This window comes from Cololabis saira, chromosome 6 (assembly GCF_033807715.1).
Source record: "Cololabis saira isolate AMF1-May2022 chromosome 6, fColSai1.1, whole genome shotgun sequence".
Classification (NCBI taxonomy): domain Eukaryota; kingdom Metazoa; phylum Chordata; class Actinopteri; order Beloniformes; family Belonidae; genus Cololabis; species Cololabis saira.
In genome coordinates this window covers 10,260,148-10,332,236 of record NC_084592.1, presented here as the reverse complement: position 1 = coordinate 10,332,236, position 72,089 = coordinate 10,260,148, and the positions used below count along the sequence as shown (strand labels likewise).

The following is a 72,089-nucleotide window of genomic DNA, read 5'->3' as shown; positions in this document are numbered from 1 at the left end:
TGTATCGCGTAATTCAGGCAGCCAATCAGCACAGTGCCTCATTATCATAGCCCCGCCCACTCAGAATCCCGCATAGAGAATGAGGTTAGAGAATGGGAAGATAAAGACATGACTCAGAGGCTGAATTTCTAATTTATTTAGCAAAAAAAATCAAAAGCTTGTTTTTAAGACATTCAAGGCCTGTTTAAAATAGGTATTAGATGCCATAATACCATAGGTCTCCTTTAACATGTTGTATCTCTTACTTAGAGGGACCAAACAGATGCATGATAGTGCATGATAAAAACAAATCATCTGGTCCTCAATAGATCTTAAAATAAGGTAAATATGACCTCAGATGTACAACAGCACATATTATGTCATGTCATCTTCTATTTCACAATAGGTACGGCCAACATGAGTAAGAACAAGTGCTCTCTGTTCATTTCATGATGCAACAGATTGCAGATCATCTTTTATCAGCATTAAAGTAATTTAGCAGTGTCTCACTGTGGTGGCGCCCTCAGTGTCGGTTCATCGAGATTTGCAAACATTCAGTTACTGTGTGGAGAGCGCTCTTAAGATGCTGCTACAGCATTTCAGACAGCTTGAGGTCTGGACCTGAACTGGGCAGCAGCGAGAGTCTTTTATCTTTTCTTCTTCGGAATTGTTGTTTAGTTGCATGACTCAGTTTCAGTCAAGCTTTGGCTGATTTCAAATTTAAATGTAATATACTCTGATATGAAGACCAGTTCACGGTTGAGTCAAATGACGACAAGGTCCTGTTGAGCAAAACAAGCCCTTTAAGTAACCAAGGTTTGAATGCAGAACTTAACCTTTGACCAGTTTACTCAGTTTTGGGGTCCACTTTCCAAAGCTTTTATTGTTAAGCTTTCAATCTGGGTTCCAATTCATAACCCTCTACCTTTACCCTTAATGTTGGAATATGACATAAATACTATTATCCTACTGTCTTGGACCATATTTGATAAATCACAGATTCTCTGTGATATAACACTGGAGGGCAGGGGACTTCAGACAAAGACATGTGACTTTTTGAAGGCTGCAAAAATATTTCTGTTTCATGATGTGAAGACCTTGGTTACACAACTTTAACTCCTTTTAACATGGTCTATGTAAAGGCTTGGAGATGAAGGTAAATAAGTCACACTTTCAGGACAGGCAAAGGTAAAAAAACAAATGTGCTGTGCTGATTTGGTTCATCAAGGAGAATAATCCGAATAAGTTCATGCAGGAGGTGTATGGTCTGTGTGTGGGAACCTGAAGGGAAAATCTCCAGCAGGTGTGGAAGTGGTTGTGGGGTCAAGTTATGGCTGAAGGTCAGATTTAACTGATTATGCATGACCAGAAGGAAAAGCCAGGCCTTGACATTACAGGAGAGTTAATGATAAGCAGAAATGCAACAGGAAAGGAGCATGGAAACGTATTAGGAGCTACTTGTAACCATGACACAATTTTTATTTATTTATTTTAAATTTTCTAACATATGAATGAGCCTGATGAAACATATGTGAAACATGCATGGTTCTCTCTTCCTCTTTGTGGGGTTCTTTAAATGGATATCCAGATATTTTTAGCTTCTCAAAAGCAGAATTAGAGTTTGCTGATAGCTCCTTCTTCACTTTTGGTTTTCACCTCAGGGGCTTCACTCCACATGAATACCTTTTTCATAATGAAAGAAATCTAGATGCAGAAGCTTGAAATATTGAGACTGTTCTTGTTTATAACTTCCAATCTTTCTATGCTGAATTAGCATTTTTATCACTATAGATAGCAGAGATTTTTTTAAATTCGTTTTAATGTGCCAACCAGTCAGATTAACCTGCAAACGTAAAACGTTTGTTTAATCAAGCCTCTAGTTAGTGTAAACTCTAGTGTGTTAGGGCCAGTAGTCATAGCTGCAGCTGCAGGACCAGACTACAGCATCCTAGATATGCTGCTATAGAGCTACGCTGCAGGGAGACACCGACACGATCCACTGAACGGTGCCCATCACTCCTTCTTCTCTCCTCTTCTTCTCTTTGCTTTCTTCAGATCAACCCTCAGTTATTCATTAAAAGGGTCTCATCACCATCATTTTTTCCATTGTTCTTGTAGTTTGTTGTGCTGGTCTGCCCCCTCCTTTTCTCTTCTGTGCATGTTTGCAGGCCAGAGCTTCAGGAGCTGCAGTCCCCCCTCTGACCACCTCAGTGCCTGCTGTCTAAGCCTGTTTATATAGTCATCCTTAAGTCCACCAACTCACTATGTATCAGTAATATCTACATAGAACTCTTTCTTGTCCTGCTCACAGATAATTAATATTAATATATCTTGTCTTTTGTACCTTTGACAATATATCTGGGTCCCTCCTCTCTCTGTTATTCATTCTCTCTTCCCTCCTAAAGGGAAAGAGTTTTTCTTGCCACTGTTTGCCTTAAGGTTTTTCTCCCCCCAGGGTGAGTTTTTTACCTGCCACTGTTTATGTAATAATTGCTCGGGGGTCATGTTTTGTGTCTCTGGAAAGCGCCTAGAGACAACTACGCAATATAAATAAAACTGAATTGAATTGAATATGTAGCTCTCCAACCATCTGCGAGATTGTAAGGTGGAAATAGAGCATTGTTCCATTTGGTTATTTAGTCATTTTGATGGCTGCATCCTGAAAGCAGTCAAGGGAGACAATGTCTCTAAATATGACAGCGAAAATGAAAAAATGAAAGTTGCATGCTAATGGAAGGTAATCTTGGAGAAGATGGCGAACAAGTGATTTCATTAACGCCATAAACACAACCAACAGAGGCCAGAACAGCCCACGCTGCTGAAGAGTAGAGTGTAGTGATGTGAGAACAAAAAACCCCCACTACCGTATCTGTCATCTCTGGGTCTGTGTAGAATTGTGTATTCAATAGCAGCAGCGGCAGTCAGACCCACACCACCTGGTTTTCATTGGTCATTACTGAATCCTTATCTTTCCTTCTTTTTTTGTAAGCTCTGTTATTTCTCATTCATGTGTGTTTCTTATACCTTTCCCCGGCTCCCCATAAGGCTGTGCGCTGAGCCCCCTCCTGTATTGTTTGCTGATGACACAACAATTGTCAGACTCATTTCTAAGGGCAATGAGGCAGCCTACAGAGAGGAACGTACGCGTTCAGTGTCTTTTGGAGAACGTGCCTGTCGACGCGTCAAACGAACGCAGGGTACGCGTGTCAGCCATGATGCGTACGTGTTCTGAACAGCAAGTATATTCGCCCCCTTATTCCAAATCAGACTAATAGGGAATAACATTTGTGAAGAAATACTTGCTTTTTGAGAGGGATTGTGAAATTATCATACACTTCCAACTCCTGATCGTACACCATACAGAGGTTGAAATTATCGTACATTTAAAATAACTTCTGTACATCTGGCAACACTGCTGTCATGTTTAGCTGATGCTTGGTTAGTATAAACAGCTGGTGACAGCCAGCTCTTTGCTGCGGTCTCGGACTCGCCGTGTGTGGTTTTGAGCTGAATTAGTGGGACAATAACATGTAACAAGTTGTCAAACTGAGATATCGCCACTGTTTCTCGTCATCAGTTGCTGCATCGGCAAGACGAACGAGCTCTCCAGTCTCCCGACGGCTCTGGTTGAACGGCCTGACAAACCATCTCCAATCGTGCTGTTGTCTTAACCGAGATCACAAGCAGAGCAGTGCAGTGATCTCCTCTTCATCCCGTGTTGCTGTCACCAGCTGGTTTATTAAACTACTACCAAATATTTTATTACTTTTCTAACTCTGGCTCTGCTTACTGCCCCAATCGGTTACCGCTGGTACGACGTGCTCTCCTTGCGTACGAGGTTGCAGTTGGTTGTGAACATGAACGGACGCAAACGCAGGCTCAAACAACAAGTATATTTGCCCCTTAAGATTCAGCAGATTCATTTGTTCATAAATGATCTGGTGTTTGAAAGTCACATTTTATTTATTTTATCCTCACTTTCTCTCTCACACAGACACGCCTACTCAGCACCACGCCGTTATCAAACTTCTTTCTGATTTGCAGTTGTTGTACCGTATGATAAGTTTAGCGGAAATGCAATAGTTTCAGACTCTCTGTCCGATAATTTGGTGTTGGGGATCTGGCAACACTGCGCGACAGTAATCTTTGATTACACTGTCAATACAGTACAGTGTGCTTAACTGTATATTCTGCTGTGCCAGCAGTTCTGGACATACTTACCAGGGATCCACCGAAGGAGGACTTTGATTAACATATGGTGAGTGTGTTCCCGTCGGTTTCCCGAGCAACATGGCTGCGTCCCATACGAAGAAAAACGAGCTTTGAAACAGCTTTTTTGTTGTTTACAGTCTATGATTTTGTCGTGGATTCTGATCATCTCCATAGACAGAATTTGCAAGTGCAGTAAGAGGCCAAAGTGTTTCCAGTTGCTTTTTTGCAGATGATGTGGTCCTGTCAATGTTAGACCTGTTGCAAGTCTGTAGGCCAGTTTGAAGTGGCAGGTGTGAAGCAATTGGGATAAAAAGGCAGAACAGGAGATAAAGAGATGAGCTGGTGCAACATTACTGCAGATCCAGGGATACTCGTCTGTTATCTTGAATAGGGAGCCAGGGGAAAGCTCCCAATTTATGAGTCTATTAGCATCCCAATCCTAACCTATGGTCATGATTAGTGGGACTGAGATCATGAATATAAGCCTCTATAGGGATGGGATGATGAGCTCACCCACCCTAGCAGGACTCAGACTTGAGTTACTGCTCCTCCGTGTCAGAACAAGCCACATGTTCCACCCGAAGGAGGTTTCGTCAAAGAGACAATAGTCGCTGGAGATTATATCTCTTTACTGTCTAGAGAATTCCTCAGTGTTCCCTGGGAAATGCTGGAGGATATGTGAAAATCTTAAATTGAAAGAGGGTGTACTTTACTTCCCATGTGACTATAGATCTCATGGCTGAGGAAGGAATAAAGGATGAGGAAGAAGTAGACGAAGGGGAGGTGGAAGCATTAAGATGAGGAAAACTCATCTTAACAGAAACAGCAGGGTTCCTATATATTCCTAATAATATCAATCAAAGCAAGGAATATAATTTCAAATTACTGCTGTGACCCTAAAACTAAAAATGTAGTTGTGCACTAATAAAAATGTTGTTGCATATATAAACTGTATATATCCTGCCATAGCAATTTTCCCATTTGTTGCTAAAAGTTGATCCATCGATTTGACTCACCAAATCTCCTTGTAACTCATTATTCAATTGTTATACAACAAAAATGACACATTCATCTCCTTGTTGACTTCAACTTCAAGTCCAACTTTATTTATCTAACACCTTTAAAAAAAAATGCTACGCAGTCCTTTACAGAAGAAAAGAAAACTTAAAAAACATTTACATATGTCAGATCCAATAAAATGGTAACATTTTTCTAATGAAAACAAATAGTACAACATATAAAAGAGCACATGTCAAAAAGATAAAACGTGAATCATTACAAGTTCTTTCAAACAAATAATAGACTTAGTATGTAGAAAGAAGCCTGCAAACTAAAAGCTCTGCCCCTTCTCCTTTCTGGACTCTCTGGGGACTGTAAGTCTGCTTCAAGACTAAAAGCAAAATGTTTTTGTTGGTTTATATAAAACAATGAGACTTTTAAAATAATGTGGCCAGGCCATTTAGAGCTTTATTTGTTGTAATTTAATTTGTACAGGTAGAGTAGCGGCAGTGAGCAGGGGCTAAGATGTGAGACATGTGATCTCTCTTGGCACTGGATCAAATGAAGCATTGGGAGAGTATGATTTGGTTATTGGGGTAAAATGGTTTTCCAGAAGTCCAGCCATAATATAATAAAGGCCTGATTCAGTATTTCAGTGTTTGACTGAGAATGATGTCCCTGATTTTTCAAATGCTACACAGATGCAAGACAGCTATTCTAGAGACACGTGCAATGTGTGACTTAAACGACTGATAATTGCCAAATATGAATCTACGGTCCTTCACATTAGCACTGGAAGCAAAGGCAATGCTACCAAGAGTGATTACATCACTGGGTATTGAATTTCTCAGGTTTTTGAGTGCCAAAATTAATGACTGAAGTTTTACTTGAATTTCAAAGTTTAAAAAAACGACAGCTACGCCAATCTTTTATATTTCTCAGACAGGCGTGAAGCTACACAATACAGTAAATACACCTGGGTGTGGACAGCAATTGAAATAGATGTCATGATTTCTAAGGATATTTCCCATAACAGGTATGTACAGAGTGAAAAAGAATGTAGTCCCAGTCCAGATCCCTGTGGAACACCATAACCAACTCTGGTATATGTATGGGCCACAGTATTTATATGTATAAACAGAATTTTCTTTGATAAATATGACTTAAATTGGTTAAAAACTGTACCTTTGATCAGACTCAAATGTTCCTATTTTTGTGACTAAAAAGTATAGATATACTTGTTCCTGATTTCCCAGTTTTTAATTAATCTTTTTCATCTCCTCAGGTGAGTGAGCAGATGAAATACAATCTTCTATGAATTCTTGATCCATTTTATTTTGCACGCACAAACAAATGCCCACTGCAGATGTGAGGTCTCATGCTGGGCCTGCGATGAAGCGGTATAATCCAATAATTCTCCACCCAGTTAGCTTTCCAGTTTGATTTAGCCAGGTTGCCATTTGTAGAGACTAATTTAAAATGAATTGTGATTAGCTATTTGCAGCCTCTGAGGCATTACGTCTTTAAGTGGAACGCGTTTAAACCAGCTGGGAATATGACAGTGTCAGCTGATTCTCTTAAGTGGCACACTCCAGTGTTTATGTCTCTCCCTTCACTGTAATAGGCCGTTTACCTGCACGGGCAGGAGACAGAGAGAGGAGCATCTATGGTACAAACGGAGGAAATGAAAGTGATCGTGAGAGAAGAGACTATTTTAGGTTCCAGGGTTTTGCTTGCACTGCAGTCATTTCACTTGAGGGATTAAGATTCAGAAAGGCTCCCCTCCCGCGACTCTCCCTCCCTCCTGTCCTCCTCCCCCCCGCTGCCTGTGGTGAATTTACTATTTACTCCAGTTATTTATCACTTCAGAGCAGTGATGGAAAGCACTGCAGGGCCGGAGAGTGACAGACTGATCAGGGCTGGAATTAAAGCCGTTTGTGAGTTTGTGTGATTTGATTTGACTACTTTTCTCATCTGCCATCAGAAAATGCACGTCTCTCTTCCGTGTTTGGGGATGCCGAGCTGTCCTTGTCTAGTGGATGTGGTGTCAAATTTCATCTTAAACTGCTTGGTCATTTACCTTTATACCACAGGCAAAATTGGTCATCAGTAGGGGAAGGTCAGGGTTGCCAAGAATTCTGCCTTTAGAGTATTTTGAGTTAATTGCCTCTTTTATCCTGTCAGCTCTTCATGTTCCCTCCATGAGCTCCTCTTGACTTTAAAAAATGTCTCCAGCATCTTTTCTCCAAAGATCTTACCTCCGTACAACTTCTCTTTTCAGAGGAACTTTCTTTTGTCTCAGTGCTTTGACACAGTGACTGATGCTGATCATTACGAGGCTCTGATGGCTCCGTATCAGAGGAAATCTTCCTCAGTACTCCGTCAATGTCACCATGAAGCCATTCTGAGGCTAATGGTCCAGCTCCAGCAGAGGGGTCTTTGTAAAACTGAAGGACTAAAAATAACAGACAACCATAACCTGGGTATAATGGACACACTCATTTCCCTCGTATGTGAGAGATACCATACAGCTGTGGTCAAACATTTTTTTAAATGGCACAAAATTAATTTTCTACGGTGGCGGAGAAGAGCCAAGCGCACTGCAACGGCCTAATGCGTCTCAGTTAAGAAAACGGCTTCAAGTACAGAAACGATTCATATTCACAAACTCAAAATGAGGTACAAAAAGAGGAACGTGGTGCAAATGAAAAAACGTGCTGCAAAAAACAAAGACAAATGCAGCATCATCAAACGCTCTGCAAATAGAGAAACGATGCAAAGCACAAAACGATATAAAACAAGAAACCATCTTCAAAAGAAAAACGCTTCATAACCAGTTACCAAACCTGCAGGGGGCGCTCTCAGCGTAAAAGCTCAATGGACAGACACGCGGGATGTAGAGAGAGACCGAACAGCTGACTGAACTGCAGTGTTTACATCCATGGTTTAAACATAAAGCGGGAACGGTAATGTGATATAATGTGGTTTATATCACTGTACAACGCTGTACATTACGAGACGTTTCTTTATTATATTTTAACGTTACAGTCAGCTGTTCGTCTCTCTCTACATCCCGTGTGTCTGTCTGTAATTTTCACAGTCCGCTGTCTCTGTTGTTATGATGGAAATGTTCAGACTCCAGAATGTTATGAAGAGTGATCAGATGAACTGCAATAAATTGCAAAGTCCCACTTTGAAATGAAAATGAACATAATCCCCAAAACAACCCATTAGCAGTGAATTCAGCCCTGCCACAAAAGAATGAGCATGTCAGTGATTCTCTCGCTAACACACGTGAGACTGTGGACGAGGAGAAGGCTGGAGATCAATCATGTCATGCTGATTGAGTTAGAATAACAAACTGGAAGATTTAAAACTCATTGTTCCTTCTCTTTCTCAGTTACCTGCATGGAGCCATCACAGGCTCATGGCTTGATAAACTGCAGGTGCCAGCAGACTTCCACTTGGAAGAGTCCTGAAATGATTCACCATGGCTCCCAGCTCCTTCAGCCACCCCAGAGCTGCCTGCACACTCATGCAACAGTTTCAAATGATGCTTCAGTGGCAAAGTCAGAGATTACTGGATCGCAAAAAAATGCTGCCAATCAAACGTCCACACTCCTAATTAAACGTAAATGTATTGCCTCATATAATGTTAATGTAATGGATGCTGGGGTTGCAGTTCCCAGGGAACGTTGTATGGACAGCTGAAAACACACAAGGATCAACCGGGAGACCGGCCTTCCTTCACTGAATCTCATCAGCTATATTTATCAACATGTCATTCAATGCACTGTTGACATTGGCCACCTTAATATTCATCCAGTATCTCGGTGCAATGAGGATGTAATGGGCTTGGATATGCTCCAGCAGACCCCCGCCACCCTGACTGGGATTAAGTGGGTATGGAAAACTGATGGATGGATGGATGGATGGAAACCTCACTGTGTATCTTTAGACATATTCTTACATTAGCAAGATGCATAGCATCTTAAAGGGGACCTATTATGGCATCTAATACCTATTTTAAACAGGCCTTGATTGTCTTAAAAACAAACTTTTGATTGTTTTTGCTAAATAAATTAGAAATTCAGCCTCTGGGCCATGACTTTATCATCTCATTCTCTAACCTCATTATCTATGTGGGATTCTGAGTGGGCGGGGCTATGATAATGAGGCTCTGTGCTGATTGGCTGCCTGAATGATGCGATACACCGCTACGAAAAAATGGAAGCTCCGCCCGGCGGAGTTAGTTGTGGGCGCGGTTTCATGCATCGGAGGCCAACCTATGTAAATCGCGCCCGTCGTTACGTAACGATGGGAGCAGAATCTGAACGGCTCGTAGATCCACATCACACTGGACGGCTCATCCGGGCGGCTGTACAGACACTGCAGAATTTGGTTGCTTTCCTCCTTTTCTGAGTTGGCAGGCTGAGGGGAGACCACTTTATATATGTTAAAGCAAGAAAAAACGTGCTTTTCATAATAGGTCCCCTTTGACAAAACAAAATTATATCAATATAATCACCTCACCACAGAAATCTCATCCTCATTATTGCACCTTTTAACCAAATACTATAAAATATTTCCAGTAACATGTTTCACAGCAGCATGTACACAGACATACACTTTCGATATATGAACTGTTTAACCAAAATATAATAAAGATAAAGAAAGTGCATTTTCTTTTAGTGTGCATTAAACTAAAAGAATAGCTTCGTACAGTTAGCTGTGTGTTAACCACAACAGAGCACGCAGCCACAGTGCTACACACCCATTCGGTGTTGAGTCTCACAAATGGACAAATAAGCCACATTACTGTTTGCTAATACACTTATTTTTAATCTATAATTTCCCACAATCAATAACAGCTGTTTTTATAAGACATGGGACACGTGGCCTGCCTTCCCTAAATCCTCTTCATCGACGAGAAAAACCAGTGGGATTCAAGCCGACGACAGGCTGGAAGTGATCCTTCCACGCGCTACGTCTGGTGAAAAGAAGTGGCCGGTTCACTCCTCAAGTTAAGGAGGAGACTTAAGCTCAGTATGGCCCTCCCGATGTTAGTACAGGGAGTAATGCCCAGGACTGACTTAGGTAGGAGCACTGGGTGATAAAAATCGGGATAAATTATTATTTATTTTTTTTAAATTCTGAAACGTATTTAATGTAAGGCACACATCGATTAGCTTCACATTTCTTAATGTGGTCTAAAAATGTTCACCTGCCCATAAAGTTGTCGAGGATGGGAAATCTATCCATGTAGACCAAAAACATTTTTTGAACCAGGTTGTAAATACGTATACTTCTGCTGCAAAGTTGGACAAATCAACATTGACTAAGTTTACATGCAGTCAAAATTTGGGTTATTGCTAATAGTCCGGTTACTGAAACATTCGGAATATTCCGTTTCCATGCGTGAGCAAACAGGGTTATCCCTGTTTACATGGTAATTAATCATTCGGGATACCTGGATCAAACCAGCGACGCGCGGAGAACAACATTAACGTCATTTCCGCTTCTTCCTGTATTCAAAACAAATGCTGCTTCGCGCAACTTTTCGCTCACCTTCTTGTAAATCTCGCTATCCCCGTACTTTCTACTGTCTACAAATGGCAAAATGTTCATATCCTTCATTACATTTATGAATTGATTAGTCTCCTCCTCACTCCAAAAGTGTGGCGTGGTCTTGCGCAGAAAACAAATTAATGTTCCTTTTGATGGGGAAATCTCGTTTGGCGTTCCCAGGGGTCATATTCGGGTTTTTAAAAACCGGAAAATATGAGCAAATTCGGGTTATTCAAAGGGGTTATTGGTGTTTACATGGCCGTGCAAATTCGGGTTATTTCCAATATTCAGGTTTTAAAAGGGTTATTGATGCATGTAAACGCAGTCACTGAGGTCATTTAAGAGTAACTCGAGCACGGAGCTGCAGCCCCCGGTGAACTGCAACCTTTCCCTTTTTTCTGGACTGCGGATCAACCCAGAAGTTAGAATGTGGGTGATTTTGACCACGAGACACCAGTACCTGTTACATGCTGTCTCGTTGGTGCGAGACATGAGACAGAGTCCCTGACTGAAGTGTACAATAGAAACAAGAAGTCAAAGCGTGTCTTTAAGTAATTCATCCGCTGTCAGCAGGACGTTCCTGCCAGACCTCGTCAGCTCACGCACAATACTGTGTATCTTCTCTTTTTCTTTCCACATCTCCACAGTTCTGCAAACATATTCCATAAATAATAAAGGTGAATGACTGGAGAGCCTATCTTTCCTCCTCCAGTCACCGTCAAACGTCTTACATGACACAAAGCTGTAATCAATTGAGGATCACACAGTAAATCTGGCAGAGGCCTCACCAGCCCAGAACAATAAGTTAGAGCCTGACTGAGGCTCCAGACGCCGCAGACTCCGCGTGGGCTGGACCAGCTCCATCCTCACCTGCTTATTTGCAGAAGGCCAGCTGTTAAAGTGAGGTGGGATGAGAGAAAGAGATGGTGCTATTGCCTTCAGCAATGCCTGACAGTAAAGTACAACCATCAGAAGACGACAGTGACCAAAACGGTTTGAGGAAATGAGAAAAGCAGCTAAATTCAGCAGGATCTTTATAGCCATTCGTAAAAACATTTGGTTTCATCAGATTGAGACTAATCCTTCTGACTGGCCTCTTTTCTTCTGGAAAATAGCTGCCGAAGAGTGGGGCCAGCATTCATTAATTAAACAATTACTCATTTATGACGGACTTGATGGAATAAAGAAATAGCCAGACACTTTTGGAAATCTGCTTAATCTCACTCTTGATGAGTGCTAGATGAAAGGATTGATTTCTTTCTCTCCCCCTCCCTCCCTCTCCTTCATGTTAAATGTGAAGCTCCTGCTTGTAGACAGTAAGATTAGATTAGCAAAGATAATTAAAGAAGACAAAATCCTCTTAAAGCAGCTCAAAAGCTCACTAATTAACAATGTAGACAGTTTAATCTGCATAAAACTCAAGTGGAAAAAATTGTGTTTTTAATGGGGGAAATAAACATGTTTTCCTCTAAAGTCAAACTTTCCTTTTTTTGTGCTTTTTTAAACCATTTAAATGGAGAGGTTGATGCAGCCATTAACGCTCCGCCTTAAAAAAAAAAGGTTTTAAGGCCTGATGGGTTTTCTTTGTGGTTCTGGTTCTGGTTTCCTCCCACAGTCTAAAAATACTTGCAAAATATGGCCACAAACGTCTTTACTACGTACACTTTCAGCCTCCAGCATCACAACCGGCCTCGCAGATGTGATACTAAAGTTTTTTGTGGAGTGAAAAAATTCAATTTTGACTGCTCTGGACGCTCCGTTCCTGTCTGTTTTTACATTTTAAGACTCGCGCGGAGAACTAAGACGGATTCTGCAAGAGGAGTTCTGTTCCGTCCCTTCCCGACAGTCATCCAGGACCACAGTTACCGGTGTGACTTCCGTCTGATGATGGATGACCATCAGGTTCTTCCTGAAGCGAGAGATGAAAACTAATGGAGCTGCAATAGATGAAAAAAAAACACCAAAGGAATTCCTGCAGTGAAAGTAGCTTGTGTTCGTAGGTACCAGTGTCTGCTGGAGACGGAGGATGAGAGGCCAGCCCAGACAAGCTTGGGGGGGGTCACGACTCCAGATTTCAGCTCAGCCATGATGGTTGTTGAGAGAAGACCTAGATGCGGGACACGAGGACTGGATGAATTTGTAAATCCAGGTTTATCTTCAGGCCACCATGAAGCGTGGAAATGCAGTCAGACAGTTCAATAACATGCGAGGAAAACTGGAAATTCAGGCAACACAGGGAGGCGAAATAAGCCAGACCCGTGTAAGCCCAAACCGGAAAGAGTGGAACATGGACAGTCTGGGAAATGAATGTTAAAATGGGGGAAAAAATAATTTTTTCTCTCAAAGGCTTTGACTTTCCAGCATAAACCCAATTATTAGATTAGATTAGATTTTTTAAATATTACCACTGTGTCACTTTACTTTACTGTTTATGTCTAAATACTGCACACAATGTCCAAATACACCCTAAGGAATTTTTCTTTTTTACAAAAATTGCCTTTTGCACTCATCTTAGTAAATGATGTATTTATTTATTTGAACTTTATTTGAACTTTTTAAGAATGTCTGTCTATCTGTTGTGCCTGCGCCTGCGCACTTTATATGTTTCACCGAGGGAAGTGGGAAACGTCCTCTCGATTCCTTGTATTTCTTGACATGTGAAGAATTGACAATAAAGCTACTTTGACTACTTTGACTTTGACTTCATTTTATTTCGTCAAAACAGCTCCATATTTGCTTCTCTGTCATGTGACACATAACGAACAGAAAAGTTATCACAGAAAAAGCTTTTCCCACTTTCTAATGTCACTGGTCCATTTCAGTCGTCATTTTGTCCCTCTCTTCCTGCAAACACGTCTTAACACACATGACACTAAAGGTCGCTCATTGTCACATTTGTCATTAGTAAATTCCACAGAGCAGGCAGGCCGGCAGCTTCACCCTCCTCTTCCTCGGCCGTGATGATGCGTGCAGGATGTGGGCTTTTGGAAAACAAATGGCCGCCCATCAAACGCGCGGCCTTGAAGGCATCTGTTGATCTAACATCTCACTGAACTGTTCTGCAGCCATCAGAGAAATGGAGATGACCTTCGCCGTGGGCGCTTATACAGCTCCACGCCATCACAGAACCTGACACGCACAGTTAACAGCAGCCCACACGGCCCCTTCTGTCTTTGAGCACGCAGGAATACTGATCCGTCTGAGCACAGTATAGGTTTTAACTGCGGCTGGATCCATCCCACTTGCCCCCGAGATCAGAGGCATCAACGTTGACAGGGGTGTTTTGTTGCAGGGCGCCACGGCGGTGCAGTTGTTGCCTTGCAGGGAGAAAGTCCTGCCTTTTAATCTGCTGCTTGGCAGGTGTTTTCCTCTGAGGATTGGTCTCTCCTGCATGTTAAGTTACCTGATGCTCAGGCATTCGTGGTTGCCGCCCGTGATGGATAATTGAGCTGTCTCAGATTTACATCGCCTCTATTTGGCGATGCTTTACAAGAAAACGCTGCTTTACAGTACTTTTACTCCTGCTATAAACTGTATAACAATCTGTTTTCTTTGTCAAACCCAAAGCATTTGATGAGCTTCTTCCTTATGGATGGTTGTGAGTTTGGCCGATACAAGACAGCAGTCAGGTTTCATGCTGAGCTGTCTTGGGTTTGCATGGTGGGACTTGTTCTTGGAGGTATAATTGCAGGTTATGGAGCTGTCAACGGGTTTAAGTCCATCTGAGAACCTTTCGTAACATATACATACACCTTGATAACAGGAAAAGGAGCAAATTGCACCTAAAAAAATACTTAAAGCTGCACTTGAATTCAGATCAATGTGGATGTGGTCCATCGGGAATATTTTTCTTTCTTTTTAACCACACTTTGTCGCTGCAACCAACCTCAGTGGGAGAGATTTGGACTCAGAAAAACACACGTAGGGTGAGAGTTGAAACATTTAATGGGTTCCCCGGCGTCCACACGACACCGGCATCAGAATCCAATCCACAGTCTGACAGATTGGAAGGCAAATTGACGGTGTCACATTTCATATCACAGCAAACTGCAGAGGGTCTAGAAGCAGGGCTGCAGTCTAACCCGGAGACGAGAGCACGTCTGAAGGTGTTGGTGTGGCAGGAGCACGCACGTGTGTGTTCACGTCAAATGAGGAAAAACAGCAACCCCAGCAGCAATCTGCGAGGCCGGTGCTCACGCTGCTGTTCTGATGAACACTGCAGTCACACAGTTACACAACCTTTTGTGCAGAGCTCCGTGGCGTGGGATTGGAAAGTGTTCACGGTGACTAAGCCTTGGTGTGTCAATCTGGGATTGGACGAGCCTCCGGCTATCACAGCTCACAAGGGGAGTGATGAGAGTAACATGAGTGCCATATGTCAACCAGCAAAAGCAGCCGGGAGACGACATGATGACGAGTCCCAGTGTGGGATTAATGTGGCAGCTTCCCCTGTCTGCGTCTGTGTGTGTGTGTGTGTGTGTGTGTGTGTGTGTGTGTGTGTGTGTGTGTGTGTGTGTGTGTGTGTGTGTGTGTGTGTGTGTGTGTGTGTGTGTACAGCATCAAACAAGAACATCTGGAGAGGGGAAATGATGTACATCTGAATGACAACATTTAATTATTTTCACAGGGTCTGGTCCAATTTGACAGTCGCCGTCTGCCCTCTAGTGGCAGGACGCGTTACTGCAGGTATACAATAATAATCACCTTTAAGGCAGGAAAGAAAACGGTAATCCTGTTTATCAAACATACATCCTCATATTGTCAACCAGACCCGATTTCTATTGATTTTGCAGTTCTCCACTGCGGCGGACGACCCCGCGGTGAGCAACTCAAAGAGGAGATTGAATTAAATGTGGTGGAGATAAAAGAGGATTTGATCTCATCCAGGCAGCGTGGAGCAGAAGTCCTGACGTGCTTCCTCAGATACACACCGAGGAGCCCAAACTGGCCTGAGAGAGATAAGCTACAGCCTGCGTGCGTGAGTCTATCTGAGCAAATCAGAATCAAGGGTTACAGATTTGGCATTTTCTTCAAGTGTAAGCGGTGTCCTTGTTCTTTTCTTTACAGAAATAACTCCTGCGTTTTCTTGTGTGAGCAGTGGTTGTCTGATAAAAACAGTCTTTGTGGCAGTAAAACCAAAACACAAGAACATTTCAGAACATATAACAAAGCCAAGAATGCATTTATTGTCAGTCCACAGGCCTCGCCACACTGGTCTCTCCGCTCTCTTTGCTCGACTTCGTTGAAACTTTGAGGACATTTTTGCTACTTTTACTGTTCTTTTAGTCACTGATCAATAAACAATATTAAACCCTACTTTAAAAAAGAGGCACGGATGTAAAAACGTGACACACTTCTGTGCAGTTGCAGGATTTTAAAACATAAACTAAGAAATAACATAAATGTCCAACTTATTCCATCTTTAATCGACTATTCCAGCAAACAGACACCCAGAGAATAGACACTGATTCACAGGTCATGTTTAACATATTTTCACAGATGGTTTGTGATGATGGAATTACATTTTCTTTGTGACAATTCAGACATGTTTACACTATTTTCTTTTTGCAGGAAACAGCTCATCTTGCCACCTGAGATAAGAGTCCAGATTTGTGCAGAACACAGGCGGTAGTAGCAACACCAAACTAACCAGGACCAGGACCTTCTTGAATAAAGAGAGGTACGATTCTGCTCAGAACTTTTATTCATCCTTTTATTTTTACAGCTTTCTAATTCTATTGCATGTAGGACTACTTTTTCTGACTTTTGCACCAGTTTGCTTTTTATTCTGTTGCACCTGCACATCATCACAAATAGTACTGTCAGTACCACTATTGTGGTTTTGGTTCAGGACATGACAGAACCTCCTGTGGCTTCTTCGCTGTTGCTGATGTGTTTTCTCCTCATCCTTGTCAGCCTTGTAGGGTCATCTCACCCTTTGCGACATCTCTGTGGCGCCAGGTTTTCTCCAGTTCCTGGCAATGGTTTGATTTTGAGTTTTTATTTCGGTCCATTTGGATACAACATAATACAACATAACGGTTCTGACCGTGTTACGCGGTACAATCGGCACCTTCCTCATTCTGTTATACACATCTCTGGATCTGCAACGGTTCAGTCTTCCCGGTTCTTTGACGGCTCTTTTTTGGCGCATCATTGCAGAATTCATCCCTCAAAATTCAAGCAAAATATCACAGAAACAGCCGACTTCTGCCAGGTTTTGATCAGAATCACGTTAGTTGATGGCAGATTTTATCCATAGGCCTAGTTTAGGATGTGACATTTAGAGCTCATATTATGAAAGGGTTTCCAGACTTGTGCAATCAGGGTGTTGTAAGATTTTATTTTTCTAAATTTAAAATGCTCCCAATTTTTTAAGTAGCTATTCTTTTTCCTCGCTGGAAGATCACAATAAAGATTAGGGTACCATTAGGGATCGGAATTGATAATATTTTAAGATTCCAATTCCATTTTTGATTCTGCTCAACGGTTCAGTTTTTAATCAATCCCTTTTTTTTCATTTGGAAACAAAGACAACAATGAGGCAAATGCCACTAACATGATACGCAGTGTTCGTTAGTTAACTAGTTAGCTGCAGTATTATTATCCAAGGACTGGAGGACTGGATTGAGAATTACTGATGTTGGACTAAATATCCACTTAGCAAGTATTGCAAGTTGTTCTGTTGTCGTCTTTTTTACTGAAATGTAGCCAGACTTTTGAGCATTTATATCGCTTGGGGGCCACGTTTACTATTGACTGCTGGCTGACGTAGCAACGTGCGTAAGCGACGTAGCATGCGTGATGACATAATTCGTGCCCACTGGAATCAAAAAGGGAATTGAAACACTAGGAACCGGTTCTGAATAAGAACCGGTTCTCGATTCCCATCCGTTTATTACAGACGTGATAAAGTGTGTCCTGCTCATCCTGGACACTGCAAAAACTCAAAATCTTAACAAGAATATTTGTCTTATTTCTAGTTAAAATGTCTCATTTTTAGTCAAAAAATCTCATTACACTTAAAACAAGACTCATCACTAGAAAAAACAACAATTTTCACCTGTTTCAAGTAGATTTTCACTTAAAATAAGTAGAAAAATCTGCCAGTGGAACAAGATTTTTTTGCTTGTAATGAGAAGATAAATCTTGTCCCACTGGCAGATTTTTCTACTTATTTCAAGTGAAAATTTACTTGATAAAGGTGAAAATTGTCAAATAACAAGTTATTTTTCTGGTAATGACTTGTTTTAAGTGTAATGAGATTTTTTGACTAAAAATGAGACATTTTAACTAAAAATAAGACAAATATTCCTGGCAAGATTTTGAGTTTTTGCAGTGTATTGTCATGTTAGATATATGCATTAAAAGCCAAATATGAGATATTATTGGTGCACGAGTGTACAGTGTGTTTTACACCCCCTCATGATCACGTCATGCTGCAGCTCCACTAGGGCATGGACACACAAACGCTGAGGCAGTTTTAAGACGATTAAAAGTTTTATTTCACATTTTATTCTCTTAAATATCACCAACTTTAGTTAGGAGAATCATACACATCAAAGAACAGGTCACAGGAACAGTTAAGGAGGCTCATGTGCACAGACGGACGGGAAACGGCGTCCAGGAGAATCTAGACGGGTGTGGGTGGTCGTGTCTGCTGATGGAGGGAGCGCGTTTGTTCACTTTCATCAGCCAACCGTAAAAACAGGAGTTTAGAAATGTGAGGGAGGTCAGTCATTGTCCTGACCGCAGTTGTACCAAACCGGTGCAGACACCGGGATGACGGCGGGTCAAAGGTCAAGCAGCCGCAGGGCGACGAGATGAGGGGAGACACAGTGAAGTAACTGCATTCACAACACGAAGCGCACGCGGGCTTGTTGTCGCTGGAGACGAGCAGTTTGATCAACAGTCGGAGCTCTATTGTTCACAGCTGATGCCGAGTTTCTACACCTGGGTTTACCTGAGTCGGGTTCACGTCGGGGGAACAACAGTTACAGGGAACTGAGAGGGCGGGTTTTAGGCGTTCCTGCACACCGGTCCACTGCTTTATCTGGCCCGTGCCAGGGAGGGAGGAGAGGAGAGACGGAGCGTGTCGGAGTCACACAGGCACTTGAGCAAAATGACAAAACACCACCACTTCCATTAAGGCACGACAGATACACGACACTCAGAAACAGCGGCCCCCGCGGTGGACGTTCAGAGCTGCACACGCTCTCCGGCACCAGACACCGTCAGACATCACACCTGCCCTGAAGGACGGGTTCATTATGAACGGCTCGCACTCTGACCGCAGACGCTCCACCGCTGCCACTTCCAGCTGAGACTCATCTGCTGCTCCGCTCGCACGTGTTGGAATAACGAGTCGTAAACGAGCAGCCGGCTCTCACTCAGATAAATAAGATCCTCACTCCGGTCAGAGCTGGAGTCAGACTGCATCATTTCACTGAAACGCTTCCAATAAATAACAAAACGTCTCTTTCCAAACATCATGTAGTTTTACTTTGATACAAAAAGTCGAGGAGAACTAAACCGTGGCCGACGGATGGTCAAAAATATGCACGTTGATTATCCTAATAAGACAAGTGATGTGCCGAGCTCGGATATAATACATTCGATTGCTTTCGTGACATTTAGGCAACTAAAAGACAGTAATACAGAGCAACAGTACAAACTTCACCACCAAACACAGCTTTTATTTGAAGGAGGAGGATGGTATTATGATATTCGTTCTTATCCTTCAGTATTTAGGCCGCTGGAACGTTTTATCATGAACAAAACCCATGAAAAATGGGGAAAAACAGCTTTAAAAATCAGCTGCATGCACCGTCGTGCAGCAGGGAGGGACGTGGAGTCTCGTCTGACTGACGTTGATAACCTGATGTGTTGATGCCGATGTCTGTAGATAATTAGTTAAAAAAGTCAGAGCTGCGCTGCAAATCACACAAATGCAACTACCAGCATCACCAGCAGCTCGCATGCTGCACATGTGACAACAGAATCACGTCCAATAAAATCTCCCTTTTTGGCTAAAGGTCAGTGAACGAGAACCTCCAACATTTAAAGGCCTTAACCCCTTTCCTTTTTATTTATTTTCTCTTCACGCTCCCTCGTCGACGCACCGATCAAAGGGCGGAGGTTTCTCCTCAGAAGTGCAACGCGTCACTGCTCGTGGTGTCGTGGTCACGTCACTTCAGGCTCGTGGAGCCGTCCTGCTGAGATTTCGTAGCAGCAGAGCGACTATCGCAAAAGGTTCAACTCGCTGACGTCTGAGCGCCGACGGGCCTAAAACAGACGAGCCACGTAAAGCTTGATTAAAAGCGCGATTCATTCATTCCTTTTAGTTTGTTTTGGCGTTTGTTGACAGCGGGTCGGAGAATGACAAACGAGCCCGGGCTCCTCTAGCGGCCGGCGGCGCGGCCCCAGACGCCGGCGATGCTGCTGCATTTCAACAAACGCCTACGACTGCTTCGCCAGAATTAATCAGTGTCTAAAAAAAAAAAATCAGCAGAGGTAATTAGACACAGTGGAAAAACACACACACTCACACACACATACACACACACACACACACACACACACACACACACACACACACACACACACACACACACACACACACACACACACACACACACACACACACACACACACACACACACACACACACACACACACACACACACACACACACAAATGCATGCTCATCAAAGCACGTGTGCATGTTTGCAGACGCACAAACATTCACACACAAGCAAGAATGTGAACGTCATTGGCAATGGATGGAGTAGTGATGGATTTATATTCATGGTTGATATTTTTTCCTCTTTAGGTTTTCATTTTTTTCCTTCATTGGTTTTAATGTGGTTCTCAGATCAACTGTCGATTAAAAAGTCTCAGACTCCTAATTCTTTATCAGTCCCATCAACCTTTGTCTCACTCTTCGTTTTGCACACAGTTACAGTGCGTGTTTATATATATATATACATACATATATATATAGATATAAATCGTTTTTTCTTTCTTTGTTTCTGCCACTTTGTAGCTCGGGCTCTAAAGTGGCGTACGACGAGAAGTGCGTGAGAGTTTCCTTTGAGCGGTTCCGCCGGCGGGAGGCAGAAGAGTGAGACGACGTGTTGGCGGGTTTAACTCCGGGGGAGCAGGCCTTTCTTGTACGCCACAAAGGCGGCGGCGGCGGTGGCAGCGGAGAGGAAGGTGGAGACTCCCATGAGCTTCAACAAACCGCCCACCGACGGCAAATTCCTCTCCCAGAAGGTGGTGACAAACGGCAGCGCCGGGACTTCCTGCAGGAGAGGGGAGAAGGAGGAACGCTGCTGTTAAAGGGCCTTTTATCTGGGATTTCCACAGTCACAAAGAGCTGCATGTGTTTTATCTAAAGTTCACATGCAGCTCACTCTGGTTAGCGCTGTGTTTGCATCTCTGTGATCGCTGAAGGGCGTTAAAACAACACATGTTCAGGGGAGAAAATCAGGTGATCATAGTCAGACGTAATCAGAATCTTTATCTCAGTCAGCGATCAAACACTCGGAGGCAAAAACAAACACAGTGTGAAGAATGATCTTTTCCTGGAATGGACTAACAAGGGTCCTCACCTTGCTCTCAGGCTCTACCTCGATGATCTGACTCGGCTGGATTTTACCCATCGTGCACAAGATCTGCAAGAACACAAGTCACTCATAAAACAACTCGTATTACATTTATATGCACTTTTCAAGACCGGTATATGATCAGTTAAGACACCCAACAGCCGAGTGGAAAAGAACTGAGGAGACCGTAAAGTTACAGCTGCAGATTTCTGCAGAACATCTTTTATAAGCAATACAAAGAAGAAGCTGCAAGCACCATTTCATTTTCCCACGCAGGAGAATGTGACATGAAGCAACAACAATCGTACGAGTCTTATGGGAAACCGGGGCTTGAGAAGATTATCTGGTGATCTACAGATGAGATGCTGATACCCAAAGATGATCAGCAGACAGAGGCAACATTCATGCTTTAATGCGTCTTTATTTAGGAGTTATTGACCGCAGAGGTGGGAATCTGTGAATATCTGTCCATCTTTACCAGACCAAGCCTGTCAGCCCCTGCTCAGCGCGCCACCTCCTTACACTTCGCTCTGAAAACCCGCCCTGGCGCTCAAAACTGACTGCGGAAAACAACGGAAATATCCCCACACGTCATTCCATTGGTCCGTTTTTCCTTTATTAAATCAGCAATCTCATGCAACCCCATTGTTTTAGCATGAATGTTTCATCAAAATTAGCCCGACAAGCAAGTCAAAATGTTTTGTTTTACGGACAACTTCCGGGTCACGACCAAAAGGTCACAGCCCATAAATAAATATTGAATATCAAAATGTTTCCCGTCTTTTTCTGATTTTAAGTTTTCATCTTGAAACATGCAGTCGGAAAACAAACAATAGCTTGTTTTTTGTTTTGTTTTTGTTTGAAAAAATGTGTTGTTTCCTGTTTCTCGTTTCTGCTTGTATTAGTAATTGGGAAATGGCTTGTTTCCTGATTTATTTATTTTTTTAATTAAAAGGAATATCGGCTGGCCGTCATGTACATGGACCTTTACAGCACAGTGTAAAATCTATCCTATTTATAGCTAAATTGAGGTTTCAAGAGGAAGAAATTCACAAAACAATTTTGTTTACATAAGTATTAAGACCCTTTTTTTTTTTTTTTTTTTAAAGATTTTTTTGGGCTCTAGTGGCCCTTTATTCAAGCTGCAGATATGAAAGGGGTAGAGAGAGATCGGGGATGACATGCAGCAAAGGTGCGCAGGCCAGGATTCGAACCTGCGACCGCTGCAGGAGGAGGACTGTAGCCTCAGTATATGAGCCGTTGCTTAACCCACTGCACCACCGAGCGGCCCAGTATTTATACCCTTTTTTAAGCAAGGTAATAAAAAATTCTATCACCACAATAATAATAATTATATTCAGGTTGAGCTGAAGCAGCAGGCTGATTTCTGTTCAGGTGTGGATGTCAAGTTTGTGATAATAAGAAATCCTTTAATAGTCCCCCAGAGGGGAAATTTCCAATTTAATGACGATGCAGTTGCATTATTTAGGCCAGGGATCGGCAACTCAAAATGTTGAACGAGCCATATTGGACCAAAAAAACAAAAAACAAATATGTCTGGAGCCGCAAAAAATTAAAAGTCTTGTTTAAGCCTTAGAATGAAGGCAACACATGCTGCATGTATCTATATTAGTTATATTAGCCTACTATCAAAATGACTAAGTTGTCTACAAATACATAAGAGTTCACATACCTGCATAAAAGCGCAGTCTGCTCCATATCCATCACATTACACGACTCAACACAATAATTGAGTAGCTGGCGCTGAATTTATGTCCTTGATTTGCTGATCGGTGATGTTGCTGCCATTTTAATGGCCCTTTCCTTCGCTGTCTTAGCAGAGAGTCTGTATTATCTCAGTTTTGTTTTTGAAATCGGCAAATAGATCCTCTTTTCTCCTCAGTTATTTTTATCTTTTTCCCTTTGGAAACAATCCCTTTGGCCTGGCACCGCCCTACTGGTAGAAGCATGTGTCGCAGGCTACGATGCAAATCTTTGTTTAAAAGTTTAATATTTATTCTACACATTTTTACAGCATTGGAAAACGTTAAGAATGTTTGTGTCATGTTTGTCCGATACAGAAACCATATTAAAACAAAAAATATATTTCCCTCCCCCATCTATTTCCATTTTCAAACATATTTGAAAAAGCTCCAGGAGCCACTAGGGCGGCGCTAAAGAGCTGCATGCGGCTCTGGAGCCGCGGGTTTGCCGACCCCCGATTTAGGCTGATGACTAGCTACACCTGCTGTGAGTTAGATGTTCTCTCACACTTCTACCTGCTCCTCGGGGATTAACCTGAAGGTTTAAGAAGCTCTAACTGCGGTGCATGAACGTGTGCTGTACGTTGAGGTGACGGTCCGAGCTCTGACCTCTCTGGCTGCTCTCTCTCCGGCCTGCACGGCCCCCTCCATGTAGCCGCTCCACTCCGTGGCCGTCTCTGTGCCTGCAAAGTACAACCTGCCAACCGGCTCCCGCAGCACCCTAGACATTAGCAAAGGACATAAAAAACAAAAAACCCATCACAAATTAAGAAAACTGCTTTTAATTCTGTTTTTACCCTTGGCTAAACTTTAATCAAACAAGCGTCCTTTTAATGATTGAACCTCCTGAGCTTCATGCACAGCAGCCTGCTTTGCCTAAAGCCTGAAATAAACTTTAAAAGGGTTTAAACATCTGAAAACATAAAACACAGATTGTACGTTTATAGCTATAGCCATCTTATGTAGCAATACCACGTCTGACCACACGGGGGCAGCACAACTCAACAAAGTTCATCTCTAGTGGGACAAAGAGATATCACAAGACCTCATGTGGCCAGAATTGGTATAACAACATAGAGTGGCTTTAAAGGAGAAATATTTAAGAAAAAATACTAATTCAGACATCCAACTTCCAAGTGAGCCAATGTGGGAACATTAAATGCAGAGTTACAGACATTCAGAAAAGCACTTTACAACACAGTATTGACTTAAATTAACAACAATTGAGTCCAAAGCTTCATTTATTACTATGAAATAATTTGTGATCATTTATTAATTATATTGAGTATTAGAGCCCTCTGCAGGTATATTTAACTTAATTTCCTACTTTTTTTTTTTTTTTCTACTTTTTCCTACTTTTCTGACAGCAGAAAATTCCTAACAAATCTATTTTTGGTCTTACAAAAAAATAAAAAAGAAAAACATTGTTAGGGTCAGGAATAAGTTTTAAAAGAGTGCTCAGTGACTGAAATGTCTCAACAGTGAATAAAACCCTGTAGAGTGGAGTGTAGAGTGTTATGTGTTCCTTTAACGTCACTGCAGTCTGTTTGCACCCAGTCCAGCTGATTTTAGGACGTGTGCGTCGTCTTCGTGGCTTTAACCCCTGACGTACCTGCCGAACTGGGTAAGGATCCCTGGGGGGAAATAGGCCGTGTAGCAGCCGCCAGAGTACTGCTCCTCGGCCCAGTTCTTCTCCTCGTAGTGCACCGGCTGGAAGACACGAGAGCACAGCGGTTTAAACGAGCCCGGACCGTGGGGCGGTGGTTGTGTTTCTGCGTGTCCAGACTCACATGCAGAGCCTCCTCTGTGCCCAGGACTCGGGAGTAAATCTCACAGATCCTCCTCAACCTAAAAACAACACAGTTGTGATTAGTCCCATCCTGGTTGTTGTGGGAGCGTATTCATTTGTTGTGTTGTTTCGGTCATGTTTTAACCTCTCTTCTCGAGTCAGGCTTGACAGCTGTCTGCACTTGCTGGCGAGGATGAATCTGGGGGGAAGGAGAGAAGGACGAGTGCTCAGTGGTATTTTATTATTTGTCTACACTTCACAAGAGCAGTAACATGCTCCGGTCTCTTTCGGCGCTGACGTCAGGGAGTACTGCAGTCTTATTTTAATGCAAGTGTGAAAGTCCCATCATCTCTGAAAGGTGTGTAAAACGCTGTTTACCCTTTTTGTTTTCTAGATTCTGCAGAGAAAGGAGTTAAAGGAGGCTGGAAACGTTAATTGGCTAAAATCTTGTATTCAGTTCACTGACTGTGAATGTTTACAATCTAATTGAACAAATGCCAGCTTTTATAAAAATAAATCAGTATTTGGGGCAGTTTGAAATCAATATTTAAATGAATATGTGCATGAAATCAAACGAAAGAACGAAATCATTGGCACAATTAGGTCATCTTTATATCATTACTTCTAATACTTTGATGTGAACGTAATCAATCGGCCTCTTATTTTTACCAATCAATTTAAGTTCTGTCCTGGTTATGCCTCCAAATGTAGTGACATCAAAAGGAGATTAATTTAGCAGCGTTTCCCTCTGCACGTTCACAAGTGCACTTCCCCTCCCTGAACACTAGGGGGCACCAACGGCAGAGAAGACAAAGGCTCCCATCTGCAAAATGATCCAGGAAAAGTGGAGAAAAACCTTTAATCTGCACTTTGCAAGACATTAATACCTCGTCGGTATTGTTAACACTTAATATAGTCCCAAAACAGTCTATCTTCACAAACGGCATTCTGGAGGGAAACAAGTTTTGTTTAGTTTTCTCAGAAGAGTGCCTTTTTTCAGGTAGGAGGTCTTGCATTCATCCATCTCTATATACATCTCTCTTGTTAATTTAACTTTATTTAATGTTTTTTTTGTTTGTTTTTTACCTTGTCTGCACACATATTAATGATTGATACCATGCAGGTAAAAACCAAAGGCATATATATGTGCATTATTGCTATATTTAATATATATACATATATACGCCTACATACGCATACACATACATACATAAATATATACATACCAACCCAGTGATTTTTTTATTTTTTTATTTAATGTTAAGGGAAGCTGTTACGCCAGATTCAGTTCCTGTGTACATAGTTCATTTGGCCAATAAAGAGATTCTGATTTGTTGTTGATGCGTTTAACTGAGGTGTTACAAGGCAAAAGTGATGTCGAAGAATGGAACCAGCACTTTAAAATAATTTGTATTACTCAATATTTTTCTCATCATAAATGAATCTCATGAAAAACTGAATTTTTGAAGCTACTATTTTTCACTTCAGAACAATATGCAATAGCAGTCTCTCGGATCACAGTACCACTGTCGACAGGCCAGATGTGGTGGATTTATTTTGACCGCAGATGCAAACACCACCTACAGCCCAAAAGCACCGGTAACAACAATATTCCCACGATGATGAACTGAAAGATTAGGTAACATTTTGGCCAAGCAGCGCAGTATTAACTTCATATTTTGGACTTACCCCATAATGCAAGGCATGGTCCCATCAGGCTTTGTATCATCCAGCGTCAGGCCGATAGGAGAACCCTCCTCCTCAATCACCATGCTGCCACAGTAACCTGCCAACACCACCAAACATTAACAGCAGCATCACATCAGGCACCGCTCCCCCTCGTCCCACGCTCTGCTTTCTACGTACCTTTTTTCCTCCAGAAGTTCTCCTTGTAGTAGACCATGCACTTGATGACGGAGCCCATGGGGACGCGGTTGATCAGCTGGTTCCTGAGCGGAGGCAGCTCGGGGCTGAAGTGCATCTTCAGGTTCAGTGTAGGAGGAACGGCCACGACCACGTACCTGGCCTAACGACAGGACAAAACCAGCAGGGACACGGTCTCAGTCAGTTGCCAAGCAACCTGCAGATGGCAGCAAAACCTCACCCAGAACAGTTTAAGTTTAAAGGGAAAAAAATACATTAATAAAAAAGTAAAGTCAAATTAAAGGTGCAAGCAGCGATGAACAGGCAATTTCCGCCAATTATAGTCAAGGACTCAAAACCGAGTCCGATGACACCACCCATGACTCTTTATGTCAAACCATTCAAAAGTTATGGCAGAAAGTAGGAACTATCAAATAAGGACCAATCAGATGAAGGGGGGGGGCGCGCTTTTTGGCGTCTATCGTCACCACGGTAACGCTTTTGACTGAGAAAAGTAATGCCCATCGTTGCAGGACCGAGACACACATTTTGATGTATAACACACCTGGGTGCACGTTACGGTTCGGGCAAAGAAACGGCCAAAGAAATGGCACAAATTGCGCCAAAACGACACGATTAATTCAAAATGGCCGACTTCCTGTTCGGTTTCGGCCATGGCGCCAAGAAACTTTTCTTTAAGTTGCGACATGATACAGGTGTGTACCGATTTTCGTGCATGTACGTCAAACTGTATTGTGGGGCTTGAGGCACAAAGTTTCCTAGGGGACGCTGTTGAGCCATTTTGCCACGCCCATTAATGCAAACTAAATATAAAAATTTTCACCAGGCCTGGCTTGCGTGCAAAATTTGGTGACTTTTGGGGCACGTTTAGGGGGAAAAAAAGGCCCTCATTTCGTCGGAAAAATAAAAACGAGGAAAAAAACAATTCCTACAGATACAATAGGGCCTTTGCGCTGTCAGTGCTCGGGCCCTAAAAAAAGGAAAGAATAATTTTTAACGAAGTAAAGCAGTTGCTGCTGCTCCTCCACACCGAGAAGAGCCGACTGAGATGCTTCGGGGGTCTGGTTATGATGCCTCTCTGTTTTACACCAGTCTTGTATATACTGTTTATAGTGTTATAGTGTTTATTATTATTATTATTGTTGTGTGATATTGTGTGATATTGATGCCTCTTGTTTTGCACTATCCCCTTTGCTGCTGTAACCTGGAAATTTCCCCTCTGGGGGACTATTAAAGGATTTCTTATCTTATCTTATCTTATCTTATCTTATCTAACTGGGACGAGGCCTCGAGCCAGAGCCAGGACATGCTGGCGAGATCACACTGGCCTGGGCGCGAGTCAACAACACAGACTTTACCACCGCAATTCTTATTCATTAACGGAAAGCGCTTGATACCATCAATCATAATTTACTTTTGCAGAAGTCTGACTGTTATGGGATCAGAGGAGTTGCTGGTTAAAAAGCGACCCAAATGATAGACTTTTAAATGACTGGAACAGAATCACAGCAGAAAACTTTGTCATGTGGAATTCCCCAAGGCTCTGTACTGGGGGCCAAAATTATTATAGTTATATTGTTCAGGACATGATATTGCTCAATTAATTTCCCAGATTGAAACAGAACTGACACAATTTAAAAGATGGTTTGATTTAAATAAGTTATCAGTGAACAAGAAAGAGACAAAATGTATGATTTTTGGATGCAAACACAAAAGTAAAATTAGTTTGGAACGGGATATATTTCAATAGAGCGGGTTCATGAAACAAGGTTCTGGGGGGTGATCATAGATCATCAGATTTGCTGGAAGCCACATGTACAGCACATCAGGAGGAAGATATCTGCTCTATAAAACAAAACCTATATTGAATAATGTTCTCTGTCTCTGGAAAGCGCCTAGAGACAACTTCTGTTGTAATAGACGCGATATAAATAAAATTGAATTTGAAATTTGAATAAGAAATGTCTGCTATACTCATCGTTTGTGATTCCCTATCTCTCTTACTGCTGTGAAATGTGGGGAAACACCGGTAAAACATACATAGATCGTCTAATTAAATGACAGAAAAGGGCTCTAAGAGTGAATGGTCGGACAGATAGATCGACCATCTACCATGTTACTATTTTACAGATCGTAAAAATCAATGAACACTGACATTTCAGTCCAAAACTGCCAAAATATAAACTGCAAATGAAATATAAATGAGGAATACTTTGACTTCCAAATCATGTAAACTCTTTACATGAAAAGACAAAGAGGACAAATGTTTCTTGCTTGCTGAAACTAAGAAACTTCAGTGGTTTTTGAAAAATCACTTCATTTTGAGACAGCTGCCAGTGGCACATTTACAGAGGCTAGATTGGTAACAAAACAATAAAAACAACCTTATTTCATACTAAAATATCCCTCCTGGAACATCTCCCAAGAAATGAGGTTAATCATCAACAGCTCAGTAACATAAGAGAGCAGCAGAGGCTGAATCTTTCATGAAGATGAAGAGGAGCTGCCTACTTTGTGAAAAACTGCAGACAAAAAGTTTGACAATTTGTAAAAATACATATTTGTAAATGCAAATTTTGAAATAACTATTAATCTTGTATTATCTAATGCATATAATATCAAGATTTAAACAATAGTGGTATACGAGCAACAAAACTAAAAGAAAATATTAACTGCAGAAGGACTTCAGGTCCTCTGGCAGCAACGCAACATCAGTGCATGGGTGGAGCAACACTTCTGTAAAACTTCTTCAATGATCACAACTGGTTTCTGTATCTACAAATGAAAAATAAATAACTGCGGGCAAGTTAAAGAGATAGATGAAAAACAGTTGCACTGGGTGTAAGCGGGGCATTGGTCACATGGAACGGGTAACCTGCAGATCTGTTAACACTGAACCAACACACTGATCCTTCCAGCCAGCAAGATAAACCTCTTTCCCCATGTAAACCGAGATGCCTGCAGTCCAAACTTTGTTAGTCAAACTTTAATTTGCTGGCACTGAATTCAAAATGAGCCGATGTAGCATCCTCACCCATGACCTGTCCAGAGGGGCGCCCCAGGGCTCGGTGCTGGGATCCCTTCTCTTTTCAACACCCTGCTTTATCTTTCATTCCTGCCAAATGTCTTTATGGTCTCAGCACTGATCGCTGCTTAGCTTCCTCTTGAATGAAGCAGCACCACCTGCAGTTAAGTCTCTTCAAGAGTAAATTCTTAGTCATCCCAGCCAACCGGTGTGTCCATCATGACCTTAAAATACACATTGACTTCATCCCTCACCTCAACTAGGGTGGTGAGGAACTGTCTTTCGTTGCCGTGATTTTTATTCATGCGTCTTTGCGGTCTACAACAGGGCCGGCCCAAGCCTCCATGGGGCCCTAAGCAAAATGTGATTTTGGGGCCCTCTATTACTGCAATAATACTGATTATTTATCATTCACACACTCACTATAAACTTATTTCATGTTCTTCCCGGTCATTACAAATACACTTGTAAAACTAGATGTAAGAACGTTTTGTTGTAGTTAGATTGTAATCCACAGTGAGACGACAGATTAACAAACTTGCAGAAAAATCTTTCAATTAATATTGATCAAAGTCAGCAACTGCCCCTACTGGCCACACAGAGAAGCAACAGATACAAGGTCAAAGGTCACAGTTGCAGCAGTGTTGTTTCCATCATCCTACTGTCAGCCTGGCATGTTCTTAACCATCTATGGTTTTTAATCTGAAATGGGAGCAAATTCAGCTACAAGAGCGGCCTGGGGTTGCCTACACTTAATATTTAAGGTGATATAGTACTAAGTGTGATACCGAGTGTCATCTACAGTGTAGGCTTACTAAAAGAAACAAAATAATCAAATAGATAATTTATAAACCATTTACTGTAAACACGTTATCTACTTTATTTTTGGTTTTAAATAAACTGCAACAGCAATGTGCATCAACAATTTGAAGTGGAACAACAACAATTAAGTGCAACAACAAAGTACTACAAAAACTACACCTATAATTAAAATCACTCATCTTAGATAAACAGTACCTTGCCAATAGCTTGCAACCTATTCCTCAGATGCGAAGTGCTGTGTGCAACAATGCACGGTTGAATGAACACATGACCAGTGGAGCTCTGGAGCCAAGAGGCAGTAGTCTACTCTGGTCTGTTAAGATAATATTGTTTATTTAATAATATTAATGATTGTGTTTTTGTACAATAACATACTTTTGATAATGTATGAATCATTATTATTTTTAACTCTTGGGGGCCCCCTAGTGGTCACGGGGCCCTAAGCAGTCGCTTAGTTTGCTTATGCCTTGGGCCGGCTCTGGTCTGCAACATACTGTACAGAAAACCTAACCCAGAATGCCACCCCGCTCTAGAAACAGCCGAGGTTATTAATGCTCTCCTTGCCAGCGTCTCCGTAGAGATGATCCAGAACAGGTGGTGCATCTGTTTTTTTAATAAACCCAGCACGGCTCATGTAACACCGCTACTCACCGAGCTCCCCGGGATACCAGTGTGTGCTTGTATAAAGTCCAAGTCACTGATACTTCTTAATAAAGCATCTACTTGAACTCCATTTTAGCAGGTTACGCTATTAATCCTTCACTGCGTTCCTCGCAGGAACGTCACCTGAATTTCATGCTCCGCTGATCTGGAACAAGCTTCCAGAAAACCGCAGGAACCCTGGTTGGTCTTTTAAACCAACATTAAAAACTCATTTCTTTACAGCTGCCTTTGACTGAATTATTTAAACTATTCTGGACTGAACTTTAAACAATCTTCATTTTAGTACTTTAGTCTAACTTTTTTCTATCCTGCCACTGCACTGTAACTTTTTTCCCTCCTCACTCTTCATATATTTATTATGTAAAGCACTTTGAATTGCCTTGTTGCTGAAATGTGCTTCACACATAAACTAGCTTTGCCTTAGCCAGTTCTTGCAGGTCCCCAGTGATCGGATGAGCTACCCCAGACTAGGAGCAAAATCACCTTCTCTCCTCACAATTACAACCTCAACTCTCTTCCTCTTCACTTCATTTGATCCCATTTCTGGATGAACTGTTCTGTCTGCACCGACTTCCTTCATCTCTTACAACTTCCTGGCAGTCAGGCGAGGTCGGTGACTGGAGTTGGTGTCTGCGTCAGCGTTCATTTTGGAAGATTCAACATGTAGAATCGGCCACTAGCCTCTATGATCAATCTGATTGGTGGAGGGCTAACTCTTGACTAGCGAATCAGAGTTAACCGGAATTGACAATGGTAAATTTACTAGATAAACAGCGACGGCACCGACGCTACACTACACTCTATCATGGCATCGTTTTGGATCTGGATTGTGTTTGACTGTATTATATTTTCATTAGTAGCATTACATTTTCGATCCTTCTTGACTTCTATCGGCTCTGTTCAGAACTCTAGACTTTTTTTTCTGGGCGACATCACAGATTAGCGCTGCCTCCAGTTATGGGGACGTGTTACGCCTCGCAGAGAACGTACGCTCCAGTCGGTGTCGGGTTGATGTGTTCTATTGACCGACTCGGGGAGACGGGAGCCGACTTTCTGTCCGACTGCTTTTCTGCCGTTGGTGTGGTGTTTCCCGGCCTCAAGACTTTGCTCCTACTACAAGGTCTCTTGTCATAAATCAGCTCAAATGTACTCCTCGATCTGTGAGTCATTTGGGATGAAAGCATCAGCTTGACGAGGAAGTTTAAATTAAAGGAGAAAAAAATGTTACGTTTTGTTTTGTTACTGCTTTTTTGTCGTCTGAAACGGTGAATCTGCGAGGAAAAACTCACCTTGTAGGTCTCTTTGTTCACCGTCTCCACCACCACCAGGTCTCCGGTCTGGTCGATCCTGTAGACCGGCGACTCCATCTTCACTCGCTCTCCCAGCTCGTTGGCCATGCTCTCGCTGATCTGACCCGCGCCGCCTGCAAACTTCCTCTCCTTCAGGGTGCGCAGAGAAAGAAGGGTGAGTCAAAAGAGGCAGCCGAGGAGTGAGGCAGCAAGAGTACATGAATGAACATCATTTTTCTGTCTTCGGTGTACAAAACATTGATAGTTTTGTCCAGGATGGCCTCCAGCCCATCTGATCTCCCAGAGTTTACCTCCAGTGTAAGAAGAACCATGTTCAGGGGGGAAAGTCTGGGGGTCTCCCAGATGTTTTGCATCATTATCCTCAATCTTGCCCCAATCCTTCACTACAAATTTGTGTTTGTACAGCTCAGGCCAGAAAGTGCAGAATGATGGAGCGAGGCTGAGCGGGTGGAGATTAAGTCCTGCCAAAGCTGTGATACTCCAAACTGATTAGGCAGTGACCTTTTCCATATGGTTAGTGTCAACATCTCTCTGTTCTCCCTGATTGGAAACACATTGTGCTCATTCCACTGTGGCATCCGGATGAATTTGCCTGCCAGCCGCTGCTGAATTATGCGCTAGCCCTAAATCGGTCCTGGCAGTGAGGCAAAGTCAGCCTGCGCCTGTCAGATTTATTTCAGTAGATAAAAATTGCCCTGAAGCTAAAATTACATGCACAACAACATTTGCCCGTGCTATGCACAATTAAGAAGCGTGAATGTTAATGTCGCGTGGTTCTAATATTCAAACACACATCAGCCTAAATGATGGCATGCACACCCAGGCACGCATCACCAGCATCACCAGCATCACCAGCAGGTGTTTAAATCCTGCACACAGGAGCTGGTGAAAGTGTTATATGTTTACAGCAACACAATCCCACTCCTCAGTAGCCATGGCAACAGGGTCACTCAGCTTTGGACAGTACGGCAGCAGAAAGAGAGAAAACAGCATCTTTTGTCAGGGATTTGATGAGGAGCAGACAACAGCAGAGGTTCTGAGGGTAATTTGAGATCTTTAACTGATGCAGAGTCCTGTTACGGACAACTGAAGTTTTCTCTGAGGGATGAAAAAATCTAAGTCGACTTCTTGGCACCCTTCCTGTGATCTGGCTTCTGTCCCTCAGTGAACCCTTTGTGGTGAGATTTCCTGGAAAACTCATGACACTGAGAGGTCTCTGTTACCAGACCTTTAGAGCCAGAAGCAATCAAGAAGTTGATTCTGTCTTTTGGTTGAACAGTTTCAAGATTAGCGGTCAGAAAAGCAAGACGCCAGGCCCGCTGAGACCTACCTGTCCCCCATTAGTGGTTGAAAAGATCCTCATGATTCCTCCACATTGTTTCACGTACCAGAGGAACCACAGAGCCGACACCTCATGGGGCTCCGATGTCACGTTCACGTTGACGAACAGCGTGGCGAAGCGGCGAACGGTGCTGGGGGAGGGATCGCATGGAAAGAGAGACACCGTTACCCGACAACACTGAGCGTCTGTGGTTGTTATTTACTGTATTTTCCTGATGAAGATTAGAGCTGGTTACAATAATGAACTGCAGCAAAATAATCGCGTCAAGGGGATTTTCAGGCTCCTGGTCATTACTTTTATCCCTTGCCAACAGGAAAGTGGATGCAATGATTTATGCGCTGTGATTCAGCGGACATCCTAGGAAGTTCAGATCCATGCATTGTTCAGTGAAAGTAAAAAAAATAAAAAATCAGGAGCTTCATCTCAGACCACAAGGCTCAGTTAACATGTGAAATATTAAAGATCCTGATAGAACAATTAGTTAAAGACTGAATAAGTCTGACTTGACTGGAAGGACGTCATGAGTTTTGTTCTTGTGTTTTCTTTGATGCTTTTGTCTCGTCCAATGTTTTATTTTGAAAGTGCCTGGCCTTCGTTCGTGTCCGAGTTTTTCCTTTCTCTCATTGTTCACACCTGTGTCTCTTCAGGTGAGCGAGTGGGTTATCCTGTCTTTCTTATTTCCCCTGCCAGGCTGTTTGTCATGCTCATGCCTCCTGCCAGCTCCTCTGATTTGATCTTCAGCTCCTCTTATTCCCGTATCCCTGAGAAAGGGCTGGCAGGAGAAAGCCTCCGTTTTTAAGAAGGAAAACCAAACCAATGGGCTTCTGGCCAGAAGGGACAATAGTGGATATTTTTTACCAATACCATATGTAGATGTCTTACCAACTGTGAAGCACAGTGGTGGAAGTGTGCTGATTTGGGATTGGTTTTGCAAGCAAGAGACCTTGACATCTTGTAAAAATGTTCCTTAGATGTTTCTCTCTTGGGTCCTGCAACAGGAAAATGACCAGAAGCTCATCAGCTCCTGATCGACAGCACAACGGTTGAAAAATCAAAGAATCGGGGCGCTGCAGGGGTCATTTAAGTGCAGGCCCCAACCCGACTGCAACGATGTGGTATGTCCTTCCACTTGTGCAGGGCTCGGCAACCCAAAATGTTGAAAGAGCCATATTAAACCAAAAACACAAAAAACAAATACTGTATGTCTGGAGCCACAAAAAATGAAAAGTCTTGTATAAGCCTTAGAATGAAGGCAACACATGCTGCATGTACTGTAGCTATATTAGTTATAACTGGGGGAAGATTTTTTTTTTTCCATTATGCACTTCGAGAAAAAAGTCGAAATGTCGAGAAAAAAGTCGAAATGTCGAGATTAATGTTGAAGTACAATCTCGAATGGTCAAATGGTTTTAAATCATGCCCTGATATGTACAATGGTAGTTATTACAGTGTGTCCTGATTTAATCACATGACTGTGCGTTACCTGGTCCAGCAGGTTCTTTCCAAGAACTGCTGCATGCTCATCCTGTCCCACTCCTCAGCATGGGGAGCTCTCCACGGCGCCTCTTTGGGAATCTGAAATACAGGAAAACGTAATGAACGACAAAAATAGAGAGACATACAGGAGGAGCAGAGGAACGACACAAAAACCAGTCTCACTTTACCTCCATGCCCATCTCATCGATCGTCCTGAAAAGGTTGTTGTAGTCCAACAAGACGAAGGGGTTCCAGATGGGAGGAAAGGAGCCTTTGAATGTGTGTGACTTCCCCTGTTGAGGCATTAAAAAAGTAATTACAACCATCTTCTAAACATGGCTTTGATGATTGAATTATATCTGAAATGACAAGTCAACTTTCCCACGTTAAAATGACATCCTCTTAGGTAATTAGATTTAAACTGTCAGACCTACGGCTAATATTTCTGAGCATTTATGTAAATGATTTACCACTGGGTCTTTATTTTAAGGTAAGACTGTGTCTTACAGTTGCTTTAGTACTAAAATGTAACATATGTCCATCCATTATTACAGAGCAACATTTAAAAGAGGGTACACCCCACAGAGCCAGGGGGGTGAAGTGGAGATCAGGTCCCTTTAAACCAGCTGTCATGAACAGAGATGCAAGAACATGTCTGAAAAAGAGGCTTTTATTCCATATTTATGTGCTATTTTGACCAAAGCATGTCACAGACACGTCATTAAAGCTAGGCTAGGTAATTTCTCTCGTCAAATCCGTTGAAATTTAAAACAAAACAGAGAACTTGCAGTGTACTCACAATAGGAGCAGTGGATGGTGGGTATTTTGGTTAGAAATCATGTAGGATCATTTACCGTACCGTTGAGGCTAAATGTAAATGCGTAAGCTTTTAAAAAAGTGGGCATAAATGTTTAGTTTAAGTGATTCAAAATGCCATAGAGGTTCCTCCTGCGTCGCTCTCATCCCACACGGAGTGGAGGATTATGTGTAGTCGTCCAATGAAAATGTTCTTAAATGTACAGGACTGTCTCAGAAAATTAGAATATTATGATTTTCTGTAATGCAATTACAAAAACAAAAATGTCATACATTCGGGATTCATTACAAATCAACTGAAATATTACAAGCCTTTTATTATTTTAATATTGTTGATCATGGCTTACAGCTTAAGAAAACTCAAATATCCTATCTAAAAAAATGTGAATATTCTGGGAATCTTAATCTTAAACTGTAAGCCATAATCAGCAATATTAAAATAATAAAAGGCTTGCAATATTTCAGTTGATTTGTAATGAATCCAGAATGTATGACATTTTTTTTTTTTTTTTTTAATTGCATTACAGAAAATAAAGAACTTTATCACAATATTCTAATTTTCTGAGACAGTCCTGTAGTCTTAAAAAAAAAAAGAGAAAAGTCACATGATGCTGCTTGTTCATACAGCACACAAAGTACACAACTGGAGGCTTCAAAGGCTCGAATCAAAAGCGACTTTTCTTAACTTCTTTTTTTTCCTTCAGGAGCTGCCTTTGATTTAAGGCTTTAAGGATCACGGAGACGTGCACAGCTGGGAAGCTGAGCCAGCGTGCACCAGGAACCGTTCTCATCCGTACCTGCACCATCGGAACGGGGAAGATCCTGACAACAAGTTTACAGGGAAATGTGGGAATAGCGGTATAATCTTTACGTCATTAAAACAGACAAATGTACAGAGGAATTCAGAACGGAAAACGACTGCGTAGGAAGGCTGGTACAGTCTGACTGCAGGATGGTGGACTTGTTCTCACCAGCACCTCATGCTGCGTCACCTCAACGTTTGGGCTCCAAGTCATTTCCTTTTTTTGGCACTATGATCAAGGTTCATGTTTTCTAGATCTTGTGGATTTTGCTGCACAATGAAAAAGTAGTCCATAATAATAATAATAATAACAAATCTGCAGGGCTCCAACAGCTCTGCTGGATAAAAGCTGCAGCTCCTGGATGACCTCTGGTTTGCTTCGTCAGAGTGACTCAACATTCCTTCAGTCATTGATCTCAGTAATAAAAACATGGTTTAAAAGCACTATTGCACTGTTGCTCAACCACAGCTCTGATTGTAAATAAGAAAGAGGTTAAAAGAGATCAGCGCTGTCATCTTCTTTTAATAACAAGGTTTAATAATTTATTCATATATAGCCTGATTTTCTGATTATGTCTCACAAGACGGTTGTTTCTGGAGGTGAACTTTAGTTACCATTAGTTTTATGGTTGTAGATATCTGTGTACAGCTGATCATGCATGGGCAGTAACGCGACCACGCGCCTCTGGCGTGACGTTATCAGCGTTCAGCAGGTCTCTCTAAAAACCTCACGTAACACTCACTAAAGGAGACAAAGACCGTCTGAATGAAGTGATGCCTTCATGTCCCGGTTCTTGCATCACTCTCACGCTGTGATATCACCGGGAGGAACGTCTCTGATCTGGACGCTTTTTCACTTTGAGCACAGAATACCCAAAGATAGCAATCTATTGGGCCTGAAGAGTAAAAATAAGCTACAGAGGGCCGTTCCCGGTGATGGTTCTGAACAAGATATTTAAGAAAAACTACAAATCAGAAAAGATGTCATTGGTGGATCTCAACATTTATGTGCTTACAAAGTGCAGAAAAGCTCTGAAATTACTTAGAAATTGATACAGTATATGATAACATTTATAGCAATGCAAGGGGTGCACTATCTAGAGTCCCTAGTTTCTGGTTATGGTACAGTACAGGGGTCGGCAATCCAGAGCCGCATGCGGCTCTATAGCGCCGCCCTAGTGGCTCCTGGAGCTTTTTCAAAAATGTTTGACCATTTTTTTCCTTTTTTTCTCTTTTTTCTTCTTTTTTCTTCTTTTTTTCCTTCCTTTTTCCTTTCCTTTTTAATCTCGAAATGTTTTACTTTTTTCTCAACATTTTGACTTTTTCCTCGACATTTCGACTTTTTTCTCACAATTGTACTTCAACATTAATCTCGACATTTTGACTTTTTTTCTCAACATTGACTTTTTTCACGAAATGTTGACTTTTTTCACGAAATGTTGACTTTTTTCACGAAATGTTTACTTTTTTCTCGACATTACGACTTTTTTCTCGACATTTCGACTTTTTTCTCTAAGTGCATAACGAAAAAAACAATCTTCCCCCAGTTATTACTAATATAGATACATGCAGCATGTGTTGCCTTCATTCTAAGGCTGATACAAGACTTTTCATTTTTTGCGGCTCCAGACATATTTGTTTTTTGTGTTTTTGGTCCAATATGGCTCTTCCAACATTTTGGGTTGCCGACCCCTGGTACATTAGATCACTCCCTGATCCACACATCTTTTGTTTTTCAAGGTAAAAAGGAATAAAGAAAAGGTTTGTTAAGTACTGAGAAAGGAGCAGTGTCAGACTTGAGGAAAGACGCTGCAGTCTTGACCTCAAGCATCTGTATCAACAGTGTCCCATTGTTTCACTGCTGGGAACTGTTTGAGCTCATTACTGATATTTAATGTTTTATATTCTGACATGACCTGGCTAGATGGGTTTTGTTTAATAGAAAAAAATAAAATAAAAAAAATACAGTACTTTGAGCATATAATCTAAAATTAACTACTGAAATGTGAGCGCTCTGAAGTTCAGCGGCTCCACAAACCTCCTCCGGGGAAGGACACTTTAAAACGCGTCCCGCTTCAAAGTTCGTTTCCTCTGCGAACGTGCAAACTTGCACGTCATCCACAGTGTTACGAGAGCAAGGGGACGATCCCCTGCTCGCTTTCTTAATCTGTGATAAGCAGGCGAGTGTATTTGTCCATCTCTGATAGCGATGGCTCATTAATAAATCCAGTGCTGCAGGGCTGCAGCGCCTGTTTAGGCACCAGTTTGCTGATAAGGGAAACCAGCTCTGGCCTTTTGGATTACAATCTGCTACAGAAAAGCTGATTAGCTTCACGGCTTGCTAGAAAGCTACCCCTAATTACGCCAAGGCTGGGAAGACATGCTGGTTTACTGTTACTCCGGCGTTTGTCCTGGGGAGAGACGCAGACAGGCTCGCATGGCTGACATGGATGTAAATATCCTCCTGCCTCCTTTGCAAAGTTAAGGTTACCACAAGAAACTTTTTCATGCTGAGTGTGTTTATTCTTTGGAAGTTAATCCAAAGCTACTTAAGAGTCAAAACAGTGTCGTAATTCCCACAACAGCAACATGTGCATGAAAGTCCATGAGGTGAATGAAAGGTAATGGGTTGAGCTGCTACACTGCAAAAACTCAAAGTCTTAACAAGAATATTTGTCTTATTTCTAGTTAAAATGTCTAATTTCTAGTAAAAAAAATCTAATTACACTTAAAACAAGACTCATCACTGGAAAAAAACAAGTGGAACAAGATTTTTTTGCTTGTAATGAGAAGATAAATCTTGTCCAGCTGGCAGATTTTTCTACTTATTTCAAGTGAAAATTTGCTTGCAACAAGTGAAAATTGTCAAATAAGTTATTTTTCTGGTAATGACTCTTGTTTTAAGTGTAATAAGACTTTTTGACTAAAAATGAGACATTTTAACTAGAAATAAGACCAATATTCCTGGTAAGATTTTGAGTTTTTGCAGTGTAATGAAGGGAATGATGCTAACATCTTACAGCCACATCCAGGTGAGCATCACGGACAGGTGCAACAGGGGCGGGAAAAGTGTCATGTTTAGAGTAACTATGGCAACGTATAAGTATATTTTACAATCAAAAACAGTATTTCACAACAATGTCAGGACGGTGACAGAGGAACTTGATGTTAGTCATTAATATCGTAATAGTCATTAACTTCTGTACATAAAGTGATTTATACGCTGAGCATATTAAAAATTAACTTGTGTTATCAGGCTGATAAAAACGTCTCTGGGGGAATACCAAGCACTCGCAGGTCAGCTGACAGATGTCATCTCTCCAGCGTGTTTTAGGGGCTGAAGAACCTCTGCAGGGAGACGTCCGGGAAGCTACCAGAGGCCTGAACCATCTCAAGTCTGGTTCTCCTCCAGGTTCCTCCTAGATGAACTCTCACCCTTCCTCTGAGGCCGAGTTCAGCCACCCACGGAGGAAACTAACGTCAGTCGTTCTGCGTTTGTCTCTCAGTCTCCAGAGTTCATGACCCTAGTTGAGGGTGGGAACATCAGCCGACTGTTAACGCTCTCTTCACCACAACAGACTGATACAGAGTCCCATACTGCAGATGCCACACCAATCTGCTCCGTAATCTCTCTTTTCAGTCGTCCCCACCCGCAGCCAGGACCCTGAGGGGCTAAAACTCCCCACTTGAGACTGCAGCTCAGCCCCAACTCAGGAGGAGAAGTCCACCCTTTTCTGATGGAGAACAACAGTCTCAGGCTAGAAGGTGCTGGATCGCATCTCTGTCACTTCATGCTCAGGTGTCACACCGTCTTTAAATGTCCTGGAAAGTTCCTGACACAGATGGTCCACTTTGTCCGTGTTTTGCGCCCTATATTTGTTTTTCAACCAGAAATGGTTGAAAAAGGTTCCTGTGGCTGAAGGCCAACAGTTACACTGAAAAGTTATTTTTCACCAAAATCAGAGAGAAAGAGCTGCCAACTTTCACCCAGAACAAATCCGACTTATTGCATGTAAACTGGACCAAACTTCTGCTGACTGGGCTGCAGCAACAGCAACTCTTGGAGCCCGCCCAAACAACAGACCGAGCAAAATGGTGTAATGGATTCTCAGGCCACGTTTACACATAACCATAGGTATTTACAAAAACTGATATTTCCCCCTCTACGTTTTGAAAAATACCATAATTTACACAAACCTGCATAAATACGCTGTTAAGGTGTTATGAGCAGCCAAACCTACAGGGGGCAGTGTAACGAGAAGATAAAGTCATGCTAGCCAATCAGAATCCTGGAAAAAAACATCAACAAATGACACGAGTAACTTCCAGTTACTTTCAAGATGAACAAGAGTGACAGAGAAGTGGAGTTACTTTTAAGTGTGACTTTAGAATATAAAACAGGTAAAATACAAGAAAATATTGACGGTGGCCAAACAAATTGTAAACACAGGTCGCACACATGACACTGCACTGCAAAAACTCAAAATCTTACCAGGAATATTTGTCTTATTTCTAGTTAAAATGTCTCATTTTTAGTCAAAAAATCTCATTACACTTAAAACAAGAGTCATCACCAGATAAATAACTTGTTATTTGACAATTTTCACCTGTTTCAAGTAAATTTTCACTTTCTTCCAGTGATGAGTCTTGTTTTAAGTGTAATGAGATTTTTTTGACTAAAAATGAAACATTTTAACTAGAAATGAGACAAATATTCTTGTTAAGATTTTGAGTTTTTCACAGTGTGGTGACGTTTCTGTCATATAATGTAATGTTCTGAAGCCTAAATGTCCGTTTCTCTCTGTTTACAAGCAAATGTGAAGACAGAGTTTTTGAAAATCTCCACTTTGGCCAGAGTTTTCAGAAATTATCGTTTTTGGTGAGTTTGAGCTTCATTTTCGTGTAAACGAACAGCCAAAACGCATGAAAACGCCAATGTTTTTGCTACGTGTAAACGGGGCCTCAGAGTCCAGAAAGCATGTGAGGGTATATGATAGGTTCTGGTCCAGTATTCCACGGTCAGGAGAGACCCTGCAATCTTCCTCCCACCATCAGCTGGATCTCTTCTACAGCATCCCTGCATGGACCTACCAGGGAAGCTCAGGAGTGTGAGTCCCCTGTAACTGAAAAACAGTCACCGAAACAGTCACTGAAAAAGCGGATCAGCACCACGGTCTGCCATCCCAGAGGCAGCACCCCAGATACGGAAAACCATACTGGACATAGTGCAGAACCAAGAATTTGATACGGCCTTAGCTCAAAGAACCTTCAGCTGGTTAGCTTTTTAACCTTTTCTTGTATGAATTATAAAAATGGACGTGATATGAAACGGTTGTGCAGTACAGTGAGGAGTGCACAGATGTAGTAGGACAACCACCTTCATTCATGTGACCAAAACCAGGTCAACAAGTGGACCAAACACTCTAATGACCCACGTTAGTGATGGGAGGGTGGATGAGTTGCCGATAAGCTCGAAACCAGTCAATTCAAACCGATGCTGCTTCCTAGATGGAAGCTGAAACTACCGGCCTTCGTTCAAGCCTTTGGGATGTCGAATGCATCACCTGCATTAACCCGTCAGTGTAAACCTCTGCAGATTTTTATAATGTTTACAGTCAGCTCTGGGAGACGCACATGCAACTCATCACCTCTCACATCTGCATGCACAAGCGAAGGAAAAAGATGCACACACTCAGAGACCGATGGAGATAATGGTAAGCAGCTTTTGATGGAGGCATGCTGCCATGGAAACCAGCCGGGATGCTACGGGTGCCGTGCACACGCGAGTCTTCCAGCGGATCTTACGGAGATAGTAGCCAAGGAGACACGTTCACAAGGCAGCCTCCCCTCAGACTGGAGAGAGGATGCATTCAGGCGCCACGTGACGCTTCACAACAACAGCCTGTCGGCGACGGACTGCCCTCCGAGCCCAGTGTCACACTGGTGACATTTCATAGCAGTGCTGAAGTAGGTCAGTAGAGCAGCAGTGCTGCTGGCACCCATGAAACCATGCTTCCCTGCAGGATAGTCGCTATTAAAGTGACAAAAGAGGAAGCATGTAGGGAAACAGAGTTTTAAGGCAATTTATGGGTCAATGACGAATAAGGATTTTCAACAGGTCAATTTTAAAAATAATTTAAAAAAAATATCTATTGCAGTAGTTCAAACATTAAGAATGTTGTGTACTTTCCTTCCTGTTTTGATACCTTTGTGATTGCAGAGAGCACTTGTTTGTTGTTTAATGTCTGTTTCATTTTGATAAAAATCAATAAAAATATATATATAAAAAAAAAAAGAATGTTGTGTACACATAATTTAAAGTCATGTGGTGCAACCATGATTCATATTAAAATAAATTAATTTCCTTAACATCTTTTTAAAGTTTTCAGTATTATACAGAAATGGTTGTTTTTTTTAATGGTCGCACCACATGATATTTCATGAAATGGACATCATCAGTCAAACTTTGTTTGTATATTATGATGGAAATATAAATACAAATGTGTTGCAATCTTATACAGGACTACAAGACAGTTCTGAAATCATGCCAGATAGGGCAGAAGATTGATTTAAATACATTTAGAGCGATTTCAAAAAAGTTTTCAAAACAAGAGTCGTTGTCGGACGGTCGCACCACATTATATTTTGACGCTTAAAAACAACAACAAAATCCCAAATTACTAGTATTTTTTTGTAAAATTCAAGTGAGTCCATATGTGGGATAGTTAGGTCATATATATGGTATTTTTTCTATCCATTTAAACCTTTTTTGAATTGAAGAAAATCTGTTTTTCAGAAAATATAGGCGTCACGTCATTGACCCTTATGCAACATGACCAATAACTGACCAGAATGCAGTGGTCTATGTATGTGATGTTGAAGAGATGGGGCCAGCTCTTAAACAAAGTGTTTCAAGAGGAGACAAATTTCAGGACCTCCTAGTGACTATGTTTACAAGAGTTAAAGAAAGGAAAAAAAGGTTGCACATGATGTGAGCCTTTTACTAATCACAGCTTCTCACAAAGGAAGAAAGTTTCCAATGGTTCTTCAACAAACACACATCTCTTGAGACTCTTTAAAAAACCCAGGAGGACTTGGTGTTCCTCCAGCTGGCTGAAAGAAGTGATTCAATAGAATCGGTTCTTATAAGCAAAGTTCATTCCAGTTTGGGCCACGACTGCTGAGCCAAATGAAAATAATGGAAAGAAACATTAGAGAGACTCTCAGAAAAAGGGTCTAAAGGAGAATCTGACAGTAAATGTTGTACATGTGGGAGTGAATCAAATTCAAGTTTGATTGCATTTCATCCTATAGATGCTTAACACCTGTTTTTATGAAAGAGTCGTGTCAGTATCACCTGGTTTAATCCGATTTGTGTGTGTGTGTGTGTGTGTGTGTGTGTGTGTGTGTGTGTGTGTGTGTGTGTGTGTGTGTGATCATAATAAAAATCATCCATTCATATTGAGTTAAGCACATGAAACCTCATCATCGACACTGGACGTTTTCACATTTTATTATCTATTTGACAAAAAGACAGCCAAAAAGAAACATTTCATGGACATAAAGCTGAGATCAGATGTTTAAACATCTGTTCTGTGCTGATTCCTGCATTGGGATCAGCTGGTTGTGTCCATGGCATTAAACAAGTATCAACAAAAACATCCAAAAATGGTGTGTGCAGTGACCTAGGACCATTGGTGGATGTTGGTTTTTCAGTAAAAAAGTGCTGTTCTAAGTTGTTATTAGTAATTCAGAACCTATCTCAGTGGTTTTGAGTAGTGGCTCTTTGAAGCCCCAGTTACGGGTCTTCACAAAAATCCCACCAGCGCCTTGCTGCGATTGGTTCGGTGTGTTGTTTACCAGTGGAAGAGGGTGAATGGGTATCGCTGGCCACGCTAACTCTGTAGCCTCAGTGGAAAAAACGTTACTGGCTTACCGTGCCACGGTGCATAAACTGACAGAAAATCTGATATCTCAAATGTATACACATGATGGCTGGAAAGAAATCTCCATTTCTCAGTACATAATCTGTGTAAGATGGATCAACGCCAGTCGAGCCAGCCAAAAGAAAATCAATGCAACCCTGGAACAGTGCAACATCAACTCTTTAACCACTGCAGAGCCGTGGTTAGCGCTTATGTAAAGATACTCTCTCCTACATGTCGTAGGATTATCTGCTCGTATGTGTGGAGCTGTCCAAGAACACATGATCAGACGAGTTGTTAGAGGACATCGCTGCACATGCTGCTGGTTTCTCTGAACTCTGTTTTCTGTCACAGTAACGTGACACTTATTCTCTGCTGTATTTTTAGATGGATTCATACGAGGGAGAGTAACTTGTTGTTACTTCCAGTAACATTTTGGCTTCAACAGTCACTAAGCAGCAGCTCCTGTTGAACACGTCCACCTTCATGAGAGTTCAGTGACAACATGACTACAGACAAAGATCCCTGACAGGGTGGTAAAGAAGCAGTGGTAAATCATTAATGAATACCAATTACAACCACTATATACTATATAGCCTCTATTATGGTTAACTGAGTTTAAATTCAACAGATGTGGCTAACACAACAACCGAATACATCTGTTATCTTAAAGTCTACCCGTGTGAGTGCACTGAGGCTTCAACACCATAAAGTTTCCAGATAAAACAGGGAAAGTGTGTTTGCCCACGTCTGAATCCAGAAGTTCAAAGTCCACTAAAGTCATGACTGAAACAGCATATGGGGAGAAAACCCAACCAGACAGACTCCTCCAGTCCAGTCAGGTTCAGTCCGGTCCAGTGATTAAAGAAATGGGGCTAACACGGGTTAATGGCAGCAAAGGCAAATCAAATCAGGTGGGGGAACACAACTTTGCTAAGAACAGTGTTGCACCCGCACTAATGAGATATGAAGCAAAGAATAAGAAGAACAAAGAAAAATGGCCTCACTATCTCTTCATTTGCCTTTCAAGCTCTCAGGGAGAAAAAAAAGAAACTGAATTACAGAAATCCCCCAGGCGAAGATTAGCATCTCCAGTCACTGATAGCACAGAGACGAGAGGGCGATCGCCTGCTTGATACACACGGTGGAAGCCACGGGAAACATGTGAAGCCATTCTCAGTTCTCCTGTCACATGTATCAAGACCAAATAATTACCAAAAAAAATCCTCTGGTCGTCACCAGCACTTAAAATACACCCAACAAAACTTCATACGGACAACAAGAAACAACACATTAAAATATGGAACATGTTATCTGAGAATCAGAAGTAAAAATGCAGAAACAATGTGAGAAAAATTAAGACCAGCAAACTGACAGTGAAAAGGAGGAAAGACATCAGTAATCTAGTAATTTCATTGAACACTGAGAATTATTATATAGAATTATATAGATATTCTTCGCATCTGTGAACATCTGATTCCAGTGAAACTGTTTTTAAAAAATGGTCCCATTAAAATCTAGAGCTCATTTGGACTGAAAAGCTGTGATTTCACCCAAAAAGAGTTGTGAAGAAACAAATACTCATTATTTTTAAATGTTCTGTTTCTTAGTTTAACTTTTACTTTCTGCCTCTTAGTTTTCCACGTGTTCTTATTTCATTTCCCAATTGCTCCAGAACTGTATTTCATTGGTTGATTCCTCAATCTTTTACATTTTCTTTTTGATTCTTTTTAATTGCCAGTTCGTCATCAAACCTCCAGGGTTCGGTCACCCATCCATTTCATTTAGCTTTTCCCAGTTAGACATGTCCTAGACATGGACTACAGTCCTTGTTCCTGCAGAAGTTTGAGCTTCTGTCCTTGTAGACAGAAAATATCAATTTCATTTTTAGATCAATTTTGTTCTAGACCCTCTATAATTCTGATGAATAAATGTGAGAAATATAACAGACCCGTGCACATGTGCAGGCAGTATTCAGTATTCAGTATTCAGTATTCAGTATTCAGTATTCAGTATTCGGCATTCGGCATTCAGATTCAGATTCAGATTCAGATTCAGAAAACTTTATTCATCCCCGAGGGGCAATTGCAGGACAACTGAGCAGCAAGACGTTGAAAATCTCAAATAGAACAAGAAATAAAATAGAATAAAAATGAACAGGGCATGTCTCCTTATGTGCAAAAAATATATAAATATACGAATGTCAAAACAAAACAAAAAAATCTACAACAGAGTGACTGTAGTGGTATAAGTAAAAATATAAAGTATAAAGTGTCAATGCAAAGTGTTGACAGTGGATGTAAATGTAAATGTTGCATTACAGGTGTTAGGATTTTATGAAATTGTTTAAAGGTTTGAAGGGTTTTTCTATAAGATTCTACACTGGTTGCTCTCAGTGCAGGATCACCTGTTAAGATAGTTTTGCTGTTTTCTCTTCATTAGGTGGAGACAACGAAGAGAAACAGATGTTTTAAAACTGATGGGTCCCATCCTGTTTTTCTTAAAGTTTTAGTTGTCTTAGATCTTTTCTGGGTTGACACCTCAAGTAGGAAGCAATCAACAGAGATATACGGCTGAAGGTGTGACATGTTTGGGTGTCTTTCCCCGCGGCTCCACCGATGGGGTTCACGTACAAAACACCTCCTTTTTTAGTATAAATATGACTGGATTGATAATCACTGTGTGCATTTCCCTCCTACCTTTGTGGTTTGAGAAAAGTGCACCTCTGCCCGGAAAATATTGTGCATGATATAATAAAAACTTGTATTAACATTTGATTCTGTCCACTGGTTTTCTTATGATGTACCAGACAAACCAACACGAAAATCTTTCACAGGTCAGCTACAAATTGATATGGAAAGATCTTTAAATTTAATTTATCACAACCAAGATCATCTTTGCAACCGCGCTGGTTATGTTTACGTAGTTTTACCACGAGCCTCTAACTGTGATATATCACATCTTGAATTCGAGTAGAGTTCTTATATGGCTTTTTAATTTATAGATATGAATGTCTCATTGTGGTTTAATTTGAACCACACTTGCGTCACCACACAGGTTCTGGCTTTAATTTGGTAAAATGGAATGAGGAACTTTCTGATGATTAAAAAAAACAAACAACAACCATCCTTTCACAATCATAACGCCATTCTTTCAACAAAATCAAAAGAGCATGAGATTTCACACGCACAAAGAAGAAGCTCATGGCAGATGATATGTAGCTGATCAGTATATACATGCTTCCTATTATGGGCTTTAAAAGGATGTTACACAATTCAAGTAGACATGGATTTCCTGTTTGTGAGATAATAGGACAGGCTTGCAGCTTGCACTTTCCTCTGGAAAGCTTTTATATGAGGCAGAACCTAAGCTGATGTCTGGAGCATGCAGGGATAAGACATGTGGGTCAGCCTGCACAGACGTGACATGATCCCAAGCTTGGAGTAAAAGCAAAAGTAAAAAAAATCCACAATTCACTACAAGAAAAAAAAACAACTTCCACTCACATTGACGTAATGCAGCAGGCTCTCTTCCTCGTTGACTTTGTAGGTCTGGATGCCGTACTCCTTCGCCAAACGCAAGATGCGATTCTGAGTTGGTCCGACATATGCCCCGCCTATATCAACCCACTTTGTCTCCTTGTTCTGGAAAACAAAACAGAAGTTCATTCAAACAAAACTAAACTAAAAAACTAACCGAAAGGAAATACATTTTTTCAACACCAATGTTCTGTTGTTTCAAGACAACTGCAAAAAAACTGATCTCTACTCTTGTTTTTCAGAAAAAACTTAATGTAGAGTACCACAGGGCTCCGTTCCTGGGCCCTGACCTGCTTTTTACTCCTTTGATCAATTGGACTGACTTCACTATTAATGTACAGCATTTGTCCTCTGTTTTGGCGGTAAAACATCCAAAAAGGGAAAGCTGCAGGAATATTATAGCACCACAGGAAGAAAATCTACAGCAGGTTTTTACACTTTGACAAAAAAACTAAAAAATAGGAACTGAATTTCTTCAGTTCCTATTTTTTTGTTACACATGTGGGTCAAAGTGTAAAAACTACATTCTGTGAATAATTGTATTCATTTTAGAAAAGAAGTATAAACACGCTAATAAGTTTTAGTTTTTTTTACCTTCGCACTATTTTTTATCTCCACCGCAATGTATATATTGTCCATATCTCATAATTATATATATCCTTTACTTTTTTACCCCCTTCCCTGCATGTATGTGTGTGTGTGTGTGTGTGTGTGTGTGTGTGTGTGTGTGTGTGTGTGTGTGTGTGTGTGTGTGTGTGTGTGTGTGTGTGTGTGTGCGTGCGTGCGTGTGTTAAGTGTACTGCTGCTAGCACGTGAGTTTCCCCATTGAGGGAGTAATAAAGGACTATCTTATCTTATCTTATCTTATCTTATATATTGTGGAACACCTGCAGAACTGATTATGGCACGGCTCTACTAAGCTTTTAACAGATTCATTCTTTCCATCCTGAGCTGCTTTCACTTTTCACCAAGGTCACTGATAATGGGAGAGTAGATCCGGCTTAAAATCGTGCACTTCACTTTCACTTTCACTTATCTGACCCCCATGAACTCTTTGGAGGAAGAATAGAAATCTACCAAAAGACAAATGTGCTCATGCAGTATATTCAGGTCCTGTCAGTCAAATATATTCTTGGGGGAAATAATGTTTCTGAAGCTAGACGTGACCAAATGGCCTTGATTTATGGTGTTGATTCTCTTCAACTAGGCGTCATCAAAGACTTAAGTGGTCCTTTAAGACCGTTTTATAAGATGATGATGGATTTAACGCCACAGTCACCTTTTGGCTTGGTAGTTTCAGGAATAAGACATTGGTTACTGCATCTGTTTTGGTTAAATGACAGGTTGCCAGCACAAACCGCTGTTTATCAATGCAGTACTTTTTCTAATGCAAAGCTCTTATTACATTAAAATCAGGGTAACTTTTATTTATTATTATTAATAATAATAATAATAATAATAATAATAATAATAATAATAATAATAATAATAATAATAATAATAATAATAATAATAATAAGGTTAGATGCATGTTACTTTAAAACTGTATTTGCAAGTATAACTAACTTTTGTGGAAATGCTGCTACATAAAGGCACATCATTCCTGCGTTTGTTGCAGTGTCAAGTGCAGCCTGATGTTGCCGTTCCTCGTCTTACCCGCACAGTGAAGGTGCGACCGCCGACTCGATCCCTGGCCTCCAGCACTACGGGATTCAGCCCGCTGGATTTCAACAGCTTTGCTGCACTCAAACCTGCAAAAAGAAAGAGAAACATAAAATATACAGTATGCTATTTTAAATTGCACTTACGAGTACTATCTAGAATTATGAAAGCTTAAAACATTATCCTTTTATTCAGTTTCTGTGGAAAAGGATGGCAGAGAGAGAGAGAGAGTGAGATCCCTCCCGGCCTGAGAGGTGGACAGAAACTCTTCCACAGCAAATCAGAGGCTGCTGACCTTCTGATCACGCCAGGAGAAGCAGAGCACTGGTTGCAGCCCAACCAGTCTGTATTTCAGACACCGACTTCAGACAAACCCTGTCAGAACTTTGATTCAATCAGACACAACATGCAGGAACCTGGACATGCACACATGGAGACGATGAGGCTCCTGCAGCATGCAGCACACGGCTCAGCTGCACCGGACAGTCAGTCCTTTTAAAATATATAAAAGCTCCACACAGTCATTTAATAAAAGGGTGTGAGAAAATAGCGCTCACTGTTAACTAAATAGCTGACACTTGAGCTTCACAAGCATCAATATTTCCCCTGCATTTCCTCCACAATAATTATAAAAGTGCCTGCAGGAATTGGTTCCAGTTTAGCAGCGAGAGATGATTTGAGAACTGATATTGGGTCGATGGTTCTTCTGGGTTCCAGCAGCTCTGGCTCTGCAACTGCTTTTACCCAATTTGTACAACTATTTCAATTTAATCAGTCCCCTCCAAATGGCCTTAGCAGGGAAGGCAGGATACTTCTGGAAAATGTTAAAATCTGATATGCTTATTATGAAGTTTCAGTTTAAATAAGTTTAAATTGAAAATATTACCTAAAAATTCTGAATAAAAACGCAGTGACAAGCTTGAATCATGCTGCCTTCACTGTGAATCACAGGTTGAGACTTGGTCCTCATTCTCATCTGACCTTACGTAGGTAACTTTCTTCAAGGTGATACTTTAAAGGTAATCGGCAGAACATAAAAGTAACATTAGAAACCTGGATGAAAAATCACCTATTGCAAGACATTTTAATGCAGCTGGCCATGGTGTCTACAGCCTGAGGTTCATGGGAATTGAGGTAGTCGAGCCCCTTCTAAGGGGAGGGGACAGAGATAGGAAACTCCTCCAACGAGAGGCCTATTGGATACATTATTTACAGACAGAACATCCAAAAGGTATGAATGAGGAATGTGTGTTGTCGTGCTTCCTGTAGATGGTGATTGTGAACTGACGCCACTATGGATCTATGCATATTATTTTGTATTTTTTATTTTTGGATTCTTGGGTTTGTGACATGTTTTTTGAGAAGTGGCCTACTTAAATATTTTTCTATTTGTATCAATTTACTATCTTTCTATGATGGACTCATGTTTTCTATTTTCTCTATTGTATTTAAATATTTCCATTGTACTTCTTATTCCATGATCGATGTATGGTTTTTATTCTGATTGATTTAGAGTCGATCAGAGTGAGCTGGCTTCTGTTAAATGGGAGACACCCAGTTAATCATTCATCGCTGAGGACGGCTGTAAGCTGAAACGCGTCCGATTCTCTGCTGCTGTGCAGTGATTGAACTATGCATTAAAAGTTTTGCACTTACAGTGAGTGCTGTCGGATTTGGATTTTTTTATACTTTAAAGGTATCATCACCTTGAAATATTCAGTCATTCACACTGCTCTCATCTATGATCTATTGATCCATGCAGGACTTTTCCTTGCTTGCACGCAGTCGTGCACCAAGGAGCGCATCACAGACGACAGGGGTTTGGTGTCTCGCCCAAGGACACGTCAGCTACCTGACCACTGCTCTCCTTCATCGAGAGTCCAAAGTGAGGGAGCAGAGCCGTTGCCAGGGGTGACAGGTATGAATGAATGAACATATGAACGCTTAAAGGCCCAGAGCCAGAAGGGGACCCCCAAGGGCTGACAACTTTGAATCGCGACAGAGCAGTGACAATGAGGAGAATTTACAATGACAGTGGTCGGCCGGTGGGGAACGGCCTAAAGGGCATGTACCCCTCGCTCGCTCTGCTCCTCACGTAAACAAAGCTGAGGAGCTCTGTCAAAATGAAGAGAAGTTAGAAGTTATCTACCTGGCAGTAAGAAATGAAAGAAAAACCAGGAGGAGCAAAAAAAAGCAGCAAGAAATTGGAATGTACAGGACTGTCTCAGAAAATTTGAATAGTGTGATAAATAAATTGTGAAAAAACAAAAATGTCATACATTCTGAATTCATTACAAATCCACTGAAATATTGCAAGCCTTTTATTATTTTAATATTGCTGATTATGGCTTACGTCTTAAAATTAAGATTCCCAGAATATTCAAATTTTTTGAGATAGGATATTTGAGTTTTCTTAAACTATAAGCCATGATCAGCAATATTAAAATAATAAAAGGCTTGCAATATTTCAGTTGATTTGTAATGAATCCAGAATGTAGGACATTTTTGTTTTTGTAATTGCATTACAGAAAATCACAATATTCTAATTTTCTGAGACAGTCCTGTAGTGCAGATAACACATGTTAGGATTTTATGAAATTGTTTAAAGGTGTGAAGGGTTTTTCTATAAGATTCTACACTGGTGGTGTTTCTCATGCAGAGTGACCTCCTGTTTTTATGACTAGAATGTTAAGATATTTCAGATGTTTTTTTCCATTGCAGGGTCATCTCCTGTTTTATGACTAGACTGTTAAAATAGTTCAGCTCATTTCTGTTTCATTAGGTGAAGACAATGAAGAGAAACAGATGTATTAACAATGATGGGTCTCATCCGTTATCTGGGTTGACATCTCAAGTAGGAATCAATAAACAGGGACATTCGGCTGAACGGCTGACATGTTTGGCAGATGCGGTTCATGTACAAAACACCTCCCTTTTTAGTATAAATACAACTGGATCCATGACCTCCGTGTGAATTTCTCTCCTACCTATGTGGTTTGAAAAATATTGTGCATGATATAATAAAGCTTGTATTAACATTTGATTCTGTTCACTGGTTTTCTTATAATGCACCAGGCAAATGAAACGCAGATCTTCCACACATAAGCTAGTTTGGCTCAGGGCAGCTTAGCCTGTCCTGCTCATGTTGAGTGTCACAGTAAAAACAATTAAGTAAATAAACAGCTGTCTTGGATAAAACTCTTCCTTCAGCTATCAAATCAAAGCTGTGTCCTGTTAGACTTAACTGTCAAACTACAAAGGCTAAGTTATAGGATTCACTGGCAAGACATTTAGAAAATGTGCCACAAAGATTCATGGATGCAAATAATTATGAGTTGTGGCCCAGTGGTGTTTATATTTTATTTTAAAACAATACTAAAAGAATTTAAGAAAAGGTTCTTATAAACTAAAGGGAGACCCACCAGAAAAGGTTTGGGAATCACAGAGTTTGATATCCCGACTAGGAAATCCAGCATCTTGTTGGATTTCTACACTCTTTTCCTAATTGGAATTTGGAAATTCAGTTTTCTTATTAGTTTTTGAATGCATCATAGTCATAGACTGTATAAGAAGAACTGAACAACCCCCAGTGACATCACCAACGGGTTTTCTGAAGTGCATTTGAAGCCCCGTGTCTCAAATAGGCAGTGTTACGCCCTGCTCGTGAGGTAGAACTGATGTCACATTAACCCAAAGTAACTGGTAAAACTCAGTTATTTAAATCACAGAGGAGTTCAGAAATCAAGACCACAACAATGACAAAAAAACAACCTCTAAAGTGAATCAAAGGGGGGTTAGGGAACTGACATCCTACACAAGTGCTGAAACGAGGACTAGCAGCGCTTCACAGGGACACAACGCTCGTGTTGCTTGCTTAGACCTCTTGCAGCCAACGTGAGCTCTGACCAGGAAGGGCCTGATGAGATCCATCCACCTCTCAGCTCCTTCATTAAAATCAGAGGAGCTGTCAGTGGAACAGTCATGACAGTGGCAAAATCAGAAGTGACTGCTGTGTAGGGATGGGCGGTATGGACTAAAAAATGTATCACAATAATTTCTGGCATTTATCCCGATAACGATAAAAATGACGATAAAAAAATACCAATTCAACTCCACCTTTTTAACTATAAATCTATCACCACATTCAGGTTTGGAGCCCCCAAAAAACTGCTCTAAAAGATACTAAATGCTACTAAACGTCATCAATGGGAATTTATCGTTTCTTTCTTTCTTTCTTTCTTTCTTTCTTTCTTTCTTTCTTTCTTTCTTTCTTTCTTTCTTTCTTTCTTTCTTTCTTTCTTTCTTTCTTTCTTTCTTTCTTTCTTTCTTTCTTTCTTTCTTTCTTTCTTTCTCATTTCCTTCCTTCCTTCCTTCCTTCCTTCCTTCCTTCCTTCCTTCCTTCCTTCCTTCCTTCCTTGTATCGTTTTTTCTTTCTTTCTTTCTCTCTCTCTTTCTTTCTTTCAGGCTCATATTTTTCTTTCTTTCAGGCTCATATATATCTTTCTTTCTTTCTCATTTCCTTCCTTCCTTCCTTCCTTCCTCCCTTCCTCCCCTCCCTCCCTCCCTCCCTCCCTCCCTTCCTTCCTTCCTTCCTTCCTTCCTTCCTTCCTTCCTTCCTTCCTTCCTTCCTTCCTTCCTTCCTTCCTTCCTTCCTTCCTTCCTTCCTTCCTTCCTTCCTTCCTTCCTTCCTTCCTTCCTTCCTTCCTTCCTTCCTTCACGTACGTTGACCATAAATCCGACTTTACAGAAAAACATCATCAACGGGAATTTATCATTTTTACCGTGAGATGACAAATTCTTACCATGGGGAATTTTTTTGACGGTATATCGTGAAATCGTAAAATACCGTCCATTCCTACTGCCGTGTTTCGCTGACACTCTGCTAGCCTGCACACAGCTTAGCGTTGTCCTCGGCCGACCCCCAGCCAGTCAGCACGGCCTGAATTACTCGTTTTTATGACGGTAAAACCTGACATTAAAGGCTTATCGTAGGACTCTGACTTTTAATGCCGAGTTTCTTTCTTGGATAAATCCTGCTGAGATCAAAACAGAGTGGAAGATGAACTGCTGCACACGGAGGCAGCTGAAATAAAAGCCTTGCATACTTCTTTAAACGTAGCGTCTTCAGCTGAGCAAACCTGATCCGTGCAGAGCTGAAAAGCAGAAGGGAGCTTGTGACAGACAGCGACTCACTCACATCCCTGCTGCACAGGCATCCACATCTGTGCAAATGTTTCCCTGTCCTTTGACCTAAATTCCCTTCTTCCCTCGCCATCTTCACCCCCTTAACGCTCTCCGCCCAAGCCCCGCTAAGCCCTGTTGAAACTACCGAGGCTTACGTAAGTTTAAACATAGTTTGTTCGGCTTTACCCACCCCGGGCCCCCCCCTCCCTGTACAAACACACCCAGCTCACCAGGCTTTGCAGAGAGCATTAGCCCTGACCAGAGAAGGCTCACAAATCTTCTGCAGTTAAATTGATGCTATTACCTGCGTGCAGCTCAAAAGGTCACTCTCTGTCTTTGAAAACAAAGAGCATCTGTTTGCGTCTCCTGTTTATGCCTACAGCTACACAAAAAGCAGCTTCCTGTTGGGATAATGCATTGATCAAAGAGCATGTTTGCCCTAATTGAGGCTTCAGTTTCCCTTTTGTTTTCAACCAGAAAGAAGCTTTTGTCTAAAAGCAACTAATAGAGCCGTGTGAGTGCTTGCTTGAGAGAAATCTGACCGAACTCCTCTTTACTATTGACCTCTATTTCTCCATTTTTCCACCCTGACCTGCAGAACTGAAGACTCTGTTACCGAGCTGAACTTTAGCGGGGAGGACAGACGGGAGCTCAGATTGAAATTCAGCTGATACGGCAGTGAGTCAGTCACGACAAAGAGACAATGTTGCATTGTTGTATATGCATATGAAACGTTAACGGCAACAGAAAACCAAAATCAAACCAACTGGAAAGACCTCTTGCTCAGTGCAGGCACCAAAACAATAAAAAAGATATTTGCAGGACATTGGATGAAGCATCTATCAGATCTGAGAAAAAGGCATCACACACACACACACACACACACACACACACACACACACACACACACACACACACACACGTCATCATCACACTTTAAATGCAGCTCGAGCTAGCTGTGAAGGATGCTGATTGAGTTGACCTTTTGTGCTGCAGCAGCAAATGGAGAGCTGATAGTCTGCTGCAGTAATTGTTGCACAGGTTTTTAACAATTATATCAACCAAAGGTTTCTCATGTTGAAATACTGAGTTATGACTCATCATGCGTCTGTTGCATACCTACTGACATCCTGACCTGCAGTCCCCCCCTCCGACCACCTCAGTGTCTGCTGTATCTGTTTATATAGTCATCCTGTAGTCCACCAACTAACCATGTATCAGTAATATCTACCAATTACTCTTACTTCACCTGCTCACCAATAATTAATACTAATATCTTGTATTCTGTACTTTTGACAGTGTGTCTGTGTCTCTCCTTTCTCTGTTCTTCATTCTCTCTGTCTGTTTTCTCTTTTCCTGCTCTGCCCAGCTGGTCTTCAGCAGGAGGTTCCCCCCTTATGATCCAGGTCCTGGTCCAGGTTTCTTCCCTCCTAAAGGGGAGTTTTTCTTGCCACTGTTTGGCTTAAGGTTTATCTCCCTTTTTTTTTTTTACCTGCCGTTGTTTATGTTAGGTTTAGGTAATAATTGCTCGGGGGTTCATGTTCTGGGTCGCTGGAAAGATCCTAGAGACAACTTGTGTTGTAATAGACGCTATATAAATAAAATTGAATTGAATTAAATTGAATTATGATCCAGGTCCTGCTTAAGGTTTTTTCCCTCCTAAAGGGGAGTTTTTACCTGCCATTGTTTATGTTATGTTTACGTAATAATTGCTCGGGGGTCATGTTCTGGTTTCTGGAAAGATCCTAGAGATAACTTGTGTTGTAATAAAAGCTATATAAGTAAAATAGAATTGAATTAATTGGAATTGAATATGCTTTGTTAAAGTAAAAAGGCCATGATGTACCAAAATGCTCTCTTTTTTTTGGTCCACCGATCCATCTGACATGCCTTTTTCAAAAGCCTTTACACCACTTGACTGTTAGTTTTCCACAGATTTTGCAAAAGGATGAAAAAGGTCAGAGAATTGCTGGTGGAAAGATTAAAGGATCGATAAAACACCTCCTCTTTCTCCCTCCTCTCTGAGCTCTGAGACTTTCTGCACCTCCAGACATAATCGGTGGTGATAATAGACGATGAGATTCATCAAGCAGATGCAGCCACCTTGAAGTGGGGTCGTCCTCATCCGAGGCACAGCTGGGCATCGTTCCACGTGCAGACTTTATCCGTGCAAATTTATGTGAGGTTAACTGTGGCCAAACATTATGCCGCTGCAGGAGACGATGCGTGAGACCGTCCCATTTTAACAGCAGGTTTGATAAAGTGTTGTGTGCGTAAAGTCGGAGAAACGATCAAAGTGGGCACAGAAGCAGAGTGAGACTGAAGAGAAGTGGAGCAAAATTAGCAGCAAGAAATCAAGTCAAGGTGAACATGAAGTTCACTGAGCTGCTTATAATCTCATTTTTCTCGTTTTCATCAGTGACCTTTCATTCGCTCGCACTAAAAAAACAAGGATATTTTACTCATTGCACCACAAGTAAAGACTACTGTATATGTGTTTCTTGTGTTTCTAAGCGATGATAAGACTTTTTTTTCCCACACCTTTATTATTCTTACTTTATTATCAGCGTGGGAAGGATGGGGGGGTGGGGGGCTGGAACGCTGGCCGGATAGAGGAGGATTGCAGCACCTCCAGTTTTTCAACTGGACATCCATCCATCCATCCATCCATCCATCCATGCATCCATCCATCCATCCATCCATCCATCCATCCATCCATCCATCCATCCATCCATCCATCCATCCAGGCATCCATCAATGCATCCAACCATCCATCCATCCATCCATCCATCCATCCATGCATCCATCCCTCCATCCATCCATCCATCCATCCATCCATCCATCCATCCATCCATCCATGCATCCATCCAGGCATCCATCCATGCATCCATCCCTCCATCCATCCATCCATCCATCCATGCATCCATCCATCACTACATCCATCCATCCATCCATCCATCCATCCATCCATCCATCCATCCATGCATCCATCCATCCATCCATCCATCCATCCATCCATCCATCCATGCATCCATCCATCCATCTATCCATGCATCCATCCATCCATCCATCCATCCATCCATCCATCCATCCATCCATCCATCCATCCATCCATCCATCCATCCATCCATCCATCCATCCATCCATCCATGCATCCATCCATCACTACATCCATCCATCCATCACTACATCCATCCACCCATCAATGCATCCATCCATCCATCCATGCATCCATCCATCCATCCATCCATCCATCCATCCATCCATCCATCCATGCATCCATCCATCCATCCATCCATCCATCCATCCATCCATCCATCCATCCATCCATCCATCCATCCATCCATCCATCCATCCATCCCTGGGCAGGAGATGGGCTTGACTTGATTTGATTTTTGATTTGAAGATTTTATTTCGAACATGCAGAATACAAAAAAGTAAAAAAGCTTGAAAGGCAAGTTTAAAAAACACCAGTACAGAGGGTGCACAACAAACGCACACACACACACACACACACAGTAACACACACACTCAAACACACACGCACAGAAGCACATTTTTCATCCTCTGTCTTCTGTGCTGGAAAAAGAGATGGAGACAGAGTTTCCTTGACAACAGTAATTGTTAAGAAGGAGCCACTTGGCAGGAACAAACTGTACATACACACTGCATGTGTGCACGTGTGTGTGTGTGTGTGTGTGTGTGTGTGTGTGTGTGTGTGTGTGTGTGTGTGTGTGCGTGTGTGTGTGCGTGCGCGTGCGCGTGTGTGTGTGTGTGTGTGTGTGTGTGTGTGTGTGTGTGTGTGTGTGTGTGTGTGTGTGCGTGTGTGTGTGCGTGCGCGTGTGTGTGTGTGTGTGTGTGTGTGTGTGTGTGTGTGTGTGTGTGTGTGTGCGTGCGCGTGCGCGTGTGTGTGTGTCGCCAGGCTGAATCTCTGCCATCTCTCCCAATACTCCACATGGTTAGACACAAAGTCACAAATCTCACAAACAGTGAACACAGTCACAGCTCTGTGTTTTCATTCATTTCAGAAACGGTAAATAAACCAGTGTGACACCTCCGTCTGCTCAGCAGAGTCATGCTCGGTACAGCTGGCTGTGGAAAAAACTAACTAAACTGATAACAATAAGCTCTTTCTGTTTATGGTGCTCTCTCTTCTGTGTCAGCTGTAACAATGGTGTTATTGACACTTAAGCAGATCATTATAATAATAATAATAATATAAAGAGATTTTTTTTTTACAGTTTGTTAACAGCTACACTGGAATGTATTTATTTATCATGAAACAAATCCAAACTACAAAGTCATTCCCATATTAATTTCTTTACAGGCTCAAAAACTTTACAAATAATTTGCTTCTTGTCTGAAATATGATTAAATAAAGTTTTTATTTCGTTTAGCTTCATCATTTCTAAATACAGATCTGAGCCTTCGTCTGAGACAAAATTAATCAGTGTGTAAACAAGAGTATAAAAGAGCTCAATAAATGAATAATATTGATTTCATTACTTCTTGTTGTTATGAGGTTAGAATGTTTGACATCTGTGGTGTTATTGATCCTGACATGAAGCTCAAACAAACTCCCCATGATGCTAAAACCTTTACGCTTCATTTGATCTCAAGGTCCTTTAAAAGTTAGTTAAGAGATCCTGCCCTTCAATCGTAATGTTGTAGAAATCTTATCTAAAAAAAGCTATAAATAATTAGCATTCTGTAATGGTGTATTTCACTCTTCCATCCAGCTGCCACTCATCTGGCCGCTCATCCATCAATAACAGAGAAAAGGATGGAGCTGTGCACGTGCTGCTGGTAAATGACAGTTTCCTGCTCATCCACAGGTCTGGCTGTCTCCCGCCGGGCGCTGATCCGAGCTGCTGCTGGACAGCTGCTCTGGCCGTTATTTAAATGAGCTGGCTGCTTCTGTGTTTGAGGAGCTGCACAGTTTTAGGAGCTCGCTTGCAGAACTGGAGGCTCGCGTCGGAGCAGGTGCTGGTTTGCAACCCCACGCCAGCAGGGCTGCGTGCCTGCTGCACAAAAATCGAAACCTGGATGAGCCCCATGAGGTGGATATTCAGGTTGGTTTGCAGCCTGGATTCCTTTCTATCACCAGATTTATTGATTCTTTATGTGAATAAACTCAATAACCTGTCTGATTCGCTGCCTTGTTGTTTTCGAGCAGATGCAGATCCTTGAGCCGGCCGACCAAGCTGGTGTAAATCTTCACCACAACACATCCTGTTTGTCAGTAATGACCATTATCCGGGCCAGTCTATAACCAGCATGCATGTAATCATGTGGCTGTTTCAACACGGCCGTCCTTGAAAGGCCATTTCCTGTTTCTGCCTCTATCTCCCGCTGCTGCTCCCGTGTTCTGCTGGCGGACTCTCACCTCGCACCACCTCTGGAACACCACCTGCCACTTGTCTTTTCACTTACTACCTGCTCCTGCAAGGCAGTGTTTCTCAGGTGTAACCGTCTAACTCACATGACTTAAATCCGCTTTTTTCCCTCTGTAAAGTTACAAATACACATTCATACACCTGCTATACCATGTTTCCAGTCAGAATGACGTGTCCATTAAACACTAAAAGAGCTCCAGGTGTCATCTTTAAATAAAAATTCTAATTTAATCTGATTTTTTCAACAATTCACCCCATTGTCTTTTACCTTCACGCCTGCCTGAGAACTGACACTGCAGATAAAATGTGCTTTTTTTTTTTTAAATCTCAGGATCACAAGCCAAAATGATAAAACTCCAAAGGTCGCTGATTAATGAGTGTGCCACTTGAATCAAGACCCTGAATTGCTCCGTATTGATCCACTCGGGTAAACAAGATATACAGCTCAATTTCACGTTTTCATCAAACAAACAAGAGACTTTCAGTGTACACAAACAGATTGTTTCTGCATCATGCTGCTGTTGTGTTTCATGTGTGTTTCATCCTTAAAGTGGAGGAAGGCCGATTCATCGGCTGGGAAATTCATTGCAACCATTATTGGCTATCTTTTATTACTGGTAGCGGTCAGCGCAAATGCAGCCGACGGGCAGACGGGGTCCGGTTTGGTGTTTTTATTTCTGCTTTTTTTTCCACCGCAACAACTATGTTATATAGTAATAGAAATAATATTGCATGAATCTAGTCAAAATTGTCTTATTTTAAAGAAAAATATCTTTGCCAATGGGGTAAAAAAACCCGGATGGATGAATGGATGGATGGATGGATGGATGGATGGATGGATGGATGGATGGATGGATGGATGGATGGATGGATGGATGGATGGATGGATGGGCCAAGTGAAGTGAGAACAACAGCACAGTGCTAAGCAGACATGGAGAGAAGACTTTTGCTCGTTAGCGCTCCTTTCTGTCTCACACCTCATTATTTCTATCACTATGATTAAAATAGAAAAAAAGTCATATTTCTAAGTGGCACTGAAGTGTGTTGTAGAAATGAGTGGCATAGTGAGTAGACAGTTGCAGACTGAATGAATAAAATGAGACACAACTGTTGAACTGAATGTAATATTTATCAAACAATACTATGTGGACCGTATCTATTTACTTCATGGGTCAGCTCTCTCTACCGTTCTTAGATCTGAACTCTTTCAACTAAATAAATGTCCAAGGCGTTGTTCCTCAGGTTGATGTGGACGCCTTCACCTCTTCTCTCTCTGCATTCAATTTTTGTTTACCCGCCTTGTAAAAAGATAATCTGCCACATGATTAATCTCTCCATCATTACTGGAAACAGTTGCAGCCATATAATTAACTAACTCCAGGAAATGACTGGTCCCGGCCGTGGAACAGGCCGGCAACAAAACCCGCCATAACGGAGCAAATTTCTCATTTTTATCTTCTGCTTTCGCAAGTAAGCAAGGGAGATGTGACGTGTAAACGATACAGTAGCAGCAAGCAGTTCTCCTCTTTCTTTCATCTGATTTTCTTCAAAAAGCATAAACCACAATCGCCTTGATGTTACCAGCAGAAGAAGACACTTCTCCCTCAGATGGCCCGGCTCAGATCTTCTGCTTAGAGGAGGACTTTCCCGGCCGAGCAAACATCCATCAGCTACATGTAGCACTCATGACATCAGTATCATCATTCATCAGATTAACACAGCTGAGATTTGAGCCGAGCAAAAAAAACACAAGAGGTGCAGGCACGCAGAAGAACTCCCAACACCCGCACACGAACCGTCGACATGGGAGCTCAGCAGAAAAAACATACAAATTCAGCTGTTTGCACAGCTGGACAGAACGGCTGTGGCACTGTTGCAAAGTTTCCTGAGAAATGCAGGAGTTGGTGAGCATTCAGACACGATGACAGCTGAACTATGGAGAACAGCCTACTGGAGGCGAGAGAATTGTCGTAGAAGAGTCTTTAAAAGTGATGAAAGGACTAAAATTTGATCAACAAATGGGATGATTTATGCTTCTCCTCTGTGCAGTAACCTTTGCTTTAGTCTAATACAAACATCCACCGATCAAATGGGATTGCTTTTTCTGGTAGCATTGTGTTTCCTGTCACGTATTTCCTGCTATTTCTTCATCTTGGCGATAGATAGCATTAATTTCAGTAAAAGATGCTGATGCTAAATATTTATCAGAGCCACTTCATATGCAATATAGACTTTATTTCCTCCATTACTGAGCTACAGAAAGGAAGGAAACTTTGCACAGCAAGCTGCAGAACTGCATAAAAGTGACCCACACAGCACCTAAAGGCTGGGTAGGAGTTATTTATTTTATTTTTTTCTGAAGCATTGTTTGTAAAATACCCAAAGCTCTTTTCACCACGTCAAACCATAACTAACCAACTCACGTCAAAACATTAATCACCCAAGGAAGTGGGTCCTCGATGTCCGTTCACTTTGAATGGAGTGAAGTGAGGCGTAGCTGAACGCTTCAGCGCACGTGTCGGTCAATCATGTTGCAGCTACGTAAGTGTGCTAACCAATGAAATCGTACATGGTGTCAGGGTTTGACAATTCCCCCCAGTTGGTGACTTTCAGTTTCTGTTTTGCCCCGCCTGTGTCCCATCTGCCCTGATTGTGTCTGCACCTGTGTCTCGTCATGTCTCGTTATCCCCTCAGTATATCTTGTCTTGTCATTCCTTGGTTCCCGGTCGGTCCGTACTGGTTCTACCTCCATGTCTCCTCGTCGTTTTTTCCTGTTCCTGGTTTTTGGTTAATCCTGCTCTGCAGCGCTTTGTTTTTGCCTTTTTGGATTAAAACCCTTGTTTTTTGAGAACTCCTGCCTCCAGCCTCCCTCTGTCTCCTGCATTTGGGTCCTAGCAAACCAAACCCCAACACATGGGACATGTTCAAAGTAAGTGGCTCATTTGAGGAGCGAAAGATATTTGATTGGTTGTTTATGGCGTGTCAGGGATCACCACATTTCTGGCATGTGAGCAGAGCATTAAAACTACCCAGTCATTGTGGGTGACCCAAGCAAAGTGAAGTTTGGACCACTGACTTGTCCGTCAGACTCCTTCTCACGTGTATTGAGGGTGTGGCTGCAGAGGCAGAGCTGAAGGAATTGGAGGCTGCAGTTTTTAACCTGTGCATCTTCAAAATCTTGCTGATTCTTACTTATTTTTCCAGCATTTCCATTCTTACCGTAAAATAATTTACAGAAGAATGCACTTTTGTCCAATCGTCATAGAAATAAAATTCGTTTTAGGGATCAAAACTGTTTTGCTAAGTTCTAAAATTGTTAAATTTCAATTGTAAGGCTGGAAAATTTAACTTGAGACTATGAAGCTTTACTCTCTTCAGGATCCAGCTCCAGCAGTTATGTCAAGGAACTGGCTTTTTCTTTTTGTTTGCAGTGAACTGAACTGTGATACAGAGCTGAGGAGTCAAGTGGCACCAGCAACAACACAGAATCAATTTTTCAGGGACTTAAAGTTCAGCCTTCAGGTAAATCACAGTTATATGTGCATGTGTGCGTTTGCCAGGATCTGTCCTCGGCTGTTATCCAGGTCGTTTATACGAACAAAGGAACTGGACGTGCACACGGACACTAAAATGTAAACACACAGACACAAAATTCCATCTGATTTTTAGTGGACTGTAACTCAGACCCACTCTAAGAGAAACCTGCAGACTCGCCTGAAACAGAACCAACACCTCCAGCAGAGCCAGAACCTTTCCTTCGCTGACAGATGAGATACTTCACTACGTTATAGCTGCCAAAGAAAAAGTTCTGTACTTGTAACAATAAAACCTCAACACCAATGAACACACTGACAGAAATAATCCAACACAGACATAAATCACTAGAAGCAGCTCTCATCTGTGTGTTAAGACCTACTGAAAATGTGTCTGTAGTTCAAACACAACTGTGAACAAGGACCTGGGAACAGCCGCGCAGCAGCCGCGCAGATGAGCGTCACGCTCCTGCGCGTTTTGTTTTCGAGGGAGCCCAGACATTGGCGCCACCTTGACAGGCCTTGACATACCAGAACAGGCCGCTGGCCTATTTCCCAGCACTGAAACTCAACAGAAGAGCACCCCCTTAAACTGCAACCCCCCCCCGGTCTAAACAACTTCTTCGTTCTCATTCATCGTCTCGGTCAAAGCGCTCACGTGGATCAACACTGCGTGACCGTGCCACTGTGTGTTTCCCTGAAAGGAAAAAAAAAAGTGTTTTTAACACTTGGCCTAAACTCCTGTAGCTCTGGGGTTTATTAGGCGTTACAGGGTTCACTGAGGTGATTTCAGACAGCTAAAGTTTTACACAAGTGATGCGTTTCTCCAAACTGAACTGACATTTTTGAAAAACTGCAAAAACACAACACGGTACTGGGGCTCAAACCTGCAACTGCTTGCTGAGGAACGGTTCACCTACACTGATAGCGCCCCACATGTTTACTTTATACGACAAAAGGATGTTTATTTTTCTACATTAGTAACCTGCAAAGTAAAGTATGCAACGAAAAAAAAACTGGAAGGAGTTTCACAATGAGAGGAATTTGCTCTCCGATGTATCTCGCGGCATTTGTTTGTCCGATCTGCCAAAACACGGTGCACACGTCTCAAAGACTGCAGCTGCGTCTCCATCTACATTTCTGGGGAGCTTCGGCCAAATGTTAAGAAATGTTGCTTCGTATCAACCTCCATCAAGCATGTCTCCATTAAAGGTAAACAACTGTACATGATGATGTTTGGTTCAAATACAGACAGACGGGACCTCAGCCAGAAATCGCTTAAAGCTGCAGTGTGAAGCAATAACAAAGATCTACGAGATTCATCATCCAATTACCCTGCTAAATGAACCGATTTGTTTTGAATCACCTCAGAATATGGTGATGAATATATATATATATATATATATATATATATATATATATATATATATATATATATATATATATACACACACACAATGTGAGTCCATATACACCAGAAAACAGCCTAAGAGCTACGTGACGTCCCACAGAGCCTGTTGTGCAGCACGGTGGCGGTACCTGCATGAAATGGGCCTTGCTACAACATAAATTACTTACGCCCCGGTCTGACCTCACCCCCCAATTTTAATTCTAATAATTATTCTTAGCATTGTCATGATGTATTGTTTCATAGTTTATTATTATATTAAGTTATGAAATCTCATGGGATGTTAAACTATAGTATTATTATATTGCTATATAGTATGGTGATATAATTTGGTTATATGTTATAATATTTTATAAAAAATTATGTTATATTAGGATATTACTATATTATTATTCTATATTATATCATGCTACACCACTCTATATGATAATTATCTATTTGTTTAACTTATTTACTCTTGAATTAATATTGCCAATTTATGTATCTACTTTCATCACCTTATCTACACACACACACACACACACACACTGTGTCGTCTTTTGTCGTTGTTTGCACTGTATGTTAATAAATAAAAAATAATAAATAAATAAAATAAAAAAACAACATAAATTACTGTCATGGTTAATTTTCAATAAAGAATTTGGTTATTTTAAAACTTTTAAACCACTTGCTGCGTTGTTGGCTGTAATGTCCGTTCACATGACTTATGCACAAATCTAGACAACTATGATCTTTTTAAATCTTATCTGTTTGGAAGCAGGACAAAGGAAGACGCTGAGTGTCCAGGACTTGTGCACATACAACGCTCTGCGTGAATGTAATGTTACTGTATCTCCAGTAATACGAGCTAAAAGAAAAGCTTGAACTTTGTTCCACAGACAGCCTCTCCGGAGCTGGAGCCCCTCAAGGAAAAGCAGAGTACATTATGTTGTTGTGTTTGAGCACCATATCCCAGTTAAGCAGCACCTCACCACAATCCACCAGGGAGGGAGTCTGTTGCCAGGCGCCATCACTGGTCCCAATAGCTGGAGGATAACAGTTGTGTTCACAGGGCAGAGCAGAAGAAGGAAGTGGAGGAGTCTGCGGCTGCAGATTTTAAAAGGTTTAAGTATTTCCAACTGATATATGGGGCGACCTCAAAGGGAAACATGAAGTGGATTCAGGATAGGTAAAGGCAGGACCAAAAATAAACAACAGATGGAAATAACTCAGGAAGAACAAACATCTCTGAAGTAAGGCTAAAGTTGTTTAACAGATAAATGTATCTGATCTTTACCAGAGATGTGCAGACTGTCATTTTCTACCCTGATTTCAATTTCCAATTCTTTCCTAAATGTCTAACCTGTTGATGGAGATCTCCTAATGACTAAAATTTAAAAAAAGCATTTAAAAGTGTGTTTTGTGTTGTTTGATGCAAGCAACACAAAACTGGAAATGCTTTTTGTGTCTGCATGTTGCCCGAGGAGAGGACCTGAACTACAACTGTTTTTTATGAGAGAATGTACAATGAGAATAAAAGCTTATTGAAATAACTTGCAAAGATCATAAACCTGTATCTTATTCACCATAAAGAATGTTAAAATGTATTAAATATTAAAAGTAGCCCATTATTTACAGAGGAAATTGTAGGATTTAGAATTGAATTGAAATTAAAATGTAGGCTATGTGTGTTATTATCTTTTAAACTGTCCCTCAGTGTACCGTTGTCAAGGCTTTGGATATGTCATCAGCTGCGGTACACCGTCAACAACAGCGTCTGAGACTCTGGAGAGATCTCTTTGGACAAGGGACACGATCTGAACATCAACCCTGGGAGAAGTTTGGGCTCTCAGCTGCTACTGTACTCATAACATGCATGATGCTGTAAAGAACATCACGGCATGGGTTCAGAAATAGTCCAGAAATACAAGAACACAGTTTACTGAGTCGCCCACAAACGCAGGTTAAACCTCTATCACGCCAAGATCAAGCCACGTGTGGACATAATCCGGAAAAAAATGGCCGTCATTTCTGAACCACGGCTCATTTAACCTTCCTGTGGCCAGATGAACTGAATTTTGATTCTAAAATCTTTTTGTGACCATGGCGACAGTGTCTTCCAGGGAGGTGAGAGGGATCACCTGCTCGGTATCAGCACTCGGACCAAAGGCCTTCGTCTCTGTTGGGATGGAGGTTCATTAGAGCCTAGGGAATGGGAAGCTTGCACATCTGGATGGAAGGAGCATCAGTGATGAAAGGTGTATATAGGTTTTAGGGGAACATATAACACTGAAAATAAAATCAATAAGTAAATAAATAAAACCAGACTTCTTTAAAGGGTAATAATCATTATTCAGAACTACTGTGACAGTGCCATAAATACATTTTATTATGTTGTTGTTGGTCTGTTTTTAACAGAAGAGAGGATTCTTCATCGTGATTAATTAAATAAAATAAATTAAAAATTCTCTATTTCAACTTTTGAAACCATCAAATTTAAATTTACTTTTTTCAACGTGATAATGTTCCTCGGTTTAAACAGTTCTCTTCATTAGGTTGTGAATATAATTTGGATTTATTCTTTTATTATTGAGACTTTTCTCAGTGTTTCATATTTATGGATTTGTTGAGCTTCTAAAAATAAGCAACAATAGTTTTTTGCAGTGCAATTATAATGAATGAGGTGCATCCTCTTGGTAACCATGTCAATACTGTCGCTCTGAAAGAAAACTGTATGTTTTGCAGTATGTGGTCCTTCCTTCTTTAATTTAATAAAGCTCAGATGAGCTTTACGTTCTTATTTTTTTGGTTTTGCAGCATCGCTCCTGACTCGTCCGAGTTAACATCTGTGACGATGAGGAATCCAGCAGAGTTTTGCAACCTAACAGAAACTCATTTCCCTTTCTTCTCTCTCCCCTCTTCCTCCTTTCTCAGTTTGTAAATTATGTTTCCCACATTCGCAGCTGCAGAAGCAAAACAAGAGGTTTCCTCCTTTTCTTCCCCATCATTTCCGCTCCTTTGACCTCCCCTCCTCTTCCTTGGCATCGGCTGCTGGTTTGATAACAGGCTGTCACAAGCGTTTAATGTTTTCTCAAAACGCGCCGACTGCCCTTGGCGGGGCTGCAGTATTTGCAAGCAGGAAAATGATAATTGCATGTGCAGACAAAACAGGGCGGCGCAGGAAAAGGTGCATAGACCTGTCCCTTGACTGGACAGTGATAGTTATATGTGGACCGTGTCGGAAGCCATTAAAGGGGATGCAGAAGAAACAAATAGTGTAATTAAAAGCCCCTTATGTGCCACGGGAGACGACAGGCAGAGCAGGAGAAGAGCCAGCGGGGTCTTCTGGTGTCATTAAACAGCCATTTACTCTGCAGAATCTGTTTCCCCTGTTTGACTGGTATTTGACCTGACACTGACCTAAATTCTTCTGTGCCTCATGGACAGACAGACGTGCAGACGGGGGAGTGGTCGATGGAGCTGTCAGGCTGAGGGAGAGGGCAGCGGTCAGGGGGAGGGAGGTTCCTCGCTGTCAGGAGAAACAACAACAACCTGACAGGCCGTTTAAATGCTCAGCCCGCCGGTTTGCACCTGGAAGCCTGACAGCTCATGTGCACAAGTGTCACGGTGGTTTGAAAGCTGCAGGAAGACGCGAGCCAGCCAGGAACAACAGGGCCTGGAATTAAACGTGCCACACTTCACATGCCAGTTCTGCTTCAAACAAGAGTTGTTTTCTCTGAATATTAGACCTCTCAAGTCTTTTATATGACAGCAGTGATTTGTGGAGTCCTGCGTTATTGATTACAGAGATAGAACAGAGCCTGCCACAATAAAATACTTATCTGTTTGGAAATACTGTATAACAATTCCGAAGCTACAGCCTCAGGAAATAAAGTGTTACCTAACCAGCCAGTCCAATGAAGCTGCACACCCTTCTAGTACCAAAGAAACAATGCCAACCATGGGTGCAGATCCCGGGGGGGACATGTCCCCCCCAATTTCTGAAAAACATGAATTGTCCCCCCCATTAAAAATACCCTAAATTATTCAAAATTGAACAAATGTATTTTCAGACTTAAAGGGTTGAATATGTAGAATATTTATTAAAAATATATTTCTAAAAAAATAATACATCCACGGTGCGTTTTGAGGTGTACGGAATGAAAGCAATGGGTCCTTTTTATTTTTTAGAACTGTTTACCACCATAACTGTGTTAAAACATGATCAGTTAGTTTAAACAACTTGTTTAGGGCTCCATATTTCATCCATATATCAATTGATTGTGCATAAAGTAGTCCCATAGGATAAAAGGAAGATGGTGAGAAGAATTTGAGATTATGATTTAGAAATATAACAGTTAAGTAAGCAGTGACACACACTGTTGGCTGTTTAGGACAAATAAACAAGAAAGGTAAGCACAATAAATGATTCCCTGTGCAGTATTTTTTGGCGAGCCTTTACTAATTTGTGGCATGGTATGAGTTGCATATTGGCAAAAAATTAAAAATTAAAATCACGTTGGTGTCCCCCTCAATCCTGACATCGGATCTGCACCCCTGGTTTCCAACTCTTACATCACCAGCTGCTGATTGGAAAACACATAATTCAGGAGCAGATGTATTTCTGCTGGTCTCATCCTCAGCATCACAGCTCGTCTCAGCCCAAACCCCGAGCTGGAAAGCCTCAAATGAAACATGACAGTCTCGCACATGCAAACAGTAATGATTTATGGCGGCCCCGCTTCCTCTTATGTAATACAAAGTGTGCTGGGCTGATTAGCTGTTACTCAACAAGCCCCGCCGGGATACAGCGGTGTGCGGGGAGGGAGGGAGGCGGCCGCTCGCGGAAGAGACGCGGGGATGGAAGCCGGACACGGGGACAAACGTGCATTTTGCTTTGGTTCAGCCATATAAAAGTGTGTGTGGATGTGACTGCAGCTCAGTTTTTCACCAGCACAGGAGCGGCTGTTGTGCAACAGTTGTCCGCTCACAAAAGCGCATCAGCCGCCGCGGTGCGCGGCGCGCTGGCTTTACTCCGGTCTCCCCTGCACACTCCGCCTCCAGCTAAATGAAGAGTGTTGTTTATCCAGCGGCTCCTACCTGATATGCCCCCTCCGACCACTATGACATCGTAGGTGTTGGCTGAAGTCATGGTGCTGCACGGTGTGTGGCTGCCCTGCTCCGACCGAGTCCGCTGAACGCAGGGCGCACGGCGGAGCGCATCTGTATTAAAGCAGCCGGGCTGCCCACTCCGTACAGGCTCCGCCCACTCCCGCAGGCCCCGCCCACTCCCGCAGGCCCCGCCCACACGTAGTAGCAGCGTGCAAGTGTCATGCCGTGCGTCCGAAATCCCATACTAAACAGTATATACTCAAAAAGTATACTTCATTTTTGAGTAAATATCAGAATGCATTCATTTGGACGTACTGCTCAGAGCCACACGGCACTTCCTGCCGTTGGGAGGGAGAGTTGTTATTACCATGGTAACAACTCCTGTCACAGCAGTAGTAGCACCGCTCTGCTCTTTCCCGTTTATCCTGGCCCAAACAAGATGACATTATATAATATTATTATATACAAATATTATAATATTAATATTATATAATAATTGTATTATACTGAATATTATACTTAAGACATATGCATATCTGGGCAGCATTTAGCAACCAAACACCGCTGCATTGCATTGTGGGAAGTTTCTGCTCGGCTAGTATGCATCAATCCACACTAAAAAATGTATCCGGAATGAGTATGGATAGTGCATACTATTGTGTACTGTACGTACTAATGTTTCGGACGCACTAAAAACTCTCACATACTGTTTTTGCTACTCATTAGGGTGGGAGGATGGAATTTCAGACGCAGCTCTGGACTTAGTTAAACATATAAAAACATATATAAACATATATCAAAAGAAAGCTAACACGACCCTGTTATTGCTACTTAACATAATTTGTTATTACAAGTCATGTATTTTCTAATTGTAATATATTATTTAGATTTTTAAGATTGTATGAAATAAATGATTTCAATTAAATGGTATGGAAATTAAGAAATTAAACAATACGTTTAAATGTTGGAATATATTTTATTTTAAAAACAAGCAAGTGATGCTTAACATTAAAAACATACTGCAACAATAATCTTGAGACATCAAGAAGACAGTAGCCAAAAACAGCCAATAATACTGCTTGGTATCAATTCCACCTTGTTTGGAGAAGGAATATGAACATGCAGATCTTAGTATCTGCTGCATCCTTGTAAACAACTGGACACATACAGTCCTGCAATAAAACTGGATTGAGTCCATAAGTTATTTTTTTCTGTTTTACTACAACTGTAGCCTTCAGTCATGGCCTTTGAGGCACAAATATGTTTACAAGTTTTCTACAGACTTTCTGTTTGC

The 72,089-nt window shown here is 41.6% G+C and overlaps 1 protein-coding gene across 1 annotated transcript; it reads right to left on the bottom strand.

Annotated features, from left to right (window-relative positions):
- Positions 1 to 18,250: 18,250 nt before the first annotated feature.
- On the bottom strand, positions 18,251 to 70,897 carry mao (monoamine oxidase). Its single transcript, XM_061723265.1, has 15 exons — positions 70,784 to 70,897; positions 50,178 to 50,272; positions 48,489 to 48,626; positions 35,628 to 35,732; positions 35,447 to 35,538; positions 33,952 to 34,093; positions 32,601 to 32,750; positions 26,784 to 26,943; positions 26,607 to 26,703; positions 25,063 to 25,116; positions 24,919 to 24,976; positions 24,741 to 24,838; positions 23,738 to 23,849; positions 21,372 to 21,434; positions 18,251 to 21,062 (listed from the first exon to the last, which is right to left on the bottom strand). The coding sequence occupies exons 1-15, from the start codon at positions 70,833 to 70,835 to the stop codon at positions 20,904 to 20,906; spliced, it is 1,575 nt and encodes a 524-aa protein (XP_061579249.1). The 5' UTR covers positions 70,836 to 70,897; the 3' UTR covers positions 18,251 to 20,903.
- Between the last annotated feature and the right edge of the window lie 1,192 nt (positions 70,898 to 72,089).

What these genes read in the sequence shown, in the direction of transcription:
- mao (XM_061723265.1), bottom strand. Translation starts at nt 70,835, where the DNA reads ATGACTTCAGCCAACACCTACGATGTCATAGTGGTCGGAGGGGGCATA. An exon ending in GCCTGCTGCATTACGTCAAT is followed by an intron (nt 35,733 to 48,488) that starts GTGAGTGGAAGT and finishes ATGCCTCAACAG; the next exon opens with GGGAAGTCACACACATTCAA. An exon ending in AGGTAGAGCCTGAGAGCAAG is followed by an intron (nt 21,063 to 21,371) that starts GTGAGGACCCTT and finishes CCTCTCCTGCAG; the next exon opens with GAAGTCCCGGCGCTGCCGTT.